The following is a 72,089-nucleotide window of genomic DNA, read 5'->3' as shown; positions in this document are numbered from 1 at the left end:
AGGGATAATAGTGAGTACCTCGCCGGGTTGCTGTGAGCCTTCAATGAGAATATCTACATAGGATGTACTTGGTAAATGTTAGACAGCCTTATTTTTCAAAGGAAGGAGATAGGTTTTTATGGAACATCTTTACAAGTTTTTAAATGACCTCAAAATCCTTTCAAAATCTTTTTATAAAGTGAAACTGAGAATGAAAAGCCCACATTCCATAGCCCTCCAAACCTTCTTTAGGGAGTTGTCATGGCAGTACTGGAAGAATTGCAGAGGAAATGGTATAGGGCATTTTTATGGGGTAGATCTGTAGGAGGGAATACTTTTAAATGATAATTTAAAATATTTTGGGGGAAAGCTTTAAGTTCTGGTCTAAAAAATAAAATTGCTACTTCTAATTACTTCTTAAACTAGAATTTAAAAACACTTCAGACTTCTTGTGAATAGGAAGATAAACACTGTCATGGATTGAATTGTGTCCCTCAAAAATATGAGTCAACTTGTTTAGTCCATGATTCCCAGTATTGTGTGGTTGTCTTCTATTTTGTGATTGGTATAATTTTCCTATATGTTGTAATTCCTAATTTCTGCCTGTGGTTAACGAGGCAAGATTGGATTATGTTGAAGAGGCTTAGGGTGGGATGTAACACCCTTGCTCAGGTCACATCCCTGATCCAACATAAAGGGACTTTCCCTGGGGTGTGGCCTGCACCTCCATTTATCTTAAAAGAGATAAAACGAAAGGGAAGCAAGCAGAGTGTTGGGGACCTCATGTAACCCAAGACAGCAGTGCCAGGAACAGAGCGTGTCTTTTGGACCAGGGGTTCCTGAGAGAAGCTCCTAGTCCAGGGGAAGACTAATGAGAAGGACCTTTCTCCAGAGTGAATAGAAAGAGAAAGACTTCCCCTGGAGCTGATGCCCTGAATTTGAACTTGTAGCCTACTAGACAGTGAGAGAATAAATTTCTCTTTGTTAAAGCCATCTGCTTGTGGTATTTCTGTTATAGCAGCACTAGATAACTAAGACAGATACCTGAAAGACTTTTATTCTGATGCTGTAGAACTGAATCATGGTTTTCACTGACAAACTATAGAAAGCACCCATTACGCTTCACAGAACAGAGTGAGCTTCCATGGAGGTGATACGGCAGTAGAGGTGCAGAAAGGGCATCAGACCAGTAAACCAGTTGCCATCAAGGTGATTCCGCTTCACGGCAAATCCCATGCCTGAGTTTTCAGACATGGATCACCAGGCCTTTCTTCCCTTTTGCACCTCTGGGTCGACTCAATCCTCTGAACGTGTTAACCTTTTATATTACCCAGGGACTCCAGAAAGAGAACTAGGCAGCTCTGAAAATGAAGTAGTCCTAGTAAAGCTAACTGACTGCTAGATGAAAGATCGGTGGTTTGTAAACCACCAGGGGCTCCACGGGAGAAGGATGGGACAATCTGCTTTCATAAATATTTACAGCCCTGGAAACCCTATGGGGTCACTATGAGTCAGGATCAACTTGACAGCAGTGGGTTGGTTTTTTTTTTTTTTAATGAGAAAGTAAGCATTGAAGACTGAGAGTGCGATGAAAAAATATGTCTATGTGCTGTGAATTTGTACACTGGGCATAACAGGCGGAATAAAGGCCAATGCTGTCATTGATTGGATTAAAATGCAAATAATTTATTTTATTTGGATTAGGGGATTTCACCTTGAGTACTGAGTCATACAAGTGAGGTATCAACAAAACTTCAAGATGATGGATTCTGAGTGAAGCGTTCTCTCTAATAAGACCAGGCAAGATGGGGATTCTCTACAGCCGGAGACTACACCACAGCTCTGAAATATTTTTAATAATCAGGACAAAAATGCAAAGCAAAGGAATTCATACCCTTTCATTAACAGGTGGAGCTGTGGTTAAGCATTTGGATGATAACCAAAAGGGTGGCAGTTAGAACCTACCCGCTGCTCCTTGGAAATCCTATGGGACAGTTCTACTCTGTCCTATAGAGTTGTTATGAGTCGGAATTGACTCAACAGCAACATAAATTTTGTTTTCTTGTTTTCTTTTTTAATTAAAAGGTTACTTCAGCGGCTTGTATTTTCCAAAAATGGTCCCACATGCTCTTCTAGAACCTTGTTATGCCCCCAACAAGAGATGGAGGCTATGTCTGTACCTGGGCAGGGCTTTGTGACAGCCTCAACTAACACGGCAATGGGTCTCACCTGCAGGCAATTTTGTCCCTAGATTTTTGGCAACATCTGGAGATATTTTAGGTTGTTACAACATGGGGGTGGTGCTACTGCCTTACTGCCTCCCATAATAAAGAATTATCTGGCCTAAAATGTCAATAGTGTTGAGGTTGAGAAACCCTGTAATAGAGTATGGAAGATGATGCTTTGTGAGTTTCTAGGCTAGATGGAAGACAACACAACTTTCACCTAGCACTCTCTCTCAGAGGTTGCTCACCTTTGGAACCCAACCACCATGCAATAAGAAGCCCAGACCACATGGAGAGACTCACATAGAGAGGAACCAAAGCTCTGGATCTTAACCCCAGCTGAGCTCCCAACAACAGCCAGCACCAACTTTGCTGGCTACAGGGGTGTGCCATATTGGAACTGGGTCCCCCAGCCCTCAGTTGAACCACCCCAACTGATTCTGCATAGAACATGGGTGAGCTTTCTCCCCGGGGCTCCATCCAAAGTGCAGATTTGGAGAAAAATAAATGACTTTTTTTTTTAACTCACTAATGTGGCAATGGTTTGTTATACAGCAATAGGTAACTACAAGGAGGTGAGTTGCAGAGATTAATGCCTTTATAAAATTACATTCTTTTTTTGGGAAAATTTTTATTGTGCTTTAGGTGAAAGTTTACAGAACAAATTCGTTTCCCATTCAATAGTTTGTACATGAAGTGTTCCATGTGATTAGTTGCATTTCCCACAATGTGTCAGCACTCTCCCCATTATAAATGTAATTATGTTCTTGATAAAGCACTTCTAGGTTAATTCTCAAATGCTTTCTTACCTGGTGTCTTAGTTACCTAGTGCTGCTTCAACAGAAATGCCACAAGACCTTAACAGAATTTATTTTCTCACAGTTCAGGAGGCTAGAAGTCCGAATTCAGGGCTCTAGGAGGTCCTTCTTGGTCTATTTCAGCTTCTTTTACCCATTACCCATTGCCTTTGAGTTGATTCTGACTCATAGCGACTCTATAGGCCGGAGTAGAACTTCCCCATAGAGTTTCCAAGGAGGACTTGGTGGATTTGAACTGCCGACACTCCGGTCAGCAGACGTAGCTCTTAACCACTACACCACTAGGGTTTCCATTTCAGCTTCTAGTAGATGGCAATCCTTGGAGTTTCTGGGTCTGTAGATTCTTCTGCCTCCAACATCATCAGATAGCATCTGTCTTCCCCCTTTTGTGCTTGCTTCTGTGTCTATGGTACAGACACAGAAGCTACTCAGAAGTGGTAGATTTAGGATAAACCCTCCACTGATGTGTGACCTGGTTAACATAACAAAGAAAACCCTATTCCTAAGTGGGATTACATCCACAAGTATTGTTGTTAGGTGCCTTTGAGTGGATCTCAACTCATAGCAACCCCATATGGTAGGGTAGAATTGCCCCATAGTTTTATTGGATATAATCTTTAAGGAAGCAGATCACCAGGTCTTTATCCCACAGAGTATCTGGGTGGATTCAAACTGCCATTCTTTAGGTTAGCAGCTGAATGCTTAACTTTCGTACCACCAGGGGTATAAAAAAAAAAAAAAGACCAAACCCATTGCCATCGAGTCAATTCTGACTCGTAGCAACCCTGTATGAGACCAGGATTATAGTTACACATATTTAGAAGGGACACAATTCATTCCATAACACCTGGTAAAAACTACTAGATTGTCTTTGAAAAAGTCTTCACCCATTTGGAAACCTTGGATTGGGAAAATGTTCCTTCTAAGCCTCTCCTTTCTCAGCTAGCTCCTGTCCATCTTCACTCCTGTTCTACCACTTTGTATTTCTCACGGTTCCTTCAAATGTTGGCCTGTTTGCAAAGAGCTTAAACATCTCACATTCACTCATTTAATTAAGTATTGTGCCAAGTGTTGATTAAGATAGAGATTCAGATCAGAAGGAACAATGGAAAGCAATTAAAGAATTTTTCTAAAACATTACATTATGAAGAATTAAAACATAAACAAAAGTAGATGGAATAGTATAAGAAACCCCACAGTATCTTCATACAGCTCCAATAACATCAACCCATGACCAATTGTACATCCACTTCTACTTCTCCCCTCCTGTGTTATTTTAAAGAAAATGCCCTATCTCATTACATTTTATCCATAGAAATTTCAGTATGTATTTCTAAAATGTAAGGATATTTTTTACTCCTAACATAATCACAATACCATTATCAAACTAAAAACATCTAGTCAGTGTTTAAATTTCTAGTTGTCTCAAAAATACCATAATTTTAAACATTTTTTTAAAATTGGGATCCAAATAATGGCCTCACGTTGCAATTTGTTGAGTCTCTTATAGCGTGAAGGTTTGTCTTCTATCTTTTTTGTTTGTATCTTACTTGTAAAGCCAGGTTGCTTGTTGCCTAGAGTTTCCCACACTCTGAATTTTGATGATTGCCTCCTCGTACTGAGGCTTAACATGTTCCTCGGTCCTCTGTATTTCCTGTAAGTTGGTAGTTGAAAACTTGCAAGTTATTGGTGACTTTAGTGGGAACTATTTTAGTGAGGCATGACAAAAGAGAGCAATCTGTATTGGTGGTGATTTCCAGAAATTTGGCTATAGTGTTAAAAAAAAAAAAAAAACCCAAACCCCTTGCTGTCAAGTCAATTTTGACTCAGAGTTACCTTACAGAACAGAGTAGAACTATCTCATAACTACCTCATAGGGTTTCCAAGGAGCAGCTGGTGGATTCTAACCGCTGACTTTTTGGTAAGCAGCTGAGCTCTTAAACTACTACGCCACCAGGGGGGAAATAAATAGGGCAGTCAGTAATAGGAAGGGGATGTAGAGCCCAGGTGTTTTTTGTTTTGGGTTTGTTTTTCTAAGATGGCAAATAATTAAACATGTTTAAATGCCAATGGGAAGCATCCAGGTGAGAGAGGCAGACTGAAGAGAGAGGGATGAAAGTGAAGGTTGCTGCACGGACAGGAAGAAATAAATCTATTGAATCCAAAGGTTCGATTATACCAACTTCTCAAGATTTGTGTCAACCATCTCCATATATCTCTTAGATGGACATTACAAGGAAACAAGAATATGCCCTGGATGTTACTTTGTCCCTAACTCTTTTTGACCATAAGGATAAATTCCTGCTGCAACTATACAGACAGATCAAGAAGGTCCTTTGGCAACTACTCAGCATTCTAACCTGGCCATATATTAGATTCACCTGGAGAGCTTTTAAAATACACCTGTCCCTGGACCTTGTTTCAAGCTAAATGAATCAGAACCTCTGGGGTGAGTCCCAGACATGGGAAATTTTTGAAAGCACTTTAGTTGATTTTAATGTATATATACAAAGTTGAAAAAAAAAAGCTATAATTAAAATCATTGAATCATCAGAACTATAACATATAATTTCTGGTGCTAAATGGGTTGGCCAGCAGCACCATATTGATCAATCTCTTCTTAGTTACTTGTTATCAGCAGGATTATTAGAATCATCTCCTCTAGGCCTTCTAACATTGATTCTATAGCTACATTTATAAGAGCTAAAAAGTCATGTAATAATAACAACAATAATGGCTAATGTAAAATGGATCCTTATCCTATGGCACAATTGAAACAAAAGCATGCTGTAATTTTCACAACAACCCTATTAGGGAGATACAGCTCTCTTACCCATTTTACCAATGAAGACACTGAGATTTCCCCAGAATCACAGAATTAGTAGAGAACCATACCTTAAACATAGTTCTGACACCTAAGTCTATGCTTATAACGCCTCCGAGGAGAGACTAGATGAGAGGTGCATAGTTCTTTACTAAACACTAAAGTGGTACCACTGGTTCTGAATTATCGATGTAGAAATTGTTGAATGGGTGTATGTTTTGTTGTGTATATTTTCACCACAATAAATAAACAAATGAAGTGGTGTAACTGGTATTTTTACACAGCCTTGCTAAAGCATACTTCACTATACAATAGGTACGTGAGAAGAACTTAACCATTGTTGGCATTGTGGCACTCTGATATTTTGTAGTTTTCCTATGGTAGGATTTGTGTTATTGTTGTTAGGTGCTATCAAGTTGATTCCAACTCATAGCAACCCTATATATAACAGAATGAAACACTGCCCGGTCCTGCACCATCCTGCCCATTGTTGCAGCCACTGTGTCAGTCCATCTCACTGAGGGTCTTCCTCTTTTTTGCTGACCCTCTACCAAGCATGATGTCCTTCTCCAGGGACTGACCCCCCGATAACATGTCCAAAGTATGTGAGACATAGTCTTGCCATTCTTGTTTCTACTAAAGAGCATTCTGGCTACAATTCTTCCAAGACAGATTTGTTCATTCTTTTGGCAGTCCATGGTATACTCGTTTTCTTCGTCAATGTCATAATTCAAAGCCATCGATTCCTCTTTGGGCTTCCTTATTCATTGTGCAGCTTTCGCATGCATACGAGGCAATTGAAAATGCCATGGCTTGGGTCAGGCGCACCTTAGTCCTCAAAGTGACATCTTCGCTTTTTTAACACTTTAAAGAGGTCTCTTGCAGCAGTTTGCCCAATGCAATGCGTCGTTTGATTTTTTGACTGCTGCTTCCATGGCTGTTGATTGTGGATCCAAGGAAAGTGAAATCCTTGACAGCTTCAAACTTTTCTCCCTTTATCAGGATGTTGCTTATTGGTCCAGTTGTGAAGATTTTTGTTTTTTTTATGTTGAGCTGTAATTCATACTGAAGGCTGTAGTGTTTGACCTTCATCAGTAAGTGCTTCAAGTTCTTTTCACTTTCAGCAAGCAAGGTTGTGTCATCTACACGACACATGTAGTTAGTGAGTCTTCCTCCAATCTCGATGCTTTGTTCGTCTTCATATAGTCTAGCTTCTTGGATTATTTGCTCAGCATACAGATTGAATAAGTATGGTGAAACGATACAACCCTGACACACAGCTTTCCTGACTTTAAACCAAACAGAACTTTGTTCTGTTCAAACGACTGCCACTTGGTTTAAGTGAAGGTTCCTCATGAGCACAATGAAGTGTTCTGGAATTCCCATTCTTGGCAATGTTATCCATAGTTTGTTATGATCCACACAGTTGAATGCCTTTGCATAGTCAATAAAACACAATACATCAGATGACAAAATTGGAACAAGTCCAAGAGAGCCAAAGTATGACCTTGAGTATATCCCGCCTGAATTTAGTGACCATCTCAAGAACAGGTTTGACGCATTGAACACTAATGACAAAAGACCAGATGAGTTGTGGGATGACAGGGTAAGATTTGGGGCAGAATTATAGCAAAATTGGTTTTGCTGCATCCATAATGTTTTTTGGGGAGGGTTCTTACTCTTTTGACATTAAACTCACAGAGGATGAGAAGTAGTGTGGTGTAGTGGGAAGAGGGCTCTCTAGAGGAGTTCTTCTTTATCTTACTATTTGTAGAATCCTTGGAAAATTCCTTAATCTTGCTGTTGCATCATATCCAAAATGCCACAATATCTAACAGAGGTGCTGAGTACATTATGAATGATATTCATTAGGGTATTTTTAAAACATTTCATCTGTAAATATTTTAGTATGCATTTCTATAAGGGCTATTTTAAAAACACTACCACAATACCATTATTACACCCAAAAATTAATATTTTAGTAAAAAGCTTTTTTAAAGGACTATGCAGATGTTGGAGCCCTAGTGGCATGGTGCTTGAGAGCTCAGGTGTTAACCAAACGGTTGGCAGTTCAAATCCACCACCCCCTCCTTGAGAGCCCTATGGGGCAGTTCTACTCTGTCCTATAGGGTCACTATAAGTAGGAATCAACTCACCAGCTATGGGCTTTGTTTGATTTAGGCAGATGTTGGCCATTATGGGCTGGGAATGGATTTTAGATAATGGGCCCTGTCATGGATTGAATTGCGTCCTCCAAAAATGCGTGTATCAGTTTGACTAGGCCATGATTCCCAGTATTGTGTGATTGTCCACCATTTTGTCATCTGATGTATTTTCCTACGTGTTGTAAATCCTATCACTGTGATATTAATGAGATGAATTAGCATCAGTTCTGTTGATGAGACCTGCAAGAGAAGATTCTGTCTTAAGCCAACCTCCCTGGAGATACAGAAGAGAGAAACAGACAGAGACACGGGGGACCTTATACCACCAAGAAAGCAGTGCAGGGAGCAGAGTGTGTCCTTTGGACCAGGAGTTCCTGTGTGGAGAAGCTCCTAGTCCAGGGGAAGATTCATGAGAAGGACCTTCCTCCAGAGACAATGAAGAGAGAAAGCCTTCCCCTGAAACTAATGCCCTAAATTTGGACTTCCAGCCTACTAGACTGTAAGAAAATAAATTTCTCTTTGTTAAAGCCATCCACTTTGGTATTTCTGTTACAGCAGCACTACATGACTAAAACGGGCCTTTTGACAACTGCTGAGAGTAGAGTGAGGACATTAGGGAGCAATGGACCCTTCCAGGAGACCTTGCAGTCACAGTGTGTTGGTGGCGTTACCTGTGAATCTGATATGAAAAACATCTTCGGTTCAGTGAAAATAACGCTGTAAACACAAATTGAAATTCTAAGATTGTATAGCAAGAACATAATTATTGATCCATTCATAACACTTCTGATATAAATGTAAGGTTCAGATGCATTCAGCAATATAAGCATATTGTTTTTAAAGAATCTATATATATTTATATTATGTAGCCTACAATGCTTTATAGGAAAAAATTTTCACTAGAAAATTGCCCCAGAGGCAAAAAAGGAAAAAAAATTTAGATAATGGACTTTATTTCTACTCAGAAAGTTCTTTGTTACATCTCAAAAATTATACCAAGAAACTTTCACCAAGTTATAGACATACTAAATAAAATAGTGATGGCAATTGGAATATTTTTAACGTTAGTTGGTATCTTAGGTTTTGGGGAGACGTTTATTGTCAACATCCTTGCCCCTTGTGGTACTGTGTATTGAATTTCACATAACTTTTGAGGTTATTACCTTTTTCATTCACAGAATGTCACATGATTAATGTTTTAGAACAACGATTTCAGGGTAAAGAATACCACCTTTTCCTCACCTTATTTCTAAACAACTGAAGTGTCTTATTTTTGTTGTAAATCCTTCATGGAATGAAATTGGGTGGATGGTTGGATGGATGGATGGATGGATGGATGGATGGATGGATGGATGGATGGATGGATGGATGGATGGATGGATGGATGGATGGATGGATGGATGGATGGATGGATGGACAAACATAGAGAGATAGGGAGTCATCCTCCTCTCTGGCAGCAGAATTAATCCAACTAAGATTTTTTTTTTTTTTAGTTTTTTTTTTTATTAACTTTTATTAAGCTTCAAGTGAACGTTACAAATCCAATCAGTCTGTCACATATAAGTTTACATACATCTCACTCCCTACTCCCACTTGCTCTCCCCCTCTTGAGTCAGCCCTTTCAGTCTCTCCTTTCGTGACAGTTTTGCTGGCTTCCCTCTCTCTCTATCCTCCCATCCCCCCTCCAGACAAGAGTTGCCAACACAATCTCCAGTGTCCACCTGATATATTTAGCTCACTCTTCATCAGCGTCTCTCTCCCACCCGCTGACCAGTCCCTTTCATGTCTGATGAGTTGTCTTCGGGGATGGTTCCTGTCCTGTGCCAACAGAAGGTCTGGGGACCATGGCCGCCGGGATTCCTCTAGTCTCAGTCAGACCATTAAGTTTGGTCTTTTTATGAGAATTTGGGGTCTGTATCCCACTGATCTCCTGCTCCCTCAGGGGTCCTCTGCTGTGCTCCCTGTCAGGGCAGTCATCGATTGTGGCCGGGCACCAACTAGTTCTTCTGGTCTCAGGATGATGTAGGTCTCTGGTTCATGTGGCCCTTTCTGTCTCTTGGGCTCTTAGTTGTCATGTGGCCTTGGTGTTCTTCATTTTCCTTTGCTCCAGGTGGGTTGAGACCAATTGATGCATCTTAGATGGCCGCTTGTTAGCATTTAAGACCCTAGACGCCACATTTCAAAGTGGGATGCAGAATGATTTCATAATAGAATTATTTTGCCAATTGACTTAGAAGTCCCTGCAAACCATGTTCCCCAGACCCCCGCCCTTGCTCCGCTGACCTTTGAAGCATTCATTTTATCCCGGAAACTTCTTTGCTTTTGGTCCAGTCCAATTGAGCTGACCTTCCATGTATTGAGTGTTGTCTTTCCCTTCACCTAAAGCAGTTCTTATCTACTGATTAATCAATAAAAAACCCTCTCCCACCTTCCCTCCCTCCCCCCTTCGTAACCACAAAAGTATGTGTTCTTCTCAGGTTTACTATTTCTCAAGATCTTATAATCCAACTAAGATTTTAATTCTTCAAATTTCCTAGGTAAAATCTATCACTGAAAATCTGATAATGTGATCCCAATATTTGCCTGAAAAAATGTCTTTCTTTTCTCACACTCCCCACTATAGTCAAATGTCCTGACTTACCTCCACCTACTAGACAGGAGATTGGCCCCTGAATATGTAGGAACTGGGAGCCTTGGCATTGCAGTGGTTGAGAGCTTGGCTGCTTACCAAAAGGTCAGCAGTTTGAATCCACTAGCCACTCCTTGGAAACTCTATGGGGCAGTTCTACTCTGTCCTATAGGGTCACTATGAGTTGGAATCTACTCAGTGGCAATGGGTTTTCGGTTCTGGTATATAAGAACTATTATAAAAGCTTCTGAGTCCTTGTGTGGTATAAATGGTTAACATGCTTGGCTGTTAACCAAAAGGCTGGAGAGCAGAAGAAAGGCCTGATGATCCATTTCCAAAAAATCAGCCATTGAAAATCCAATGGAGCAGAGTTCTACTCTGATGCATACGGGGCCACCGTGAGTTGGAATCAACTCGATGACACTCATTTTCTCATAGAGAGTAATAAAGGTCCTTCCATCACAGTGTGCTTTCTTAGATGTGAACCAGGCCCAGGAAAAAAAGGGCACTGTTGCTTATTTTCTTTCTCTTCAAGTCTCTTGCAGGTCAAAACCTGATTTTTGTTTTTCCACAGATATCCACCATTATGTACTTCAGGGTATTCTGAATGCCTCCGCAGATTCGTGGGTATATCATGACTGACAACTACGTCAGTCTTGGTAAGCCTATTCTCCTCGAGGTAGAGTTAGCTAAGGCATAAACACGTGACTTTCCTGGCCCAAGAGAAGTAGGAGAAATTTGCTGAGGGTTCTGCAAGAGCTTCTTTTCTAATTAAAGAGACATGTGACATAGATAGGGTTGTACAGACGAGCTGAGATGGAAACTCCCATGCAAATGGTTTATAAAGGAAGTGCTCCCAGAGGTGACCAGTGAGGGAGTAGAGGAAGCAGGGCAGGGAGGCGGAGGAGACCGAGAAAGTTGCTTCAGCCTGATCCTGCAGGAGAACTCTAGAATTTAAGGATTACCATGGAGTTAGTTGTCCTTCCCAGGCAAGTGTGCTGTGCTTTCATAATCCTGCATGGTCAGCAAAGGCCAGGGGGAAGACAATTCCCAAGCACTTCTTCTCTGCTTACCTCCAGTAGCCCAAAGACAGTTCTCCGAAGAACAGCCAGGGGTGTTACATGTTAGAAGGAAAAGTGGGGAAGGGAACACACAAAAATGGTTAAAAAAAAAAAAAAAAGATGAAAGAGATCTGGGTTCAGCACTGTAATGATCTTTTACGGGATGCAAGAGAGAATTCCTCCCTCTGGCCATTGTTGCCTCAGCAACCTTCTTGCAACTGGGAAGGAAATTAGTTGCTGTTGCGTTGACTCCTACTCACGGCAACCCTATGTGTGTCAGGGTAGAACTGTGCTCCATAGGGTTTTCAATGGCTGATTTTCTGGAAGTAGATCTCCAGGACTTTCTTCTGAGGTGCCTTTGGGTGTACTCGAAGCTCCAACCTTTGGGTTAGCAGCCAAGCATGTTAACTGTTCGCACCACCCACAGGCAAACCACGAGTGAGCCATTCTAAAAGAGCAAGAGGATGCACCGAGCAGGTTAGAGAGATGAAAGGGCCCTGGGTCCTTAACGATGATGTTGAGTGACATTGATCAGCCCTGGAACTGATACACGTTCAGCCTTCCTGTTATATGACATAGTGTACTTTTCTTATAAGCTATTTTTAATAGAGTTTTCTGTTATTTGCAGCCAAAAGCATAATGAATGACCCAAGAAGAGAGATAAATTATGGTAAAAATGGCATGGAGGGCACTGTCTGACCTCCTCCAAACCCAAAATGGGAAAGGAGAACCAAGATCAATAACACAAGGCTGATTTCCATGAGGCAGAGGCCAGACATGCCTCCTCTCTCTTTGTCTTTACCAATTCTGACACCAACCAATCCTCCCAGAGAACTCTCTACTTTTCTGCTGGGTTTGATAATTCATTGCAATGGCCACACAAAACTCACAGACAATACTGATGAGTATGGGGTTTATTAGGGAAGCAGCAGTTACAATTCAGGCTCGGGAACACTCAAGGATACAGTTCTTCCAACAGGACTGGCTCTTTCCAGTCATGCTCACAAGCATGCCTCTTCCTGGCCCCAGGCCTCTGCCCAAAGGCACTCAGCTTTCTCTCTCCATGAGCTGGGAAGCCCACCACGCCATCTCCTATTGCTGGGCCTTTGCTGCCAGGTCTCTGCCTTCAGTGTTACATCTCTTTTTCTCCTGGTTCCAGGAGCTTCTCAGAACTGGGATCCCAGGTCCAAAGAAGGGGCTGGCTCCTAGCCATTCTTCCTTGGTGGTGGTGGGGTCTTTTTCCTGCCTCTGGCATGGCTCATTTCAAGCCCAGAAGGATGGCAAAAACTGACCAATCCCTTTGATGGGCCACAATTACCCTATTGCACAATCCCGCCCAATCATTTGGATGGAAGTTGCAAGACCATGGCTAGGACGGCCACACGCAAGCGATCCATCATACCACGGTTATCTACGATAGAAACAAAATGTGCCAAAAGCAAAACGGCAAGTCCTGCGCAGAGTGAGTGTTCAAAGGATCCTTCTAGTCCTGCAACCTAACAATTTGGGAAAGGGTGTCAGTGGGTGCCTCTTTGACCTCTTCTACCTGACTGGCTTTCAGAGGAGCTTCTTGGGCAGCAGCCTCTCCTCAGCTTCCTAGAGCACCATGTTGATGCTCTGTGGAGAGCAGATAAAGGAAACCCAGATCTTGAAATCAGAAGAAATTCCTAAGGCCAAAAGAGTAAACATGTAAGCCACTTTCATGAATGTTACTTGGTATTTGTGCAGTAGTTTTCAAACCAACTTCTGCACTCTTTGGCCCCTACCCCTACCTCGTGTTTAGCTCTTTTGCATAGTGGGCTTATACATGAACTTTCACTTGAGAAAAGAGTTTCCGAGATTTTTTTTTAAATGACTGAAAATCTTTGCATGGGGGGGTGGAATTACACAATATATTTCACTGCTTAACCAAATATTTCATTACATAGTGACCTCTACTGGGCAGAATAAATGTCATCACCAGGGCTAACAAAATAAGTATCTAATTTATCAAATCTTAGCATTTTGCCGTATTTCCTTCTGGGCTTTTTTTTTTTTTTTTGAATAAGACAAGCTCGTCACATTACAATGTTGATGAGCTTATATACAGTGCAAACTCTTAGGGGATTTCCCAAAAGGGAAATTTAAAATAATTGGCTTTCATTCACTCAATCAGCCAGAGGTGGCTTGGATTGGTTTATTAAGTGTGTGTGTCTACAGTCTATAGGCTAGTTATGGCTTATGTAATTATTTAAACTTTTCCCAGAACTGTGTTTTTAGTTTCTGCAAAGGGTTAAGAGTTAAGTCTAAATGGTGGGAGAGGGTATTTTCTTTAACAATGTCCCCCTTCAGGTTTACACTTTTCTGCAGGTAGAAACAGTCTATTATTAAGATCATCCTTTCCCTTCCCTCCCCACCACCCCCCAAAAATCTTGAGATTTAATTAAGCTAAGGGGGAAAACATGACTCTGCATAAGAGATTTTGTTGCCACAAAATAACTGAAAACAAGAAGGAGAAAACCAGTAGTAGCTAATATGATTGAGCACTTAAACTATGCCAGGTGCTGGTCTATGTGCAAGGAGCTCTAGTGGCACAGCAGTTAAAGTGCTCTACTGCTAACGAAAGGTTGGTTGTTCGAACTCACAAGCCGCTCCACAGGAGACAGATGTGGCAGTCTGCTCCAGTTAAGATTACAGCCTTGGAAACCCTACGGGGCATTGTATTGTGTTCTACAGGGTGGATCAGGTGACTCCAGCGCAACCAGATTGGTTTGGGTCCTATGTGTTTTCTTTAAGTCATTTAATTCTCACAAGAACTCTGAGACAAATTCTATTGTGACCTCCACTTTATGAATAAAGAAACTAATGCCAGGAGAGTTTATCTTGTTTGCCTTGGTTCACAAAGCAGGTAAGTGGCAGAGCTAGGCTGCAATCTCAGTCTGACTCCTCTGGGCCATGACCTATAGATGGGGAACAATCAAGAATTCTGAGAACCATATGTAGCATCCGCTAAGTCAATCACCTACTGATGCTGCCACACTTGTACTCTAGAAACTTCCTTCCTTGTGGCTTTTTGAGACTCCAGCCAGGACCAGAAGGGAACTGACAGAGGCCTTCTTCTATGTATTCAGAGATTTCACTAGACAGAATTTGAGTAGGCTCTTCTGTGCAAAAGCTTGAGGTTCCTTGGCAAGAAAAAAACTAAGATTTGTTTCTGACTCCAGCAACATTGATCTGAGATAAGTCAAAAAATAATCATTCATCTGGATCAGTTCATTTGCTTTTAAAATATTATCTGTTTCCATGTGCAATAATCTTGTTGTGAGGAAGACCCATCCTATGATATCATTCAATAATGAAGTCATTAAATGAGTGAAGCTGGCAGTCCTACCGTCGTCATATACCTAGCCACTTATTTGCCTAAATTGAATAGCTTGGGGGCTTTTGGCTTTAATCTTTTGGCAAAGAGAAGAAAGTAGTAGTCAGATTCTGGATTATTTTGAAGGTAGAGCTGACCAAAGCTTTGAAGGACTGGAGGTGATATGTGAGATAAAGAAAGGAACCAAGCATGAAACATGGGTTTTTGGCCCAATTAATTGGCTAAGTAAATGGCAGTGACATTTACTAAGATGGGAAAGACAACTTGAGGTTCTGGTTTGATGAGATGGGGATTATATTTGGACTTGTCAATTTTGAGATGCTTAACTATTTAAGCAGAGCTGTGGGGTAGCTCAGCAGAAATGTTAGAGGGAGATTTATGCTTGGGTCTCAACAGGATCTAGATTATTTATGTTCTGTATGTTTCTATAATGATCTCAAATCCCATAAGGTATAAGACATTATTATGCTTTCAAAACATATGTGCATAGCCACTCTTAATATGAACTTAGAAATAGAAATACATCTACCTTTATGAGTCTCTCTAACATTAACTCTAAGTAAGTCATTAGAAACTTGTAAGTCGCTAGAAAGTTATTTAGAAATTTTTAACTTAGACCTACAAGAGAAGCCATGGTGCCACAGAGGTTAAAATGCTTGGCTGCTAACCAAAAGGTCAGTGGTTTGAACCCACTAGTTGCTCCATTGGAGAAAGATATGGCAGTCTGCTTCCATAACGATATATAGCCTTGGAAATCCTATGGTGAAGTATGTAAAGAACATAAACAACCTTTAAGGTCACTTTGACCCAGCTTGCAGTGAAACAAGAAAATATAACAAAGTTAATCTCTAAACAACCTCCCTAAACTCTAACCTTGAAGGAACGATGTGTCATTCAACTGTTCTCTAACACTGGAGAAAAGACATCTTTGATGTCACATTGGCCCTTGTTATCTGGAGCCAAGATGACAGATTCACATGTAAACTCTTAAATTTCTACTCACTCACTAAGAGAAGGCAGAGGTGGAGCTGGGACTCTGCTGGCTACACGGACCTTTGAAATCTTCTGTTCAGCTCTTTTACTTCATCATTTCTTCCTTTTGCTTTAGCTGCTCATCTTTCGTGAGCAAGTTTCAGAGTCTCCTCTGACATCCATCTTGGTCTTTTCTTTCTTTCCTGTCTGTTCAATGACCTTTTGCTTTCTTCATGTATGATGTCCTTGATGTCATTCCACAACTTGTCTGGTCTTCGGTCACTATGAGTCGGAATCAACTCGATGACAATGGGTTTTGCTTAGTTCTAGCCATAGTCAAGCCTTCCACCTGAGACCTATCATTAAAAGTAAAAGCCTGAAATCTAAAGATTTGGACTCTAAACATTTAACTAATACTATAATTGTAAATTCTAACTCTCTGGTTCTAAATTAATGTTGTGAGGTCTTAACTTTTGTGCTTTCCCATGACTACCTTGCAATAAACTAAATGAACTTAAGCATGTCAAACCTGAGTATCTCTGTGTGAATTTTCTAAGATAAAATCCCACAATGATTTTAAACATAGGGATCAACTCAGGAATGAATATATCCAAAAGAAAGAAGAGGTTCGAGTACTGTGGTCCAGAACACTCCAATATTCAGAGTTTAGCAACAAGAGGAATAGCCAGCAAGGAAAGCTGAGAGATAGCTAGCAAGGTGTGAGAACAACCAGGAAAGGATGGAATCCTGTCAGTCAAAGGAAGAAAATGTATCCAGGAGATCAATTGTGTCAAGTGATGCTGAGTTTTCTGTCAGACTTAGACATAATGAAATAAACTTAATAGCTGGTAGCTGTACATATTTGTATAGTAGTATCAAAAGAAAAATCTGATCAATAAGTCAATTATAGTTAAAAGGTTTTATTGGGCAGAAAAAAAAATGTTCAAGAGCAAGGAGTAGGCCTCTAGAGAGATGAGCTGGTCACATTACAATTTTGATCAGCTTATATACAGTACAGAGCCCTGGCGGTGTAGTAGTTAAGAGCTCAGCTGCTAACCAAAAGTTCAGCTGTTCGAATCCACCAGCCGCTCTTTGGAATCCCTATGGTGCAGTTCTACTCTGTCTTATAGGGGTGCTATGAGTCGGAACTGACTCGTTGGCAATGGGTTTTGGTACCTTTTGGGAAGAGAACTTTCTTTGTTATGTGAATGAGATCATATGCTTTAAGCCAATTACTTTTGACATATAAAAAGAGCAGATTAGCACAGAAAAGTAAGATTAGCACAAACAGAGGGGAAGATGCACTGGAGGGAAGATGCACACCATGTGAAAATCATCAAAGAATCGAGGAACAGAGGCTGAAAAGAGACAAGGACCTTCCTCCAGAGCAGAGAGAGAGAGAAAGCTTTCCCGTAGAGTGGGTGCCCTGAATTTGGACGTCTAGCCTCCTAAACCGTGAGAAAATAAATCTCTATTATAGCAGCACTAAGAAACTAAGGATGTCATTCATTTAATCAGCAGAGGCGGCTTGGGTTGGTTTATTCAGTTTGCTTGTCTGCATTCTATAGGCTAGCTATGGCTTATCTAATTACTTAAACTTTTCCCAGAACTGTCTTTATCACAAATACTTAGTTTCTGGAAAGAGTTAAGCTTAAACATGAGTTGGGGGGTAGGAGCATTTTCTTTAACAGTAGTTTACAGCAGCATTTCCCAAAGTGTGTTTGCTGGGAAAATAATTATACAGGATGTCCCGTGAAAAAAGGGTAAAAGAGTGCAATGGTTAATTATGGGACGTGTCGTATATTACACTTCACTCTTAGAAATCCATAATCCACATTAGCAGCACCTGGTGGATTGGAACTGCCGACCTTTTGGTTAGACCATAGCTCTTAACCACTACACCACCAGGGTTTCTGTTTCTTAGAAATCCATAATCCACATTAGCATACCTAACACTCTGAGAAGACCTGGGGTGGGGGTGGGAGGTAGCTTCGACTTTATTAAAACTGGGAGTTTTCCAAATCGTATTTTTTTAAATCAGGTTTATTGAGGATAATTTACATACAGTAAACTTAATCCATTTTAGGCGTACAGTTCTACGAGTTTCAAAAATAGCCATATAACCATCACAATTCCAACTGTTTTTCAATCACAAATAATGTGATCTGTTAATCTCTAGTTTCACTTTGGAAATGGTTGGTAGGGTTTGTAGAGCACTTCCACATATTTTATTCCATTTCACCCTGACATCAATTCTATGAGTTTGGAGCCATTACTTCCTATGTGACAGCTAAAGAAAGAGCCAGACAGAGATAAAGAATCTTGACCAATATCCAATAAGCTACTCAGTGAAAGAGGTACACTGGATTCAAATACGGTTGTGATAAATCCTGTTTCTACACAGCACAGTAGAAAGGTAACGTTATGATAACGCCACCACCATTTATTAAGTCCTTAATTCATCCAGCAACTCTTTTAAGGTAGGTATTATTATTCAAATGAGAAAACAGGAGTAAAGTGTCTTTAATCAATTTGCTAAGGTTTTTTTTTTTTTTTTTTTAAGAGTTAGACATTGGTGGAAAAAAGAAATTCAAACCCAGATTTCTCTGACTTCAGGGTCTGAAATCCTAACTGTATGGTCCTGTGTTGTCCACTAGAGCAGCCACTATGCATATCTGGCTATTTGAGCACTTTGAAACATGGCTACTCCAAATTGAGATATGTGTAGGTGTAAGATACACACTGGATTCCGAAGACTTATTTAAAAAAAAAATAGAAAGGAATGTAAATTTCTCATTAATTAATAATTTTTAAATATTAATTACCTGTTGAAATGATACTATTTTGGATATGCTGGGTTAAATAAGCTATATTATTAAAATTAATTTCACCCGTTTCTTTTTATTTTTTTTAATGTGACTACCAGAAAATTTAAAATTACATTTGGAGCCCTGGTGCCACAGTGGTTAAGAGACAGGGCTGCTAACCAAAAAGGTTGGCAGTTCAAATCCACCAGCTGCTCCTTGGAACCCCTATGGTGCAGTTGTACTCTATCCTATAGGGTCGACATGAGTCGGAACCGGCTTGACGGCAGTGGATTTCATTTGGCTTTTTGGTTTATGTGGCTCACGCATTGCTCTAGTAAGTAGAAACTGTCCCTAGTACTAATTTTTTTAGGGCTGTCATTGTCAAGAGAAATTTATTGTCTCATAGTTTCAAAATCAGGGTGCCAGCCATGTTGAGTCCTTCTAGATGCTCTGAGGTTTAATCTGTTCCGTGCCTCTCCTAGGTTCTGGTGATGGCATATGAACCTTGGCATTACTTGTCACTCCAATATCTGCCTCCATCTTCACATGGAAGACTTCCCCTCTGTATCTGTGTTTCTTCCCCTCTTTTATAAGGACACCACTCAGACTGGATTAGGATAGACGTACTCCAATATGACCTCATGTTAATTTAGCTGATAACATCTTCAAAGATCCTATTTCCAAACGAGTTACATTCACAGGTAGAGAGGGTGGGGTGGAGGTGGGACAGTGGGGGAGGGAGGGTTAGGACTTCTACGTATTGATCCATAACAAACCCAAACACCCTTTGCTGTTGAGTCAATTCTGACTCATAGTGACCCTATAGCGCACAGCAGAACAGCCCCCACAGTTTCCAAGGCTGTTTATCTTTACTGAAGCAGACTGTTACATCTTTTTTCCACAGAGTGGCTGGTGGGTCCAAACCTCTGACCTTTCTGTTAGCAGCCGAGTGCTTAGCCACTTCGCCACCAGGGCTTCTTCAATCCATAACAAGGAGTGAAAAAAAAAAAAAAAAATCACCAGGATGCAGTGTTTTATCTAGAGTTGGTTTATTTCCGGGAGGGGGGGAGAGATAGGAAAAAACTTCTTCCCTTGGGCCTTCTTTACTCCCATATAATGTTATTGCCATCAGTTCTGGCAGATGCATTTTATTAAAAATATTGGCTAATCAGTGATTTGCTAAAGGTATACACCAGAAACAAACAAACCAACCAACTCACTGCCATCGAGTCAATTCCAACTCATAGCAACCCTATAGGACAGAGCAGAACTGCCCCCACAGAGTTTCCAAGGAGCACCTGGTGGATTTGAACTGCTGACCTTTGAGTTAGCAGCCAAACCTCTTAACCACTATGCCAGCAGGGTTACCTAAGGTATACAGCAGAAGGTATTTTTAAAAATAAAGTAATAAAATTGCCACAGAGAGTCAATCTTGAGTTCCATCTTCCAACCAACTGCATTTCCTTAACTAGTTAGCACCACCTACCGAGCCTGTGTTCTGTCACTCCAACTGCTCACTAAACCTGTAAATCATGAAAGGTCTTTTACAAATCTCAAGTGGCTACAAAGATCATTTAAGCATTTGAAAGCTCTATAAGATTAGAATTGTCTAAAATACTTTTTTCCCCCTAAAACCTGCTTCATTTTAATTCTAAACATTTCTTCAGTCCTCTGTATTAATCTATTGATTCCAAAGAGGAAAAAAATCTTCAAAAGTAGAAGGGTGCTTCTTTTACCTGTTATATACTGTGACCTCAGCCTCAAAGAGGGGGCAGTGGTGGTTCAGTGGTAGAATTCTTGCCTTCTATGCTTCCGTGTGAGAGACCCAGTCTCGATTCCTGGCCAATGTACCTCATGCACAGCCACCATCCATCCATCAATGGAGGCTTGCATGTTGCTATGATGCTGAACAGATTTTAGCAGAGCTTCCAGGCCAAGACAGACTAGGAAGAAAGGCCTGGCAATCAACTTCCAAAAAATCAGCCAATGAAAGAGCTGTGAATCACAATGGTCTAATCCCGTTGTCATTAGGGTCCCCAGAGTCAGAGGCTGACTTGATGGCAGCTAACCACAACTGCCTCAAAGTCAAGTGGGAATTTCATACTCACTGGGTGTTTTTGTTGGGGTTCATTTATTTGTGTGGCTCAGTAACTATGAACCCTGGCTCTATATTGGGGAATTCTGAAAAACAGAAATGCTCAGGCCTTTGTAGAATATGAATCTACCTCAGACGATAAATATGATCTAATGAATACGAAGTCTACCTCAGACGATAAAGAAACTCTGATGTACAGCTAAGGTTCAGAACCATTGGTGAGAACAGCAAACTAGTGTCTAAAACTTACTTAAATAAAAAATCAGTTCACACCCATGTCTATCTCCTCTCCCCTCCACCTGTGAAGATACTAAGCACTCCTGATCAAATTTTATCTTTTTACTGGAATCTCCCTGGCTTAGTCTCTTTCCATCCAGAAACTCCCATTAGGGTTACAGCTAGCATCACTCATTAATTTAATGATTATGTACTGCGTGTGAGTATGTGTGACTGTCATGGATTGAACTGTGTTCCCCCCAAAAATGTGTCAACATGGTTAGGCCATGATTCCCAGTATTGTGATTGTCCTCCATTTTGTGATTGTAATTTTCTGTTAAAAGGATTAGGGTGGGATTGTAACACCACACTTACTCAGGTCACCTCCCTCATCCACTGTAAAGGGAGTTTCCCTGGGGTGCGGCCTGTAACACTTTTTCTCTCTCAAGAGATCAAAGGAAAGGGAAGCAAGCAGAGAGTTGCTGACCTCATACCAGCAAGAAAGCAGAACCGTGAGCAGAGAGCGTTCTTTAGACACTGGGTCCCTGTGCCTGAGAAGCTCCTCTATCATGGGACGATTGAGGCCAAGGACCTTCTTCCAGAGCCGACTGAGAAAGCCTTCCCCTGGAAATGATGCCCTGAATTTGGACTTGTAACCTATTAGACTGTCAGAGAATAAATTTCTCTTTGTTAAAGCCATCCACTTGTGGCAATTCTGTTATAGCAGCACTAGATGACTAAGGCAGTGATCTAGAGTATAATTCAAGGAGAACAACAGTGTCTTTATGTTTATCATGTACTATTCTAACACAGTGCCCTTCACATAATAGGTTCTCAATAAAAAAGGATGCTTGAAAAGTACAAACGTAGTTTGGATTCTGATGTTTATAAATGCAGAAATACAGCAATGTATATTACAAAACCAAAACCAAACCCATTGCTATTGAGGCAATTCTGACTCATAGCAACCCCACATGTGAGCAGAACTGCCCCACAGCGTTTCCAAGGAGCGGCTGGTGGACTCCAACTGCTGACTTTTGGTTGGCAGCCATCTTTTGGTTAGCAGCTGAGCTCTTAACCACTTCGCCACCAGGGCTCCAGCAATGTATATTATTTCACCCTGAAAGCAGAGAATACTAGAAAGATATCTACCTGTGTTTTAATGACTTTGAAAGGCATTCAACTGTGTGGATCACAACAAATTATGGGTAAGGTTGAGAAGAATGGGAATTCAGAACACTTAATTGTGCTCATGAGGAACCTGCACATAGACTAAGAGGCAATCTTTGGAACCAAACAAGGGGATACTTCATGACTTAAAACCAGGAAACGTGTGCAAGAGGATGGCATCCCTTCACCGTGTTTATTCAATCCTGTTAGGTGCTATGGCTGCTCACCAAAGGGTCAGCAGTTCGAATCCGCCAGGCGCTCCTTGGAAACTCTATGGGCAGTTCTACTCCGTCCTACAGGGTCGCTATGAGTCGGAATCGACTCGAGGGCACTGGGTTTTGGGATTTTATGCTGAGCAAATAATTTGAGAAACTGGACTATATGAAGAACAGAGCATCAGGACTGGAGGACGACTCATTAACTACCTGCAATATGCAGATGACACAATCCCCCTTACTGAAAGTGAAGAAGTTGAAGCACTTACTGAGGAAGATCAAACACGACCGCCTTGGTAGGAATTACACCTCAACCCAAAGAAAAGAAAAATTCTCACAACATTATGATACACGGAGAACGATTGATGTTGTTAGCCTCTGGCACCTCATAACAACGGTTAAAATGCTATTTCTTATTTTAACCAGCCGCGCAGTCACTACAGTCCAGCATTTTAAAACAAGGCAAGCGCAGCCCGCTCACGGCTCTCCGCGTAGCTCCGCTCCCGCTGGAGGGAAGTTTCAACGGCCAGAGAGAGCAGGTCTCGGCCAATCAGAAAGCCCAGCTGGAGCCGCTCGCACGTCCTGGCGGTGTGACTGGCCGTTTCCTGCCGGAAGAGACCCGCCGCGTCGCCTCGCGCCCGCGGTAGGAACCAATCGTCGGTCGGAGCCTGAAGGGGGAAAAAGCCGCGCGAGCGATTCAGCATGGCGGCGCCTGCAGTCTCGGCGGCTCTGAGTCCGCGGGGCTGTGCGGACGGGGAGGATGCCAACGCTACAGAAGAGCGGGTGGCGGAAACGGCAAGAGACGACCAGGAGCAGTTCGAGTGTCAGGAGCTGCTCGAGTGCCAGGTGCAGATGGGGAACCCCGAGGAGGAGGAGGAGGAGGACGCGGACGTGGTGGCCGAGGCCGAGACCGTGGCTGCCGGCTGGATGCTCGACTTCCTCTGCGTCTCTCTTTGCCGGGCCTTCCGCGACGGCCGCTCCGAGGACTTCCACCAGACCCGCGACAGCGCCGAGGGTGAGTGCGAGGGGCGCTGGGGCCGGGGTCCGCGGCGCGTGGGGAGGTGGAAGTCGCGGGGGTCGGCCTAGGCCTGGTTTCCAGCGCGGTTCCCGGTGGGGTTGGAAGAGAGGGGCTGCTGCCGCGGAATAGCGGAGGGACCCCGGCCGGCTCTTGATTGAGACTGGGTTCGAATTCCGGTTCCGCCTGTTATCAGCTGGATGGCCTTATTTTTCTCTTAGGTAAAATGAGGGTGATAATACTCGTGTTTAGCTTCGATAAAGCATTAAATGAGGTAGAATATATACAATTGCATCTAATCTAGTGTCCAGCTTTTGTCTTCTTTGGCGCTTGTGTTTGATTGTTCCTTCTACACAGGTATTCCTTTAGTAACGATGCATTCAGCGGCCACTGTGGCCTCCAGGTGATATGCAGACATCAGTGTTTTCTGTGCATTTGTAAGCCTTTTAAACCTCATTTAGCCTACTTGCGCAGTATAGTTCTCAGAGTAAAAGTAATTGTCGATGAAATCTGCTTACACAGCCTGTAATTGATGGGCAAAGACACAGCCTCATAGAGAAGACTACTGTATCTTTTTGAAAGATAATGAGAGAGTTGCTCTGATATTACTTCCCAGAGTTGGCACTAAACTTAATAGCACCTGAATGCAGATGTGTCCAAGATAGCATTTAATAGAAAATTCTGGGAAAGCCATATTGACATATTTCATGAATTAGGCCAATGATATTCATAGTTGGTAGAGGAGTGAACCAGTTAAGCAGCCTAAGCTACTGGTAGGTTAAAAAGGGTGTTCCAAACCAGGCCTTATCTTCCAATTCAAGGGCATTTCTTCGATATCACAGGTAACACTGGAGCCATGGATAATTTCCATTCGTTTTGAAAGGGAAGTCCTGAAATGAAACGAATTCATCGTAATTAGTATTATTAAAATGATCTCTTTGGGGAGGAAACTATCATGATCTATATGGTAATGAATTAGAGACATCAGTGTGAACTTCTGTTTAGGTTAATATGGGTACAGGTGGTTAGGTATAAAAATATATGTGTCTAGTCATGGGTTTGGTTTTTTTTTTTTTTTTTTGGTTTAGTCATGGGTTAGTATACAGACATATTTACTCGTTCTGTCAGCTGAGAGGGTGTAGAAGCAATGAAACTCCAGTAGCAACAAGCACACCAAGAGTCCAGATCTTGGTTTCTAATACCATTCTCCAATAAAAGGAACCAGTGTTCCTTGAAGAATGACTGATTCCAGGACCTGGGCAGGAAAGATAAGCCTGAGACAACTTGTGCCAGAAATTAAGGAAGTGCTCTTCAAAAAACCCACAATGGCGGGGGCATGTGAAAGGGACACAGGAGCCAACTGAAAGAGCCCCCAAAGGCTAAAGCTGCAACAGCTTGCACAAGAAAATTAAGTAGAATTGGATCATACCCCAAAGTATAAAATACCGGTGAATCCGTACTGATATAAATAAATAGTGGATAAATAAATAAATGTAAGTAGCGATAAATATCCCCTGCAGAATTCCAAGTAGTTTCTGTAGCTATTCTGCCCTCAAAGGAGGTGGAGCTTAACTCTTCATTCCTTAAATGTGGGCTTCACGTAGCGACTTCCAAAAAGTACAGTGTGGAAAGAGTAAAAAAAAATAACTTTACAGTGACAAACACTACCTCAGCTAGGTGATCAAGGTCAACATCAACAGTAATAAGTCCTGTTGGTAGTATGTATGCCTGATATGATGTGATGAAAATGGAACTTTACCTCTGTGGTCTTCCTCCCTAAAACCCATAACTCCAGTCTAATCATAACAAAAGCATCAGACAAATCCCAATGGAGAGACATTCTACAAAATACTTGACCAGTACTCATAACCATCAAGGCCATCAAAAACAAGTAAAGTCTGAGCAGCAGTCACAGCCAAGAGGAACCTAAAGAGACGTGGCAACTAAATGCAATGTGGCACCCTACATGGGATCCTAGAATAGAAAAAGGACGTTAAGTAAAAACTAAGGAAGTATGGGTAAGTGTAGACTTTAGTTAATAATACTATATCAATATTGGTTCATTAACTGGAACAAATGTACCATACTAATGTAAGATGTTAGTAATAGGGGAAACCGGGTACAGGGTATGTGGGAACGCTCTACTATCTTCACATTAATTTGTAAATTTAAAACCGTTCTATAAAATAAAAGTTTATTGTTAAAAAAAGAAAGACCTCTTTCAAGGTTCTGCCTCAAGAAGATTTGAGGAATAATCTAGGCTACCTCTATTATTTTAAGCTTGAGGGAAGGAATGAAACGGAGACAATTCCCAGGGAGAGTAAACTATTTTTCAAGTTGTACTGCTAGTTAGTGATGGGTATTCGAATTGTGAACATAGCGTTGTCTCTGTATTTCCATTTTTAACTCAGAGGAAAATATATAACTCAGTGCTTTTGAGAAAAGTCTTAGCTCTTTCATTCAGATACAGAATAGTTCTCATACCTACCTTTCTAAGGTAATGCCGTTTGCAGACTATTGTTCCTTCACTGTGCTCACTTGATGCTTGTGCTGTTTGGCTCTGCCACCTTCTGTTCCCCTTATTGCCATCTTCCACTGATATAGACATCCTTCTTTATTTATTGTAGGTTTAGACAGCTAGCTCATAGTTGGCTTCTCCATTCCAGTACTTTCCATCATCCTGGGTGATTGTAGCATCCCTGTAGATAACCCAACTGATAATACAACTTCTCAGTTCGTTGACTTTTTGTCTTCATTGTCCTATATAGCATACTGCAGAACCATACCCCTCCAAAACTGCAAAATTCATATACTCTGACCTTGTGATCTTAGCTTCCTACCATTCTGTGTTGCTAAACTGCCTGCACTCTACCTGTTCTTAGAACTAGCCTGCCATGGGATGCAGCGTGAAGCATGCAGCATGGGCTCCAGAGTAAATTTTCTGAGTTTGATTCCTGGCTCTGCTACTTTATAGCACTGAGACTTAAAGCAAATTACCTTCTTGGTACCTCAATTTCCTCATCTTTAAAATGGCAATAATATATACCTCATAGGGATGTTGAGAGGAGCAAATGAATTCATATGTATAAAGCAAGACTTTTCAACCTTTGACGTTTGCATTGCACTTAGGTGCCATGGAGTCAGTTCAGACTCACAGGGGGACCGTATGTGTAACAGAATAAAACACCGCCCTAAAAGTCATTGTTATGCTTGATCCCATTATTGCTGCCACTTTGTCAATCCATCTTGTCAAGTGTAGTCTCTTTTTTGCTAATGCTGTACCTTACCAAACATGATGTCCTTCTTCAGGGACTGGTCCCTCCTGATAACATGCAAAAAGTATGTGAGACGAAGTCTCGCCATCCTGGTTTCCAAGAAGTACCCTGACTGTGCTTTTTCCAAGACTATCTTCACATTAATTTGTAAATTTAAAAGAATTTAAGACTTGTTTGTTCTTCCAGCAGTCCACGGTATATTCAGTATTCCTCACCAACACTGTAATGCAAAGGCATCAGTTCTTCTTCAGTCTCCTTATTCATCGCCCAGCTTTCTCATGCATATGAGGTGACTGAAAATGCCTTGGCTTAGGCACACCTTAATCCTCAAGGTGACATCTTTGCCTTTTAGCACTTTAAAGAAGTCTTTTGCAGCAGATTTGTCCAATATAATATGCTGTTTGATTTTTGGCTGCTGCTTCTGTGGGCATTGATTGTGGATCCAAGTAAAATGAAATACTCAGCAACGTCAATATTTTCTCCATTTGTCATGATGTTGCTTATTGGCCTGGTTGTGGTGGTTCAGTTGTGAGAATTTTTGTTTCATGTTGAGGTGTAATTCATACTAAGGCTGTAGTCTTTGATCTTCATCAGTAAGTGCTTCAAGTCCTCTTTGCTTTCAGCCAGCAAGTTTGTATCATCTGCATATCGCAGGTTGTTAAACAAGTCTTCCTCCAATCCTGATGCCAGGTTCTATATTCAAAGCTGGATTATTTGCTCAGCATACAGACTGAGTAAGTATGGTGAAAGAATACAACCCTGGTGCCAACCTTTCCTGATTTTAAACCATGCAGTATGCCCTTGTTCTGTCAGTTTGTCTACTGTGGTGGCTTGCATTTTGATGTGATGCTTGCAGCTATGCCACTGGTATTTCAAACACCAGCAGGGTTACCCATGGTGGACAGGATTCAGCATATCTTCCAGACTAAAACTAGGAAGAAGGGCCTGCAAACTACTTCTAAAAAAATTGGCCAGTAAATACCTTATGAATAGCAGTGGAACATTAACATTTGGGGCCACTTAATTCTTTGGTGGAGTGACACAGTGGCTGCAACAATGAGCTCAAGCATAACAACCATTGTAAGGATGGTACAGGACCAGGCAGTGTTTCGTTCTGTTGTGCATAGGGTCGCTATGAGTCGGAACCGACTCGACGGCACCTAACAACAACAATTCTTCGTTGTGGGGGTTTGCCCTTGTATTGTAGGATGTTTAGCAGCATCCTTGTTTTCTGTCATCTAGATGCCGGCAGCACCCCTCTCTCATTCATGACAATTAAAATGTCTCCAGACATTGTCAAATGTCCCTTGGGGGGACAAAATTGGCCCCCATTGAGAACTGCTGACAAAAGTGCTTAAATCAGTGCTTGGCCTGTAGTAAGGGGTCAAATACAGCTGCTTTTGTTTTTATTAGCCAGTTGATCCTCACTAATGTGCTCACTGATATGCTTTTCTGCCAGGAGTGCTCAGTTATGGAACAAGCAGACACTCAGGTTCAACCAGGGTAATTTTTTTTTTCTTGCCCAGCAGATACAAAGAACAGAAAGGCAATGGTGTGTAGGTTATCTGTAAGTACTACATAGTAGACTAACTTGAATACAGAGAGAAGTGAGATAGGAGGGATCTGACTTCCTACCTAGAATCAATTAGGTCTTCTTTGTGTTTTGTTTCCATATTGTCATGAATTGAATTGTGTCTCCCCAAAAATATGTGTTATCAACTTGGCTAGGCCATGATTCCCAGTATTGTGTGATTATTCACCATTTTGTCATCTGATGTGATTTTCCTTTGTTTTGTAAATCATGTTTCTATGATGTTAATGAGGCAGGATTAGTGGCAGTTATGTTAATCAGCCAGGACTCAAGCCACAAGATTAGGTTGTGTCTTAAACCAGTCTCTTTTGAGATATGAAAGAGAGAAGCAAGCAGAGAGACATGAGGACCTCATTCTACCAAGAAAGCAACTCCAGGAGCAGAGTGTGTCATTTGGACCCGAGGTGCTGAGAGTTTCTTGGACCAGGAGAAGATTGATGACAAGGACCTTCCCTCAGAGCCAATAGAGAGAGAGAGAAAGACTTCCCCTGGAGCTGGCACTCTGAATTTGGACTTCTTGCCTTCTGGACTCTTTGAAAGAGTGAATCTCTCTTTGTTGAAGCCACCCACTTGTGTTAGTTCTGTTCTGGCAGCACCAGATGACTAAGACACATACTATGCTGTACTTATCCTTGATGGCACCCATTAAAATTTTAATTATCTATTTGCATAATTTTTGTTTTCATTTGTACCTTCTTGGTCAATCTAAAATCTTCATGAGGAGCAGGGACTGGCTGTCTTGTTTATGTCTGAGTCATAAGCACCTAACAAGCTAGCAGTAGACATTTAGTAAATATTTCTTATTAATGATTCTGTATTCAAATTTTATACAAATTTTGTGCCCTCTTTAAATCTTATTTCTATTATGACTATATTTGTTCCTGATAATTTCTGATGTAGCATAAGATTAATGGCATCTTAGAACTGAAGAAATGGAGTAAATCCATGTATTAACTGCTTAGTGGCTGCAGGACTCCTTTTTAGTTGCCTAGTTATTTAAGTAGCCTTTTTATATACATCAACCAAGCCCTGGGTGAAGTATAATGCTATCAGTGGTACCCTTAAATCTTAGCTTAAATGTTATTTCCTCAAAGAAGCCTTCCCTGATGCCTGCTTTCCTCATAAAAAGTACTTAACAAAGTTTCTTTTCTATATGCATCCCCAGCTTTCTGTACTTGTCTTTTTTCAGTTTTCACCACATTTTTACTTTAGTTATTCAATCCTTTGTCCTCGTTGGTATGTGGGAATAAGCTCACTGAGGGCTGGGACTATGGCTTGTCACCCCTGAGTGTACTCACTGCCTAGTACAGCATCTGAGTGACGGTGAGGCTTTGTAAAACTCACTTAACTGAAACCTTATCAGAAATAATGTAAACTATTTCCTATAATATTAAGAATTTTAAAGTTTAAAATAAGCTTCCAGCTAGTGGTTTCTTGCGTTTTATGTATCTAAACCTTTTTTTGTTAAAGTGCTACTTGTGAAAGTGACTGTCAATACTTAGTACCCTACAGGTGAAGCGTCACTTTTGTCTTACAAGAAAGGTATTTATTGTTAGCCTTTTTTGTTCCTATTTTTAAAATTACCTGTAAATAATTAAAACATAGAGTCCTAAATGTAGGATAATTTTTACAAGATGATAGTAACCTATTACTCAGCAAACCACACAGTGGCACTGCTGGCTCATGTTTGATTTTTTTTTTTTTTTTTAATGAAATTCACTTTTCCTTTTCAGCTATTATTCATGGACTGTCCAGCCTAACAGCTTACCAATTGAGAACTGTATACATATGTCAGTTTTTGACAAGAATTGCAGCTGGAAAAACCCTTGGTAAATACATGTTTTTATCTTGTATTTCAGTCTACATCTAAAGGTAAGCCAAAGAGAAGAAGAAACAGATGGGAGCTGTCGTTTGTTTTCCAAGCTTGCTCACATGTATCTGGCATTCATGCATGCATGCGCGCGCACACGTACATGTATATGGTTGTTAAGTGCTGTCACGTAGCTTCCAACTCACAGCAACCCCACGTACAAGGAACCAGAACACTGCCCGATGCTGTGCAGTCCTCACAATCGTTGTTGTGTTTGAGTCCATTATTGCAACCACTGTGTCAGTCCATCTCATCAAGGGCCATCCCCTTTTTCACTGACCTGCTACCTTACCAAGTGTGTTGTCCTTCTCTAGGGACTGGTCCCTCCTGGTAACATCTCCAAAGTATGTGAGATGACATCTTACCATCCTTGCTTCTTAGGAGCACTCTTGCTATACTTCTTCCGAGATAGACTTGTTTATTCTTCTGGCAGTCCATGGGATATTCAGTATTATTCGCCAACACCATAATCTAAAGGTGTCAATTCTTCATCAGTCTTCCTTATTTATTGTCTACCTCTAGCATGCATATGAAACAACTGAAAATACCATAGCTTGGGTCAGGTGCACCTTAGTCCTCAGAGTGACATCTTTGCTTTTTAACACTTTAAAGAGGTCTTTTGCAGCATGTTTGCCCAGTGCAGTAGGCCATTTTATTTCTTGACTTCCATGGGCATTGACTGTGGATCCAAGCAAAATGAAATCTTTGACAGTATCAATCTTTTCTGTGTTTATCGTGATGTTGCTTTTTGGTCCTGTTGTGAGGATGTTTGTTTTATGTTGAAATGTAGTCTTTACTGAAGAATGTAATCTTTGATCTTCATCAGTAAATGCTTCAAGCCCTCTTCCCTTTCAGCAAGCAAGGTTGTGTCTTCTGCATATTGCAGGTTGTTAATGAGTCTTCCACTTATCCTGATGCCACATTCTTCTTCAAGTACTCCAGCTTCTCGGATTATAAGCTCGATATACAGATTGAATAAGTATGGTGAAAAGATACAACCCTGACACACATTTTCTTGATTTTAAACCAAGCAGTATCCCCTTGTTCTGTTCAAACAACTGCCTCTTGGTCTATGTACAGGTTCCTCATGAGCACAATTAAGTGTTCTGGAGTTTCCATTCTTCGCAGTGTTATCCATAATTTGTTATGATCCGCACAGTCAAATGCCTTTGCACAGACAATAAAACACAGGTAAACATCTTTGTGGTATTCTCTGCTTTTAGCCAAGATCCATCTGATACTAGCAGTGATAACCCTCATTCCACGTCCTCTTCTGAATCTGGCTTGACTTTCTGGCAGTTCCCTGTCGAAGTATTGCTGCAACCCTTTTTGAATTACCTCCAGCAAAATTATACTTGCCTGTGATGTTAATGATATTATTTGATAATTTCCACATTCTGTTGGATCACCTTTCTTTGGAATGGGCACAAATACAGATCTCTTCCAATCAGTTGGCCAGGTAGCTGTATTCCAAATTTTTTGGCATTGATGAGTGAGTGCTTCCAGTGATGTATCCGTTTGTTGAAACATCTCAGTGGGTATTTCGTCAGTTGCTGGAGCCTTGTTTTTCGCCAATGCCTTCAGTGTAGCTTGGACTTCTTCCTTCAGTACCATCTATTCTTGATCATATGGTACCTCCTGGAATGGATGAAAGTCAACCAATTCTTTTTAGTACAGTGACTCTATTCCTTTCATCATCTTTTGATGCTTTCCATATAATCCTTCAAAATTGCAACTTGAGGCTTGGCTTTTTTCTTCGGCTCCTTCAGCTTGAGAAATACCCAGCGTGTTCTTCTCTTTTGGTTTCGTAACTAAGTTTTTGCTCATTTCACTATAATACTTTATTTTGTTTTATCAAGCTGCCCTTTGAAATCTTCTCTGCAGCTCTTTTACTTCATCATTACTACATTTGCTTTAGCTACTCTACATTCAAGAGCAAGTTTCAGAGTTTCTTCTGACACATATTTTGGACTTTTCTTTCTTTCCTATTTTTTAAATATCTTTCCTTGCTTTCTTCAAGTATGATACCTTCATGTCATCCCACAACTCGTGTGGTCTTTGATCATTAGTGTTCAGTGTGTCAAATCTATTCTTGAAATGGTCTTCAGATTCAGGTGGGATATACTTAAGGTTGTATTTTGGCTTTCATGGGCTTGTTTTAATTTTTTTCAGCTTCATCTCGAACTTGCATATGAGCAACTGATGGTCTGTTCCAATCAGCCACTGGCCTTGTTCTGAGGGATGATATTGAGCTTCTTCATGGCCTCTTTCCACAGATGTAGTCAATTTGATTCCTGTGTATTCCATCTGGTCAGGTGCACGTCTATAGTCACCATTTATGTTGTTGAAAAAGGTATTTGCAATGAATAAGTCGTTCATCTTGGAAAATTCTATCATGTGATCTCCAGCATTATTTTTGTCACTTAGTTCGTAATTTCTAACTACCTAATCTCCTTTGTTTTCAACTTTTGCATTCCGCTCACCAGTTTTCAATGCATCTTGATTGTGTGTTTGATCTATTTTAGACTGCAGAAGTTTGTAAAAATTTCCAGTTTCTTCATTTTCGGCATTAGTGGTTGGTGCGTAAATTTGAATAATAATTAAACTTGTCTTCCTTGTAAGTGTATGGCTATTATCCTATCACTAACAGTGTTGTACTTCAGGACAGATCTTGAAATGTTCCTTTTGATGGTGAATGCAATGCCATTCCTTTTCAATTTGTCATTCTTGCTGTACTGGACCATATGATTGTCTGATTTAAAATTTCAACTCACTAACACCTAGGATATCAATCTTTATGTGTTCCATTTCATTTTTGACACCTTCCAATTTTTCTATATTCATACTTCCTATATTCCACATTTCTATTATTAATGGATGTTTGCAGCTGTTTCTTCTCACAGAGTCATGCCACATCAGCAAATGAAGGTTCTGAAAGCTTGATTCCATCCAGGTCATTAAAGTCAACTCTACTTTGAGGAGGCAGCTCTTCCTTAGTCATATTTTGAGTGCCTTTCAACCTGAGGGGCTCATCTTCTGGCATTTTATCAGACGATGTTCTGCTGCTATTCATAAGGTTTTCACTGGCCAATTTTTTGGGAATAGACTGCCAGGTCCTTCTTCCTAGTCTCTTAGTCTGGAAGCTCCACTGGAATCTGTCTACCATGGGTGACTCTGCTGGCATTTGAAATACCGGTGGCATAGCTTCCAGCATCACATGCAAGCTACCACAGTATGACAGATGAGTGGTGGGTAGGGGTGTGTGTGCATGTGTGTGTGTGAGAATACATATGTGTGTGTTATATATATATATATATATATATATATATATATATATATATATACACACTTCCTTTAGCTGTCTATGTGTTTCTAAAGGAAGGTAAAGAAATACAGCCCCTATCTTTTGAGAGCAGTGGTTCTCAAATTCTAGCCTGTATCAGAATTACTTAGACCAAAATCCAGAACCAAACTAGTTGCTGTCAAGTTGATTGCGACTAATAGCTACCACATAGGACAGAGTAGAAGTGCCCCATAGGGTTTCCAAGGCTTGTAATCTTTACAGAAGCAGATTACACTACTTAGGGTAGCAGACTACACATCTGCCACATCCTACCTGCAGAGCAGCTAATGGGTTCATAACCACTAACCTTTGATGAGCAGCTTAGTGTTTAACCACTGTGCCACCAGAGCTCCTGAATTACCTAGAGGGCTTGTTAAAACAGAGAAGTGCTGGGTTTCATTCCCAGAGTTTCTGATTGGGTAGGATGGATGTGGAACCCTGGAATTTACATTTTTAATAAGTTCCCAGGTAATTCTGATACTGATATTAGGGAACCGACTTCGTAAGCCACTGTCTTGGATATTTCAGTTTAAATTTGACTCCTACTCCTCATGTATTGACTATCTCATCTGACATTTTGCATTTCTGACAATAGTAAAAAATCTACTAAATGACTCTTTTGTGCATTAACAACATACTTTCATGACCATTGAGACATATAGCGTCCACCTATATTTTCTGCCTCTCAGGTCCAGATGGACTTACGTGTCCCTCATAATATTTTGTGTTCCCTGGTCATCCGTTTTGCATAATGCCAATTTTCGCATAATGACTGATGTTTGAAACCTAACCATATTAGTGAGGAATGGCTGTATATGGTAACTTTGTGGTGACTCTTATTATCATATACATTGCAGTTTTTAGTGGCAAGTATGATATTGGAAGCTTCTTGGTTGAACTTAATGTCAGCACTTATTTAAGAGAATATGGCTTATATCTATAATATCTCCCTCTTGTCCCTGTAGTTCATTTTTGATTGTAATGGGCAAGCCTGGTTCAATTTGCTTTACAAAGTACTAATAGCTGATGAAGGAGCCCTGATGGGACAACAGTTAAGAACTGAATGGTTGGGAGTTTGAATCCACCAGCTGCTCCTACGGGACAGTTCTACTCTGTCCGATAGGGTCACTATGAGTCAAAATTGACTCTAAGGCAATGGGTTTTTAAACCATATGGGGCATTTCTACTCTGTCTTATAGGGTCACTATGAGTTGGGATCAACTCGACAGTATGTTTTTGTATACAAAAATAACACCAATGGCAGATATTTACAACATTGTAACATGGTTATTTAAATAACCCTTTGATGCAAATAATTATATATCTTATTGATTTTTGCAGGTTACACAATACTTTCCAAACCATCCTGAGTGATAGGCAGTACTTATATGGAAATGCTTACTTTTAAACATGTATTATATGAAATTCCAGCTTATTAAGTACAACTCTCATGCCACTCACTCATCTAGTTCTCTGTCCCCTGTAGCCTGCTTTGTGTTGGGGTAAGGTTAGGTGTGGAGTTGGTGCTAGGAGTATAACTGGACAGAACAAGAGCCAGAGTAGATAGGGAAGAGGTAGAACTGTAGGTTGGTCTGGGCCTGTTTCTGAAGAAGAGAACAGGCTGATGTGGACACAACTGGATAATTCCAGACCATGCAGACTATAGGTTAACAGCATTGTTGTTAGAAGGATTGTTTTTTAGGTTAAATGTGGTAAACTATTACAAAGTGCCCAGCAGTGTTTCACAAACATTCAAGAAGGAGGTAGAATTTGAGGTGTGCCTGGAAGGATTGATATGTTTCGTCAGAAGGAGAATGTAAAATGGTACTCCAGACAAAAACATTATTTAAAGAATAAAATATAGTTTACATAGATTGTAGAGCTCTTTATTCCCGTTCTTAACTCCCAAGAGCCCCTCCTTACCCAGGTTTCCTACGTCAGTAAACAGAAGCACTATTTACCTAGTTGCTAAAACCCAAGAGTTCTCCTTGGTTCCACTTTCTTCCTCATGCTCCACGTCTAATCCAGTAACAAGTCCTTTTCCTTCTAAGTTCAGAATTAGTTCCTTGCATTTATTTATTCATTTATTCAGTAAATACAGGTATAAGGCATACAGAGACGGTCTTGAATGCCATAGTAGTATACGCTAAAACTCAGATATCAGTATAAACACACTAGTTTTGTGCTGTATAGGTTTCTTACAAGGCAGACTTAAGAACTGTTTAAGAATTCTTCTACTGTGATACTTTATGTTGAATAGTTTGTTTCAGATTTTAACCCTTAAATCAATACTTGAGTAAAAAAGAAAAGCTTCAAACGTTTTGTAGTATCATCTACCTTACTCTACTTTAAAATTATTTTCATTGAGAAGATTAACTTAGAAAATCAAATCAATTCCCTAGACTGGTATGTGCTAGAACAGTGTCTGACATAGTATACATTTATTAAATTAAGGAATGAATTATTTAAAAACTTATGAAAGTATAGCTCTGCTTAACTTTGTAAGTTACTTATTTTGTTCTCTTTTTAAGATGCACAGTTTGAAAGTGATGAACGAATTACACCCTTGGAATCAGCCCTGATAATTTGGGATTCAATTGAAAAGGAACATGACAAACTTCATGAAGAAATACAGAATTTAATTAAAATTCAGGTATGAGCGTCACTTTGAGCTTATAATTATTATTTGGCTAGGAAAAAATATACTTAATATCTGCAAGAAATAAAATTTAATATAATCTTTTTCTTCAGAAATTTGACCTCTGTAGTCTTGACATGAACACTGAGAGTTGGGACTTAATGTTTCCTACCCAAAGTATATGTTGCCCCACCTCAGGAAACATACCCAATCTATTTTAAAAATCATCAAGCAGAAAAATTCAGTGGTTTGTACTCTCCCAATTTCTATTTAAAGATTATAAGTATGAGGAAAAAAAAAAAATAGTTTTTATTGATAATAAATGGACGGATTTTTGTGACCAAGAGAATATAAAATTTTAACTATATAAAGATAATTTTAGGAGTAAACTTTTAAAACATGAAAAGTCAAGATGGTTATTCAAAGATACAGGTAGACAAGCAGGGAAAACATGTTTTGCTAACAGACTAAATACATATTAGGGACATTCTTAGTTAAACAAATTTTTCCATGTTCAATCTTTTGATTATTTTTACAGGTTGGGCAGGAGAAAAAATCCTGGTGGCTCCCATCTTCCCAAGAATGAGTTATTGATAGTGTGACTGTCAAGTAGAATTAGGACCTGAGAGAAAAGAATGGACTGAAATGTGACTGCTTTTAAGAATTTCAACCCATAGGGAAGAGATGTGTCACTTTATCGTAATCTTTTGGGGCTCTAGAATAAGCTGGCCTTTGTTAATACTCTAGTATAAATTGAGTGATTAACAACAGAGGATATAGGAAACAATATAGTGTTTATTATTTGCCAGGCACTCTTCTAAGCACTTTACATATATAAATTGTTTTTTTTTTTTTAATTTTCTTTTATTTACTGAACTTTAGGTGAAGGTTTACAGAACTAGTTTCTCATCAAACAATTAGTTAACACATTGTTGTATGACATTGGTTAACAATCCCATGACATGTCAACACTCTCCCTTCTCAACCCTGGATTCCGTATTACCAGCTTTCCTGTTCTCTCCTGCCTTCTGGTCCCTGCCCCAGAGTTGATGTGCCCCTTTAGTCTTGTTTGGTTCCATGGGCCTGTTCAATCTTGGCTGAAGGGTGAACCTCAGGAGTGGCCTCATTACTGAGCTGAAAGGGTGTCCAGGGGCCATACTCTCAGGGTTTCTCCAATCTCTGTGAGGCCAGCAAGTCTGATCTTTTTTTTTTTTTTTAATTTTTATTGTGCTTTAAGTGATTGTTTACAAATCAAGTCAGCCTCTCATACAAAAATTTATATACACCTTGCTATATATTCGTAGTTGCTCTCCCCCTAATGAGACAGCACACTCCTTCTCTCCCCTCTCTATTTTCGTGTCCATTCAGCCAGCTTCTGACCCTCTCTGCCCTCTCATCTCCCAGACAGGAGCTTCCCACACAGTCTCATGTGTCTGCTTGATCCAAGAAGCTCCCTCCTCACCAGTATCATTTTCTATCCCATAGTTCAGTCCAATCCCTGTCTGAAGAGTTGGCTTTGAGAATGGTTCCTGTCTTGGGCTAGCAGAAGGTCTGGGGACCGTGACCTCCATGGTCCTTCTAGTCTCAGTCAGGCCATTAAGTCTGGTCTTTTTATGAGAATTTGAGGCCCGCCTCCCACTGCTTTCCTGCTCCTTGGGTTCTTTGTTGTGTTCCCTGTCAGGGCAGTCATCAGTTGTAGCCGGGCACCATCTAGCTCTTCTGGTCTCAGGCTGATGTAGTCTCTGGTTTATGCAGCCCTTTCTGTCTCTTGGAAACCCTGATGGCATAGTGGTTAAGTGCTACAGCTGCTAACCAAAGAGTCAGCAGTTTGAATGTGCCAGGCGCTCCTTGGAAACTCTATGGGGCAGTTCTACTCTGTCCTATAGGGTCACTATGAGTCAGAATCAACTCCACAGCAGTGGTTTTGGTTTGGTTCTGTCTCTTGGGCTCATAATTAACCTTGTGTCTTTGGTTTTCTTCATTCTCCTTTGCGCCAGGTGGGATAGCTACCCAGCTGGTAGTCCAGTGTGTAAAATGATTATTCAGAAGCTTCTGGCTTCCTGGGTTTGTATTAGAGATTTTACAAATATCCTAGCTAGCAAAATTTTTTGAACTAGCCAGTTTTATATATCCTAATCCTCACAAACAACACTGCCTACCTCCTTTTTCATTTCCCTTTTGTTCAAAATTAATATTTAGGAGCATGTGAATTGGACGTACTGTAGCTTCTAATTTAGAAATGCTTGCCTGTAATTTGGCCTATAGGAAGAGAGAGAATGCTGGACATTTATTAGTAAACATTCACGGGACCAAAATTTTCAGGTCTTTTCAAGCCGTACTTTAAAAAAGTATTTTATCATTTTTTTAAATTTGTCGTTTATCAATACAAAATTATTAAGCTAAGTTAAAATATTTAAATGAAGTGTTTTAGACTTGAGGCATTGGTGGTAGAATTCTTGCCTTCCATGTGGGAGTCCCAGGTTTGATACTCAGCCTGTTAACCTCATGCGCAGCTGCGACCCCGTCAGTGGAAGCTTGTGTGTTGCTATGATGCTAAACAGTTTCAGTGAAGTTTCCAGACTAAGACGGACTAGGTAGAAAGACCAGGCTACCTACTTGTGAAAATCAGCAGTGAAAACCCTATGGATCACAACAGTCCAATCCGTAACCGATCATGGGGATGACAGAATAACAGGCAGTATTTCATTCCATTGTGCCATGGGACTGGGGTCAATTTGGCAGTCGCTAACAACAACAACATTTTGGGCTTAGCTGACTTCCTTCAAAATTAAACAACTATTAGATATAAAAAATAAGCAAGCTAAGGCATGTATCTGTCATCCTATCTTTTAGGCTATAGCTGTTTGTATGGAAAGTGGCAATTTTAAGGAAGCTGAAGAAGTCTTTGAAAGAATATTTGATGACCCAAATTCTTATACGGTAATTGTTTAAATTAGAATCATAACATTTTAGAACTGTTTATATGGAATGAGGAAAATTGAGGTTAAATTGTGAAAAAAATGAATGCTTTGTCTTTAAAACCGTATAGAAAAGTGTTGTCAATAGAAATATAATGGCAGTCACAAGTGATTTTAAATTTTCTAGTAGCACATTAAAAAAAAACAGGTGAAATTAATTTTATTGTTGAAATTAAATTTTAATAATGTTTTATTTACCCTAAAAGATCCAAAAACATTATCCTTAACAATCAATATGAAAATTGTTGATGAGATACTTTACATTCCCTTTTTTTTGTACTAAGTCTTCAAAATCCAGTGTATTTTATACTTAGTTGTAAACCAAACCAAACTCTTTACCATCGAGTCAATTCTGACTCATAGCAACCCTATAGGACAGAGTAGAACTGCCCCATAGAGTTTCCAAGGAGTGGCTGGTGAATGTGAACTGCTGACCTTTTGGTTAGCAGCCAGAGCACTTAATCACTGCTCCACCAGGGTTTCAGTACATCTAAATTCAGACTAGCTACATTTCAAGGGCTTATATGGCTAGTGGCTACCCTATTTGACAACACAGGAATAGAAGAAGGTGTGATAACTTACTTATTTTTCTAAGAAGTTTCTTATGTGATCAATTGTAATATCTTTTGTGGTGAATGTTAACGACAGACAAGCCAAACCGTACTCATTGCCATCAAGTCAATTCTGGCTCATAGTGACCCTATAGGACAAAATAGAACTGCCCCATAGGGTTTCCAAGGCTTTCAGTCTTTACAGAAGCAGACTGCCACATCTTTCCCCAGCGGAGCAGGCTTAAGGGTTTGAACTGTTGACCTTTCTGTTAGCAGCTCAGCACTTTAACCACTGCACCACCAGTGGAATTTCATTTTTTAAATATTCAACAAAAATCTAAAAGCAGATATTCCAGTAATTCCAATTCCAATACCCTAAATTAGCTCTTGTCACTTTAACTGCACATTTTAAAGCCACAAAGCTTAAAAAAAAATTCCGGCCCCACTGAGATTATTTGATTGGTCTGAGATGGAGCCTGAGAAGTAGAATTTTTTTAAAGTGCTATACCTTCTATTGTGCAGCCATCACTGAAAGAAGTATTGTCCAGGAAAGACTTGTACTGTACACAAGAAAATCTGAAGAAAAATGTTTAGAATAGCATTTCAGTAGTAACAAATAGGCTGGAAGAATGGGTGAATAAATTATTTTTTTCCGTGGAATAGATAGCAGTGAAAATTACTACTTCAACACATATAAATCAGCAGGGATAAATCTCATAAATATAGAGTTGAGCAAAAGATAGCAAGTTCAGAAGAACACACATAGTATGACACCATTTGTATAAAATTAAAAGATGCTAACCAAAACCACATATTTGTGGATATACATATATGTAGTACCAGCATAAAGGAATGCCTTGTAATGGTAAATTCTAAATTCAGGATCATGATTACCTTGAGGAGAGCGAAGGAGTGTGTCATGGATTGAATCGTGTCCCCTAAAAATATGTGTCAACTTGACTAGACTATGTTTCTTGGTATTGTGTGGTTTTCCTCTATTTTGTGATCTGATTATCCTCCATTTTGTGATGTGTTGCAAATCCTGGCATCTGTGCCATTTGGGAGTGAGCTGTCCATTATGTTAATGAGGCAAGATTGGGTCATGTTAATAAGGATAAGATGGGCTGCAACACCTTTACTCAGGTCACAGCATTGATCCATGTAAGAGGAGTTCCCCTGGGATGTGTCCTACACCACCGTTTATCTTACAAGAGATAAAAGGAGAGAGAAGTGAGCAGAAAGGGAGGAACCTACTACCACCAAGAAAGAAGAGCTGGGAGCAGAGCACGTCCTTTGGACCAGGGGCCCCTGCATTGAGAATCTCCTAGACCCAGGGGAAGAAAGGTTGATGCATAGAGATTTCCAAGGAAAGCCAGGCCCACAAATGTTGAAAGGAAACAAGGACCTTCCGCCAGAGCTGGTGCCCTGAATTTGGACTCCTAGCCTCCTAAACTGTGAGAGAATAATTTCTTTTTGTTAAAGCCATCCATTCGTCGTATTTGTTTTAGTAGCACTAGATAATTAAGAAAGGCTGCAGTCAGATGATGATAGTCAATGGGCTTCAACCATATTGATAATGTTGTATTTCTTAACATGGGTAATGGACACTCAGGATCATAATATTGTTTTTATCCATTTGTATGTGTCTGAAATATAAATATTAAAAAAAAAATTGGCGCCAATAAAAAATCAGTAAGGAAAAATACGTCAGTGGACCATTTAAAACAAAGGAGAATTTTTAAAAGCTCTTAATTGGGTCTCTTTGTGTTTATATTTTTAGTAAAATTTGAATTCTTTTTCAGTAAATAATATGACATTTCTAATATATTGCGTGCTTTTTGTGTTAATGTATTTACTGTGTTTTCCTTAGCCTTTAAAAAGAAAATTGCTTACAATAATCTCTCAGAAAGATGCATTCCATTCCATTTTTCAACACTTCAGCTACAGCCACATGATGGAGAAAATTAAGAGATATGTGAATTATGTGCTAAAAGAAAAATCATCGACTTTTCTAATGAAGGTATAGATACTATTTCAGAGAGGCTAACTGTGGTTAGGAAAAATTGCTGCAATAACAGAATATTTGGAATAGAAATGTTTTAAAACTAACCAGAATTTTATTGTTATGGTTTTGTAGAAGAATGTAACAAAATGTTACAATTGGTCAATCTAATTTAAGAGTATATAGGTGCTCTTTGTAGTTATTTTTATAACTTTTCAAAGTTGAGTTTTTTTTTTTTAATTAAAATTCTAATAAAAAACATTTTTAATTTAGGTAAAATTTAAAGACATTTTTAGAAGTGAAATGGGATTGAAGGATCTTTTAAAAAAAGTTTATAACATTTTCTGTCATCTTGGCCTCCAGAGTTTTAAGTTTATGTGTAGTTATAGTGGAACATCTTGATTGGTACGAGGTAATTTTGTTTTAAAATATCTGGGATTTTTGTTAATTGTTTACAGTACCCTATTATCTTTTAACGTTGGTTAGAGAGCATTGTGTCATCAAATACACCTCACAGGGAAAGACCCCCTCCGTACTGCATGTAAACCAAGGAGGTAGCTAAAGTAGCTGCTGGCAATTTGATAGTTCACAGTTACTAGATAAGATAACAAGGAAGTACCTTGATTGGCCTGTGAACAGATATTTTAGATAGAACTGTCTTCAAAAATTAGAAAATTTAATTTATACTCTTTATTTAAAATGGCTAAATTTAAAAAATAAAATAAACTGGCTTAGTTAATTCCTGCCTACTCCCATCCTCCTTTTTAAGGCAGCAACAAAAGTAGTGGAAAGTAAAAGAGCAAGAACAAGTTCTCAAGATAAACCTAATAATAATGATAGTGAAATGGAAACTCCGGCTAATTTGGATGTAGGAGAAAGGTTAGTAAATCATTAATTGATTTTTGGTTTTGGGTTGTCAGTGTACTATGTTTATGTAGAAGTGATGCTAATGAGCTGTTATTATAAATGATTCATTAATGGTTATCTTATTGATAACTAACATTTAGATACTTGGAATACTCTGCAGTTACTTCACTCCTTGTACAAATTCTGCTGTATATGCTAAGCAGATACAAAAGTGAAAAAACTACCCTTTAAATAATATAATTTCACTTACTGTTTTTGGAGAGTATATGCTCTGGAATGAGGTGGCTCTTTGATCCCACATGCCCTCACTATGTGACTTTCTCACTGTACTGAGGGTTATTCTAGCATGTAAAGGTGTTTTCATACATCTTCCCTAAGGGCAAGCTAATCACTTCATCTGGTGTCAACTGAAGAAATAGTGATTTGCTCCAGTGCTGGAGGAAAACGGGCTGTGTCAGTCATACATATGAGACACAGTAGTTCAGTCTCAAGCTATTTCTTTTTTGGGTATTTTCCAGTGGTGATTTTTATAGAATTGATTTTTACCTTTTACCCTGACTTTAAAAACTAACTTTGCTGAGGAAGGTACAACTCTTATCATTAAAGACTTTCTTTTCTGCCGAACCCATGGTTCATTCCCTGTATTTTTCCACCCTTATCCAAAGGCCAGATAATCAGATCCCTGTGGTTCTCTGGATAGATCTGTTTGACAAGGGATGTAATGTTATGTTTTCTCTTGAGACCATGACTTGATGGTTGCAGGGACCCCTATCTTAGCTATTTATTTGGGGGTGAGGATTGGAGCCCAAGTCAGATGTACACTACATTGGTCCCAGCTCAGGACTGAGGCTTGGATATGGTGGTCCCTCCTGTTGTTTCTGTGTATCACAATGTGACCTGGTTCTCATTTCATCTCCCAAGGCTCTGTTGAAGTCTTATTTCTAAGACTGTTATGAGAAGTAGAGTTTTTCTTATTATTGGCGCAATTATTTCATTTTGTTTAGAAAATCGAAGTTGAATAAATACTAAGAAGCACAACATTTTGGCTTAGCCTTCCTGACCAGTATAATATTGCTGCTTTAAATAAAATTAGGTTAAATGAAAACTTATGGTTCTTGCAGATAAAGAACAAATTCCATATGCGTGCTCCTTTCCTCATACAGTATCACTGTTTGCTGCCAAGTGATTCTGCCTCCTGGCAACCCCATGTGTGTCAGAGTAGAACTATATACTCCATAGGGTTGTCAATAGCTGATTGTGTGGAAGCAGATCGCCAAGCTTTTCTACTGAGGTGCCTTTGGATGGACTCGAACCTACTCCTTTCTGTTAGCAACCGAGCACATTAACCATTTGCACCACCACCTGCTTATTTCAGATGCTATCCTGGACACAGTTCAATCATTGTGCCTGAAATGATATTCTTAATGTTCTTTTCTCCTTCTCTGTACCCTCCTTTACCTCTTATATTCAGTTGTCTCCCCGAGTCTTAAGGATCCTGTCTCAGAAATGCCTCTAATTCTTATCATTTTTATTCTAGATTACTACATAGCTTTGTACCACACCAGTCCACCTTTGACATGACTCCCAGAGTTAGATTCCCACAAAAATAAATCTGTTTAAGTAAATAATTTCTTGGCTTAAAAACCTCTGCTGGTTTCGTTTTTCCTACTAGATGAATCAAAATTTATTGGCATGACTTACAAAGCTTTGCATAGCCCCTTTTTATATTTTTTCATCCATCGCATCTCTGAGCATTACTCCCTCTGTGCCCGTGTATTTGCTACTTTCTAGCAACATAGAACTTCTCTCTGATTTTCAAATGTTAGATCTTTCATGCCTGTCTACTCTTACTTAGTTTCTTCTGTTTTGTATTCACCTCTGTTCTCTCCAAGACAAGCTCATACTTGAGCCATTTAAGGCCTATCTCAAAGATCACCTCTGCGAAGTCTTCCCCAGCCCTCCGATTAGTTGTCACTTATGTGCCCCTCTAGGACCAAGTCACACCACTGTAAGACCAAGTCACACCACTATAAGAGGATTTGTATAGTAACTTATCTGTTTGTCTCTCTGTAACTCTCATTAGATTGAGAACTCTTGGAAGAGCCTCAGTTAGGTTTGAAATACATTCATTAGCTTTTTGCCCTGGTGCCTAGTTCATTATCTGGCATACATAGAATTTATGGTGCCGTAGACACAGGGAGCAAAACCAAAATTATTGTTGTGTGTCATTGAGTTGATTCCGACTCATTACAACCCTATATTACAGAGTAGAACTGCCCATAGGGTTTTCTAGGCTGTAATCTTTACTGGAGTAGATCGCTAAGTCTTTTCTCCCATGGAGCCACTGGTGGGTTCAAACTGCTGACCTTTGAGGTAGCAGCTGAACGCTTAACCAATGCGCTATCAGGGCTCTCTCTAAAACCAAAATTTGGGACAGGTTAAAGATCCAGAATCAGGCAGGTATCAAAACCATCCCGGAAACAAATAGAATTGGGGCAAGTGAAGTGTCAGATTTGCCAGTATCAGGACAGGAATCAGGATTCAAGTAAAGCAACCATAAAAACAGAATTGTGACTGCTGAGATCAGACAACTACTGGAATGTATGGAACCCTCCTATATAATCAAGACTAGATGAAATCAAGGGTAAGCATTTTGCTCTGATAAAGTTTATAATTATTTGAGACAATAATAATTAGGATGTGAAACAAATTGTTAATTACTGTCAAGTCCACCCTGACTCATGGCGACTCCATGTGTACAGAGTAGAACTCCATAGGATTGTTCAAGGTTGTAACGTTTTGAAAGCAGATTGCCAGGCCTGTCTTCCGAGGCACCTCTGGGTGGGTTTGAACCACCAGCTTTCCAGCTAATAGTCAAGTACTTAAATGTTTGTACCATTCTGGGACTCAAAACAAATAGTAGCACATGTTATATAATTTGGTGTTAAAGTCTTATAGATAGACTTAAATGCTGCAAATGTTGACAGAGAAAGCTTCACAGAGTGGTGTTGAGCAAGGCCTTCAAAAATGCCTGAGATTTTTGGAGGTAGATAGAAGAGTAAATGTCATGTCAGGAGAGAGGAATTGTACCAGTGAATGTATGGAGGTTTAAATGGTCATGCTGTATTTGTGGAGGCAGACTTGCCTACAACCAGGGGGAGAGAGATGTGTTTAAAAATTCAGTTGGAGGATATTGAGGAGGCCAAGAAATTAAACTTGAATGGATGGAAATAAAGAGCTATGGAAGATTTTTTGAAAGAATAACATTATGAATGCTAGAGTACAGCACTAACTAAGCTTAATTTATGTTTGGGGAAGCTTGATTGAATACCTCTTGTAAGCACATCTGGACAAAAATTAGCCATGTTGTCATAATATTACCAGGGTTTCTTTCCAAAGATTTTTTTATAAATTGAAATATAACTTTACTGTGTGGAAAGTATTAGCCTTAGGAAAAGGTGTTTGTTTGTTTACATCTTACGATTTTTTTTTTCTTCTTTTAAAGTGTTAGTGACAAACAGTCTGCGGAAACTGAATCCTCAGAGGGTACAGTATCCTTATTGAGGTGAAGTAAATTGACATTTTTCTTCTTTATTTTTAAAATCTTTAATTGAAGTAATTCATGCAGACCTAAATATGTTGTAATAACAACCATTTAAATCACATGATTTAGCAAATGTCTCAGATAATAGATAGTTCCAGTGGCATGACACTCCTAACTGTCTAGAAATTCCAATCTGTAGAGACCTGTCTCTGGGATCCTGAGTTGTTTAATTTTGTTTCTACAAGGCCATTAGTACAATACACGTATAGGTAGTCCTTGAAAGCAGATGTTTGGTAAACTCTTACTCTGTCATAGAAACAAGGATAATGATGCTGGGGCAGGAAGAGAGTAGGGGTTACATTTCTGATGAAAGTCCCAAAATTGCAATTTTATGGAATTACCTGAAAAACGGTGTTTGACCTACTAGTAATGCTATGACACACAATGTAACATTTTCAGAGAGCAGAAAGTCTGCAGGAAGGATTTTAGAGATGGAGCAGCTTGGGATGCTGAATTTCTGGAACCGTGGGAGGGCCTGGCTGACTTGGTGTGAAGGAGGTTATTGGAGATGGAGAGTTGAGAGGCCAGGACGTTATATGGGGTGTCCATTAGAACGCCGAAATACTTCCTGATAATAGCAGCACTTGAGAACAAAGAAAGACCTGTGAATGTGCTTGTGAGTGAATATGAAGAATGGTAGAAGGTAATACACCTCAGCAGCATAAATCCTCAAAGGGCTGAGGTTTCTATGGAAGTAGGCTCCTGAAAGTGGCATTTAGTGGGCAATAAAAACAATAGAAACCTACCTCTTGGACCTTGTGGTTCATGGAGGGAAATAGATTAAATCAACCTGTAATTGAGAGAGCCACAAAGGAGGGAAACATTATCCCCAGGGGAGAGCTAGATTTCAGACAAGGCAAGGAAGTAGAGGGACTGGTGAAGGGGTAGAGAATAGCATCCCAGAGAACACTGTAGAAAGTTTTGGGAGTTTGGGAAAGGATTAACAGGCTACTTAGTGCTTTTCTGGGATGAGCATATAGATAAATAGGCCAGCATTTTGGGTGGCGATATAATAGCTGCCCAGATTTGCAGGGCTGTCGGACAAGTGTGTTTGACATCATGTATTTCCAAACAGCCTTACCTTGCAAAAAAATAAATAAATAAGGCCCTTTTTTGAAGCTATAAAGGTAATCGAATGATATCTGCTGTCATGTAAAGGAATTTTGGAATTCCTCTCTTGGGAGTAATTTATAAGCCATAGGAGAGTATGAAACACAATACTTCATAGTCTTGAGGACTCTTGCTCTAATTGGAAAACCAAAGGAATCTTGATTTCTGAGTGGATTAGATATAAGAAATAAGTTTGTTATGGGGGAAAGGGAAGTCTGGCAACGTATCTTAAGAGGCCAAAGGTTAAGATCGGCTCTAAGCAAGGACAGCACCAAAGGAAGCAGACCAGCGTAAAAGAAGACCCTAGAGCAGACGTTAAAACAAATCACTTACCTTTTTTCTATAGCTTTGCTAGTCTTTCTGGAACCTATCACAAGCTTTCTCATTTTATTCAGGTCTCACAAGAATCTCTTCTTATCTAAGTTTAACCATGGATGCCAACTACAAGATCCTGGTGAGAAAGAGGAAAGAATAGAAACTCTTCAAAGTGAGTACTTTTGATACTATTTTACAAGTATAGAATTGGGTGTGTGCTTAAAAGCCCTCCAACCATTGACCCACCGCCACTCACAAATACACACTTCAGAAGCACAAAGAGGTTAAATACATTAAATTATAGGGTTCATTAGAGGTGGTGCTTAGAAAGTTATTTTGACTGCTTAGCTGAGAGTACTTTTGTTACTGTAATACTCTGCTTTTCTACCTTAACTATATTCAGCATGAACTTCAAGTAATAACTTTTCTGAAACAAATGAGTAGAATGTTTTCTGTCTACCTTCTTTAATGTATTTATAATTTATTATCCTTGTGAAAGGCATTGCTGGATTTAAAAGACACAACAATAATCATAAAAGCTTCTTAAAACTGTTCAAAATTATTTCCAATTATAATTTAATTGTAATTTCCTTCTAGATACATATTCATTCCACAAAAGAATGTTCCAAGTACCGTACTAATGCAGAGATTTTGTTGTTGTTGTTGAGTGCCATTGAGCTGGTTCTGACTCATAGTGATCCTATAGGGCAGAGTAGAACTGCCCCATAGGATTTCCTAGGCTGTAATCTTTTTTTATTTTTTTTTTAATTGTGCTTTAGGTGAAGGCTTACAGAGCAGATTAGTTTCTTATTAAACAATTAATACATGCATTGTTTTCTGACATTGGTTGACAACCTGTCAACACTTGGTTTTGACAGGTCGTCAACACCAAGTGTTGACCTTGGGTGCCCCATTTCCATTTGCCCAGCTTTCTTATTCCCTCCTGCTTTCTTGCCTTCTCATCTGTGCCTCTGGGCTACGTGTATTGTTTTATGGGCCTATCTAATCTTTGGATGAAAGGTAAATCTCAGGAGTGACTTCAGTAGTGAGTAAAAAGGGTGTCCAGCAGCCATACTCTTGAGATTTCTCCAGTCAATGTCAGATTGGTAAGTCTGATCCTTTGTGAGTTTGAATTTTGTTCTACATCTTTCTGAGACCCTCTATTGTGATCCCTGTCAGAGCAGTTGGTGGTGGTAGCTGGGCACCATTTAGTTGTGCTAGACTCAGTCTGGTGGAGGCTGTGGTAGTTGTAGTTAATGCAGAGATTGTTAAATCTTACACATTCAAATCCAAATACTTATTAATATAAAAATAATTGTTGTTAGTTGCCGTCAAGTTGACCCTGAGTCATGGCAACTTTATATATAACAGAATGAAACCTTGCCAAGTCTTAACGTCATCTTCATCGTCTTTGGTATGCTGTAGTCCATTATTTTCGCTATTTGTGTCAATCCATCTCATTGAGGGTTTCCCTCATTTTCCCTGACCCTGTACTTTATCAGCTGTGAAGTCTAAGATGTCCTTTTCTAGCAATTGGTCTTTCCTTACTTGTCCAAAGTGAGCACGACAAGGTCTCACCGTCCTTGCTTCGAAGGAGCCATTCCAGTTGTATTTCTTCTAAGACTGATTTGTTCATTCTTCTGGCAGTCCAAGGTATATTCAGTATTCTTTGCCAGCACTGCAGTTTGAACTTTTGACTTCTATTAATTCTACTTCTGTCTTCCTTTATCATTGTCCAGGTTTTGCATGCATATGAGTTGATTAAAAGACCGTGGGTTGGGTCAGGTGATGCATCGTTGTCATGAAAGTGACATTTTTGCTTTTTACAACTTTAAAGAGGGCTTTTGCAGCAGATTTGCTCAATGCAATATGACATTTTATCTCCTGACTGCTGCTTTTATGGATGTTGATTGTTGATCCAAGTTGCATGAAATCATTGACAACTTCAAGTTCTTCATTTATCATGATGTTGTTTATGGGTCCAGTTGGAGGATTTTCATTTTCTCCATAGTCAGGTGTGATCCATACTAAAGACCGTAGCCTTTGACCTGAATCAGTAAGTGTTTCATGTAGTCTTCGTTTTCGGCAAACAAAGTTGTGTCATCTGCATGTTACAGTTTGTAAATTAGTCTTCCTCCAGTCTTGATGCCATATTCTCCATATAGTTAAACTTCTTGAATTATTTAGTCAGCGAACAGATTGAACAAGTAAGGTGAAAGAATCCAACCCTTCTGCACACCTTTTCCAATTCTGAACCATGCAGTATCACCTTGTTCTATTCAAACAACTGCCCCTTGATCCATATACAGCTTCCCCATGAGAACAATAAAGTGTTCTGAAATTCTTTGTGATGTTGTATGTAATTTGTTATGATCCATATAGTCGAATGCTTTCATGTAGTTAATAAAACACAGGTAAGCATCTTTCTGATATTCTCTGCTTTCAGCCAAAATCCATCTGGCATCAGCAGTGGTCTCCCTCATTCTACATCCTCTTCTGACCCTGGCTGGAACTTCATGGCAGTTCCTTGTTGATATATGGTTGCAATTGTTTTTGAAATACCTTCAGCAAAATTTTGCTCGCATGTGATAGTTAGTAATGATATTGTTCGATAATTTTTGCATTCTTTGTGATCACCTTTCTTTGTAATGGGTACGAACATGGACCTTTTCCAGTCACTTGGTCAGGTAGCTGTCTTCCAGACTTCTTGACATAGATGAGTAAATGCTTCTGACACTGCATCCGTTTGTTGAAGCATCTCAGCTGGTATTCCGTCAGTTCCTGCAGCCTTGTTCTTCACCAGTGTCTGCAGTGCAGCTTGGACCTCTTCTTTCAGTACCAGCAGTTCTTGATCATATGCCACCTCCTGAAATGGTTGAGTGTCAACCAACTCTTTTTGATACAGTGACTGTGTATTTCTTCCATCTTTTTTTATATTTACAGTATCATTTAATTTTTTCCCATAGAGTCCTCCTTCAGTAATGCAACTCGGGGCTTGAATTTTCTCTTCAGTTCTTTTATCTTGAGAAATGCTAACTGTATTCTTTTCTTTCGGTTTTCTAACTCCAGGTCTTTGCACATTTCCTCATGATACTTTGTCTTCTCGAACTGCCCTTTGATAAATCGTTTGTTCAGCTTTTACATCATCATTTCTCCTATTCACTTTAGCCACTCCATGTCAAGAGCAAGTTTCAGAGTCCCTTCTGGCGTCCATTTTTTTTTCTTATTTCTTGTCTTTTGAATGACCTTTTACTTTATGTATGTTGTCCTTGATGTCTGTCTTAGTCGTGTAGTGTTACTATGAAAGAAATACCACAAGTGGACAGCTTTAACAAAGAGAAATTTATTCTCACAGTTTAGTAGGCTACAAGTCCAAATTCAGGGCGTCAGCTCAAGAGGAAGGCTTTCTCTCCTTGTTGGCTCTGGAGGAGGATCCTTGTCATCAATCTTCCTTGGTTGAAGAGCTGCTCAGTATAGGGACCTTGAGTCCAAAGAGCCGGCTTTTCTCCTAGCTCTTGTTTCTTGGTGGTGTGAGATCCCCATGTGTTTCTATCTGCTCACTTCTCCATTTTATATCTCCAAAGAGATTGGCTTAAGATACAACCTAATCTTGTAGATTGAGTCCTGCCTGATTAACATAACTGCTGATAATCCCATTTCATTAACATCATAGTGATGGGATTTACAACAGAAAAATCACATCAGTTGACAAAATGGGCAATCACACAATACTGGAACTCATGGCCTAGCCAAGTTGACGGATATTCTGGGGGGACACAATTCAATCCGTGACAGTATTTGTCCGCAACTTTTTTGATCTTCAATCATTAGTGTTTGGTGCATCAAATCTATTATCCAGATAGTCTGTAAAGTCAGGCAGAATGTATTCAAGGTCATACTTTGACTCTTGTGGACTTGCTTTGATTTTCTTCAGCTTCGCTGTTAGCTTGTACATGAGCAGTTGATAGTCTGTTTTTCAGTCAGCACCTGGCTATGACTCGACTTTTGATACTGAGCTTCTCCATTGTCTCTTTACACAGATATAGTCAATTTGATTCCTGTGTAATCAGTTCATCTAGGGAGGTCCATGTATAATTGTCAATTGTGTCGTTGAAAAAAAGGTATTCTTGATGAATAAGTCCATGGTCTTACAGAACTCTGTTATGTGATCTCGGTATCATTTCTGTCACCAAGGCCATATTTCTGACCTGCTGAAATTGATTTACTGTCCAATCAAGATGCATTGATAATTACCGGTGATTGGAATGCAAAAGTTGGAAACAAAGAATGAGTAGTAATTGGAAAATACAGCATTGTAGGTGTGTAGTTATTAACCTATCGCTGGGTTTTGGATCCTCGTTATTCTTCAGGATAGAGCGCAGGGTGTTCTTTTTAACAGTGAATGCAGTGTCGTTCCTCTTCAACTTGTTGTTCCACCATAGTAGAGCATATGATTGTCAGGGTCAAAATGGCCAGTACTAGTTCCTTATAGCTCACTAATGCCTCGGCTATCAGTTTTCAAGCATTCCATTTCATTTCTGACAATTGCCAATTTTTCTTGATTCATACTTCATACATTCCATATTCTGATTACTAATGGATGTTTGCAACTGTTACTTCTCATTTTCAGTCATGCCACATCAGCAAATGAAGATCCTGAAGGATTTACTCCATTGGTATAATTAAGATCAATGCGGCTTTGAAAAGGCAGTTTTTCCCCAGTTGTGTTTTTGGTGCCTTCCAACCTGAGGGTCTCATCTTCCAGCACTGTATTGGACAATGTTCTGTTGTGATGGGTGAGATTTTCATTGGCTATGTTTGGAAGTAGATCACCAAGCCTTTCTTCTTTGTCTTAGTCTGGAAGCTGCCCAAATCTGTCCCCAGTGGGTGACCCTGCTAGTATTTGAAATATTGGTGGCGTAGCTCCCAAATTCATACCAACATGCAAACGACCACAGTACAACAGACTGACAATGAAATCGAGTTTCTCAATGCTAGTAAGGTACCATCTTGATATTAGGCACATAATAGACCTGTAGTAAATATTCCCTACCTTAAAATTTTCTGTTCATAACTAATGTGGCTTCCATTTTCCTGGCTAGAGCCCAGCCAAGACATATATCAAGCTTCCATGTATATTTAGGTATCTTGGTCTATTCCTTTGATGATACCATAGTGTCTGAATTACTGTAGTTTTACAGTGATGGAATATGTGGTGGATCAGTTTCTTTCATCTTACTTTTCTTCAACTTTCTTGGCTATTCTTGATGTTTTTGGCTTATACAATATCAGGGAGAACACCAACCTCAAGAGAATGGCAAGGAGTAAACTTTCCAATATTCCATAGGTGCCAAAAGACTGGGTCAGAGTAAGATAGTTTATTAGGTTAGCAGACAGCATGAGGATCAGTGTAGTTGTGCTGATTCCCCTGTTCCAAGTCCCATGGGTAATACATTGGGCTAAGATGGGTGCTATTCAGACAGTATGGCAGCTGAAGAGCCTGGGGCCAAGGGCCCAGCACTTACTGAATAAACAGCAAAACACTATAGCAAGCAGCAAAAAAGTTGGTCCCCAGCCCTCAAAAGAACACCTACAAGGTAGTCATGCTGTGGTGCCCTGACCGACTTAAGTGCCTATGTGACTGGCAACAGAAACTGCTTAGTATTAAAAGAGGGATAAGCCTTGTACATTCAGCAAGAGCCGGAGGGGTGCTCAGGACCCATGGCAGACTACCTTTCCCAACACATAATTCTAGAATAATCTTGTTAAGTTCTACAAAAAAACCCTGTTGGAATTTTAATTGAAATTACATTGAAACACTAAATCATATTGGAGAGAACTGAAAGAATTATATTAAGTTTTCCTATAACATGTTTTACACACACACATATACATAAAGCTTTATAATTTATTCCATATAGGCCTTGTACCACTTTTCTAATTTTACATGTATGCTAGTATATATCGCCCTCACGTGTCTGTCAGTTTGTCGTACTGTGGGGGCTTGCGTATTGCTGTGGTGCTGGAAGCTATGCCACTGGTATTCAGATACCAGCAGGGTCACCCATGGAGAACAGGTTTCAGCTGAGCTTCCAGACTAAGACAGACTAGGAAGAAGGACCGGGCAGTCTACTTCTGAAAAGCATTAGCCAGTGAAAACCTTCTGAATAGCAGCAGAACATTGTCTGATATAGTGCTGGAAGGTGAGCCCCTCAGGTTGGAAGACAGAAGGTGTCTGGGGAACAGTTGCCTCCTTGAAGTAGAGCCACCCTTAATGATGTGGATGGAGTAAAGCTTTCGGGACCTTCATTTGCTGATGTGGCATGACTCAAAATGAGAAGAAATAGCTACAAACATCCATTAATAATAGGAGCCTGGAATGTATGAAGTATGAATCTAGGAAAATTGGAAATCATCAGAAATGAAATGGAACGCATAAACATCGATATCCTAGGCATTAGTGAGCTAAAAGGGACTGGTATTGGCCGTTTTGAATCAGACAATCATATAGCCTATTATGCTGGGAATGACAACTTGAAGAGGAATGGTGTTGCATTCATCGTCCAAAAGAACATTTCAAGATCTATCCTGAAGTACAACCCTGTCAGTGATAGGATAATATTCATATGCCTACAAGGAAGACCAGTTAATACGACTATTATTCAAATTTACGCACCAACCACTAGGACCAAAGATGAGGAAACAGAAGATTTTTATCAGCTTCTGCAGTGTGAAATTGATCGAACATGCAGTCAACATGATGATAATTACTGGTGATTGGAATGCAAAAGTTGGAAACAAAGAAGAAGGATCAGTAGTTGGAAAATATGGCTTTGGTGATAGAAACAATGCCAGAGATGGAATGATAGAATTTTGCAAGACCAATGACTTCATTGCAAATACCTTCTTTCACCAGCGTAAACGGCAACTATACACATGGACCTCGCCAGATGGAACACACAGGAATCAAATTGACTACATATGTGGAAAGAGATGATGGAAAAGCTCAATGTTATCAGTCAGAACAAGGCCAGGGGCCGTCTGTGGAACAGACCATCAGTTGCTCATATGCAAGTTCAAGCTGAAACTGAAGAAAATCAGAGCAAGTCCACAAGAGCAAAAATATGACCTCGACTATATCCCACCTGAAGTTAGAGACCATCTGAAGAACAGATTTGACACATAGAACACTAGTGACCAAAGACTAGGCGAGTTGTGGAATGACATCAAGGACATCATACATGAAGAAAGCAAGAGGTCATTGAAAAGACAGGAAAGAAAGAAAAGACCAAGATGGACGTCAGAGGAGACTCTGAAACTTGCTCTCGAACATCAAGCAGCTAAAGCAAAAGGAAGAATTGATGAAGTAAAAGAACTGAACAGAAGATTTCAAAGGGCCTCTCGAAAAGACAAAGTAAAGTATTATAATGACATGTGCAAAGAGCTGGAGATGGAAAACCAAAAGGGAAGAGCATGCTCAGTGTTTCTCAAGCTGAAAGAAGTAAAGAAAAAATTCAAGCCCCGAGTTGCAATAGTGAAGGATTCTGTGGTGAAAATATTAAATGAGGCAGGAAGCATCAAAAGAAGATGGAAGGAATACAGTCATTATACCAAAAAGAATTAGTCAATGTTCAACCATTTCAAGAGGTAGCAGGTGATCAGGAACCGATGGTACCGAAGGAAGAAATCCAAGCTGCTCTGAAGGCATTGGCAAAAAACAAGGCTCCAGGAATTGATGGAATATCAACTGAGATGTTTCAACAAATGGATGCAGCGCTGGAAGTGCTCACTATGCCAAGAAATATGGAAGACAGCTTCCTGGCCAACCGACTGGAAGAGATCCATATTTACGCCTATTCCCAAGAAAGGTGATCCAGCCGAATGTGGAAATTATTGAACAATATCATTAATACCACACGCAAGCAAAATTTTGTTGCAGATAATTCAAAAACGGCTACAGCAGTGTATCGACAGGGAACTGCCAGAAATTCAGGCCAGTTTCAGAAGAGGACATGGAACCAGGGATATCATTGCTGATGTCAGATGGATCCTGGCTGAAAACAGACAGTACCAGAAAGATGTTAACCTATGTTTTATTGACTGTGCAAAGGCATTCAGCTATCTGGATCGTAACAAATTATAGATAACACTGCGAAGAATGGGAATTCCAGAACACACTTAATTGTGTTCGTGAGGAACCTTTACATAGATCAAGAGGCAGTTGTTCAGACAGAACAAGGGGATACTGATTGGTTTAAAGTCAGGAAAGATGTGCATCAGGGTTGTATTCTTTCACCATACCTATTCAGTCTGTATGCTGAGCACATAATCTGAGAAGCTGGACTATATGAAGAAGAACAGGGCATCAGGATTGGAGGAAGACTCATTAACAACCTGTGTTATGCAGATGACACAACCTTGCTTGCTGAAAGTGAAAAGGACTTGAAGCACTTACTAATGAAGATCAAAGACCACAGCCATCAGTATGGATTGTACCTCAACATAAAGAAAACAAAAATCCTCACATCTGGACCAATGAGCAACATCAGGATAAAAGGAGAAAGGATTGAAGTTGTCAAGGGTTTCGTTTTCCTTGGATCCACAATCAACAGCCATAGAAGCAGCAGTCAAGAAATCAAAAGATGCGTTGCATTGGGTAAATCTGCTGTAAAGGACCTTTTTAAAGTGTTGAAAAGCAAAGATGTCACCTTGAGGACTAAGATGCGCCTGACCCAAGCCATGGTATTTTCAGTGGCATCATATGCATGTGAAAGCTGGACAGTGAATGAGGAAGACCGAAGAAAAATTGACACCTTTGAATTGTGGTGTTGGCGAGGAATGTTGAATATACCATGAACTGCCAAAGGAACAAACAAATCTGTCTGAGAAGTGCAACCAGAATGCTCCTTAGAAGCAAGGATGGCGAGACTGTGTCTTACATACTTTGGACATGTTAGGAGGGATCAGTCCCTGGAGAAGGACATCATGCTTGGCAAAATACAGGGTCAGCAGAAAAGAGGAAGACCCTCAACGAGGTGAATTGTCACAGTGGCTGCAACAGTGAGCTGAAGTAGAACAACGATTGTAAGGATGGCGCAGACCAGGCAGTGTCTTGTTCTGTCGTGCATAGGGTCGCTAAGAGTCGGAACCATCTCAACGGCACCTGACAGCACCACCACCAGTATATATAGTATCTTTAAGTTTTAATTAAGTGTTTTATTTATTGTTGAAATGTGTTAATCTTACATCCAGCCATTTTCCTAAACCCTTTTTAATTCTCTTTGTAGATTCTTTTGAGTTTTCTGTATGAGCAGTTACCTTTCAGTAATTACAGTTTTGTTTCTTTTCTTACTAAACTGAGTAAGATAGAGGGAATGAGGAAAGGGTTATGCTCCTTAAATTCCATGAACTACTCCTTAACATTATCTATAAGTAAATATTATTTTTATTAGCAGATGGTGAAAAGGCAGACTCAGGGTGGTGAGAGAACTTGTTGAAAGACATTCAAGAGAAGCAATATTCAAACATAGTCCTTCTGGTTTTTAAAGACTGTGATATTTGTGGGGCCCTGGTGGGGTAGTGATTAAACAGCACGACTGCTAACCAAAAAGATTGGGAGTTCAAATCCAGTTCTGCTTTGTCCTGTAGAGTCAGTGTAAGTTGGAACTGACTCAATGGCAATGGGTTTGGTTTTTTTGTGTGTGTGTGTGTGATATTTGTGCCATACCAAACTGCTTCCAGATTTAAAGAACACAAAAATTAAACAATTAGAGTTATTTTTCTTTAGAAACAGCTAGAAAATGAATAGGAATTTCATTGTAACCTTTAAAAATAGAACTCCTGTTTTCCATTAATGTGAATTAATAATATTTGATGATAATATTCCACTTTCAGTTAGAAGAAAGAACGATGACTGTAGAAGATCCAGTAAACGCAAGACAAGAGATGTTTTAAACAATCAGCCAGCAACTTCTGAAAAACATCGATCTCGGAAAAAACAGGTATTTGTTTCTTATTAAATGGAATAGTCTTATGGATATGAAAAGTCATAACTATTTCAAATTATTTCTCTTCAACTCGAAAAGATTTGAGTATAAAATATTTGCACTTTGCCATCTTTGGTTAACTGCCTAATATGCCTATTTATAGTATCAAGAAAACACTTCACCTGCATTTTAAAATAGTAAAATAGTCTTAAGTCAGGCATTGATACCAACATCTTTTTAAAATTATTGTGATACTACCATAAAGTCTGCTCATTGGATATAAGGTAGGAGTTAAATCCACATTATAAGCCTTTATAGTCAAGTCTTCCTACCAGGGAACCAATTTAAATAAGATTCTTCTGTACAAAAAAAAAAAATTAAAAGATACCATTTGATATGGAATTTTTTAATTTAGAAATTGTTTTTGGTAACATCATAAAACTACTAGCAGATCACTAACTGGGTGGCACAGATGTTTAAACACTTGACTGCTAGCCAAAAGGTTGGTGGTTAGAATCCACTCAAAGGCCCCTTGGAAGATACGCCTGGAGATCTGATTCCAAAAGGTCGTAGCCATAAAAACCTTACGTACAGCTCTATTCTGCACACCCTGAGTCACCATGAATCAGAATCTACTCAACAGTAACTAACAACAACGTACATAGCATTTTATATTTTCCCTTTAACAGATAAGTATTCAGACTTCTGATTCATGAAGTACAATAACTTGGTAAAAGTGACTTTTTGGTTGTGTAACTGCAATAAAATACAATTTTAAAACACTAGAGAATGTTTGAAAAATGCGTAAGGTTATAATACCTTATTGTGTCATTGGTAATTATTTAGTAATTGATTGCTTTAGAGGATATCTTTTAGTGTATATTGTTGTTACCCAGTGAAAATTTGACAAGGCTGCACTATAAAAATGAAAATTACCATACTTGTAAAGTGAGAAGGGAATATTTCCACGTTATTAACAACTTGGAAACCCTGGTGGCGTAGTGGTTAAGTGTGACAGCAGGTAACCAAAGGGTTGGCAGTTTGAATCTGCCAGGTGCTCCTTGGAAATTCTATGGGGCAGTTCTACTTTGTCCTATAGGGTCGCTATGAGTCGGAATTGACTCAACGGCACTGGATTTGGTTTTTGGTTTTTTTATTAAGAACTTAGAAGTAATTCTAAATAATTGCAATTATTTAGAAATATTCTTTTACTTAGTATTTTGAATAAAAGGAAAGTAAAACAAATATAAAACTTGAAGAAATTATAGGCAGGGAGCCAACTTAATAAAAAAGTCATGTTCTAAAAATTCATTGTAACAGTATTTAGGAAGTTCATAAAGGCTTTCCTTTAGAGAGAATGTTACGAATGTTGGTAAGGATTACCAAAGCATATTTAATTCATTATGCATTTGAAAGATAGTGTAAAAACAGTGTGGGGGTGGTGTCTGACCTCCTCCAACCCCACAAGAGGGGAAGAGAACCAAGATCAACAGTGCAAGGCCGACTCCCACGAGGTGGAGGCCAGACAAGCCTCCTCTTTCTGCCGTCTTTACCAATTCTGACACCAACTGTCTTAGGCTGGGTTCTCTAGAGAAGCAAAACCAGTGAAGTGTATAAATATATAGAGAGAGATTTATATCAGGGAAACAGCTCACACGATTGTAGGGGTTGGAACGTCGCAAGTTCTTGGATCAAGATAGAAGCCTTTCCCAATTCACAGAGCCGCAAAAGCCGGTGAACCCAAGATGAGCAGGTTGGAGCTGTGACAGTCAAGGAATCCCCAAGTTTGGCAGCAAGACCACAAGGTTTCTCCCAAGTCACGTAGCTGCAGGGGCTGGCCAACCCAAGATAGGCAGGTCAGAGAGCAGGACTCTTGCTCATAGGCCGTGAAGATCGACAAATCCCAAGATGGACAGGTAAGCTGCTAGCTCAAGTCCCAAGAACCAGAGGTCAGACAAGAGACAGCTGCTGCATCCAGAACAAGCCAATGACCTTTGCCAGGCGAGCAGGAAGCCAGTAGGCAGCAGAAGGCGGAGAAATGGAGGCTAGGGGGTGGTGAGCCACCACAGGTCCTACCCCCACCGGTACCACTCAGCAGCAGATTCCATCATCATGTATCAGATTTCAACAGGGAAATGATCCCAACATTATACAACTGCCAAAACACTGAGAATCATGGCCCAGTCAAGTTGACACACAATCTTAACCATCACACCAACCATCCCTCCCACAGCATTCTCTACTTTTCCACTGGATTCAGTATTCATTGCAGTGGCCACACAGAACTCACAGACAATACTCATGATTATGGGGTTTATTAGGGAGTTAACAGGTTACATTTCAGGCTCAGAAATACTCAAGGATACAGTTCTTCATCAGGACAGCCTTTTCCCACCTTTGCTCTATCTAAGACATGCCTCTTCCTGGCCCTTAGTCTCTGCCCAAAGGCACTCAGCTTTCTCCCTCTGTGGGGCTGGAAGCCCACTTTGCCATCTCCCCACTGCTGGTCTCCTTCCTTGGTGGTGATGGGGTGTTTTCTTTCTGTCTAGAATTAAGTCTCTTAAAGTAAAACTGACCAATCCCCTTGGTGAGCCACAATATCCTATCTGCAAAGCCTGGCCGAGTCACCTGGGTGGGAGTTATAAGACTATGGCTAGAAAGGCCACACAAAAGCAATCAGCACATCACAGATGGCATATTAAAAACATTGCTTCTCTAACCCAGGCGTTGCTTCCAATTTATTGTGTGACCTTGGTTTAGTTACTAGATCTGTATTGTACTTAACTTGCCAATTCTATTTTGTCCTAGTCTGGGTTCTCTAGAGAAGCAAAACCAGTGAAGCGTATATAAATATATATAGACAGATTTACTTCAAGGAGATGATTCGTGTAATTGTGGAGGCTGGCAAGTCCTAAATCCGTGGGTTAGTTTGCAGGTTGAAGACCTCTGCTGGGTCACATAGTTGCAGAGGCTGATTCACAGGGTTGCGGATTGCTGACAAATTCAAAATCTGTAGATCAGGTGGCAGGCTGAAAAATTCTGCAGGCTTAAGTTCCAAGAACCGGAGGTCAGGGGACAAGAAGAGTAGACGGTAAAGAGAGAACAAGTTTTGCCAGAACATCCATTTATATACTGGAGGCAGGCCACACCCCTGAGGAAACTCCCCTTTCAAGTGGTTGATTTCTTACATCAGATCACAAAATGGAAGGTGATTACATCCAAAACCAAAACCAATCTCAACTGGCATCAAGTCGATGCCGACTGATAGTGACCCTATAGGACAGAGTAGAACTGCCCCATAGGGTTTCCAAGGCTATAAATGTATACAGAAGCAGACTACCACATCACTCTCCCACAGAGTGGCTGGTGGGCTCAAACTGAGGACTTTTCAGTTAGCAGCAGAGTGCTTTAACCACTGCGCCACTCAGTGATTTGGTGTCTGCCAAATCACTGAGAATCATAGCCTAGCCAAGTTGACACATAACATTAACTATCAAACATTTAGATTACCACGATTGTTTTATGGTCATCTTACACATGCCTAAAATTGAATTTATGTAAAGGTACAACTACAAAATAATCTCTGAAGTCCTTTTAGAAATAGTATGCTATTTTATTATTCTAAGCATAGTTCTAACAACTCAGCAGTTTATATTGTGGGGTAAAATGAGATAAGTATTTTTCAAAGATGTTTTTGCTGAATACTAGGTTAACATTTTTTTCTTGCAAAGGTTCTCCTTTGTCTCCTGACTTACATTGGTTTATTCCTCTATATGTAATTTTTTTCTTCTGATTGCTTTTAAGATTTCCTTTTTATCATTATTTTTCAGCAATTCGATTATGCATGTTATGTGATTTGTGTGTGTGTGTGTGTGTTCTGCTTGGAGCTTATCGACCCTCTTGGATCTGTGGGTTTATAGTCTTCATCAAAATTTCAGCCATTATTTTTATTTGGCTTCGACTCCCACCCCATTTTGTCAGACTACCACAGGTCACTGATCTCTGTTTATTTCCCCCATTTTTTTTTTCTCTTTGTGATTCAGTTTGTCTAGTTGTTATGTCTTTCTTTACCCCCTTATACATATGGAACAGAATTATTGACATCCCTATATGGTAATTCTGTGTCTAGGTCTTTCTCTATTGATATTTTTTTCTTTCTGTTTGCATCATAAGTTCTTGATTCTGTGCATGCCTGGTAATTTTTTATTAGATTAATTTTACACTTGTTGGGATGAACCAAAAAAAAAAAAAAGAACCAGAGCATCCTCTAAAAGGGTTGTCAACACCTGACAACCCTGCCCAGTACTCTATGTGTTACAAGATCTCTCTGTAGCTGGTGAGATGTGAATTATCCCTAGTCTTGTGTGAGCGCCACGAGTTGTCTGTCCCACTGCTCTCCAGTGGTTGGTTTCTCCTATCCTTGCGTGGTTCCCTCTCATACATGCTCAGATCAGTATTCAACCAAAGATTCAGGGGACATCTTTGTAAGTCTCTGGAGCTCTCTTTGTGTATCTCCTTGCTTTAGAGAGCAGTATTCTGCCCTGCAAATTTTAGTTTTCTTGATCTCCCCAAACTCTGATCTCTGTTTAATTGAGTGGGACTAGTAGACTCACTTTGGGTTCCTCTCTCCTACACTGTGGACTGGAAATTGCCTCTGGACAGCTAAGGTGGGACAATTTTAGGGGGCTCCCTTCATTTTTTTTCCCTTCTGAGTAATTACAGTCCTCTGCTTTCTGTCCGATGTCTGAAAACCATTGTGTCGTGTATCTTGTTTGGTTTTCTAGTTGTTTACAGCAGGTGAAATAAATCTGGTCACTGTTACTCGCTCATGGTCATAAGTAGAAGGTCATCCTATAGAAGGCATTTTGAGATCTGTAGGCAAAGTGGCTGTGCTCTGCTTCTGTGCATACCCTTTCTCAGTTTCCACTGATTATATATATCCCTTCCACATATAGTATGCTTCAGGTTGTAGGTGTCTCCTAATTTTATCAGAGTTTTGATTTTTATTTCTTTTCTTACCGCTTCTGGATGATTTCTCAAAGAAAAGGGGGAAATGTTGCTACCATATCCAACCAGAAGTCATATGTATTTTTAGTTGTTTCCCTGTTGTTCTTCCAAATGGTATTGTAGATGTTATTTATAAATGTGTATCAAGAAAATAGTCTGTCTGTGTTCTAAATAAAATGTAGGCTATCAGGAATATAATTTCTAGAATATAGATGGTATAACCTATCACTGTTTCCTATACCAATAAAAAAGGTCACTAAAGTACCTGTTTTTTTTTACTTTTCCACTGTTGGCTTTTTGTTGGGATGGCTTGTTTCGGAAGATGAGTGACAGATTTCATTTAATTTTGGTTTTTGAGGTCTTTGGTTCTTTAAGATTTTTTATTATGATACCCAGACTCCTAATTGGACAGTTTTTCTGCCTGCCTCATCACAACTAAAAAGAGCCTTTTATACATTTATTTCATTCAAAAAGAAAATGTCTTACAACCAGAAGGACATTTTTCCCAATTAATAAAGACTATGTAGCAGAGGGGGACAGGAGTTGATTGAATGGACATGGGGAATACAGGACGGAGAGGAGGGGTGTGCTGTCTCATGAGGGGGAGAGCAGCTAGGAGTACGTCGCAAGGTATGTGTAAGTTTTTATATGAGAGACTGACTTGGTTTGTAAACTTTCATATAAAGCACAATAAATAAAAAAATAAAGACACTGGAATTACTATAACAATGTTTTCCCAACTATAAATGTTGTTATTTTTAAAGGGTTATTTTCCTCCTCTAAAAGCCATTAGGACAAGGGCACAAAGTCGTCCATCAAGTGGGGAAAAGGCATCTTTTCAATAAATGGTGCTGGCAAAACTAGATGTCCAGCTGCAAAAAAAAATGAACCGGGACCCGTACCTCCCACCATACACAGAAACTGATCCAAAATGGACCAAAGACCTAAATATAAAGCCAAAAACTATAAAGGTCATAGAAGAAAAAACAGCAATGCTGGAGGCCCTAATACACGGCGTTAACAGAATACAAACCATAACTAACAACACAACAAACTCCAGAAGATAAGCTAGATAACTGGAATCTTCTAAAAATTCAACACTTCAATGCCTCATCAAAAGAGTAAAAAGAGAACCTGCAGACTGGGAAAAACTTTCTGGCTATGACATCAGACAAAGGTCTAATCTCTAAAATCTACAGGAAAATCCAACACCTCTAAAACAAAAAGACAAATAATCCAATTTAAAAAACGGGCAAAGGAAATGAACAGATACTTCACCAAAGAAGATATTCAGGTGCCTAACAGACACATGAAGAAACGCTCAAGATTACTAGCCATTAAGAGAAATGCAAATCAAAACCACAATGAGATACCATCTCACCCCCCACATTACTGGCACGAATCAAAAAAAACGGAAAATAACATGTTGGAGAGGCTGCTGGGAGACTGGAACTCCTGTGCAGTGCTGGTGGGAATGCAAAATGGTACAACCATTTTGGAAAACGATATGGCGCTTCCTTAAAAAGCTAGAAATAGAAATACCATATGCTCCAGCAATCCCACTCCTAGGAGTATATCCTAGAGAAATAAGAGTCCTCGCACGAGTAGACATACGCACACCTATGTTCATTGTAATACTGAACATAGCAAAAAGATGGAACCAACCTAGATGCCCATCAACAGATGAATGGATAAACAAAGTATGGTGCATGCATACCGTGTAGTACTACACAATGATAAAGACCAATGATGGATCTGTGAAACATCTCACAACATGGATGAATCTCAAGGGCATTATGCTGAGTGAAGGAAGTCAATCACAAAAGGACAAATATTGTATGAGACCACTACTATAAAAACTCATGAAAAGGTTTACACACAAAAAGAAACAATCTCTGATGGTGACGAGGGAGGGGATGGATGGGAGTAGAAAAATACTAAATAGACAATAGATAAGTGGTAACTTTGTGGCCTGGAAACTGCCTCCAGACAGCTAAAGTGGGGCAATTTTAGGGAAATCCAGCACAGTTTGTCCAAGGCAAGGTCATGGAACTTCCATAGACACATCCAAACCCTCTGAGGGACCGAACTACTAAGCTGACGGCTGTGGGGACCATGGTCTCCGGGAACATCTAGCTCAGTTGGCATAACAGTTTATAAAGAAAATGTTCTGCGTTCTACTTTGGTGAGTAGCATCTGGGGTCTTAAAAGCCTATGAGCTGCCATCTTGTACTGCACTGGTCTCACCCCTTCGAAAGCAAGGGAGAATGAAGAAAAAGATGTAAGGGAAAGATTAGTCCAAAGGACTAATGGACCACAACTACCACAGCCTCTACCAGGCTGGCTCCAGTACAACTAGATGGTGCCCGGCTACTAGCACTGACTGCCCTAGCAGAGATAAAATAGAGGGTCCCGAATAGAGCTGGAGAAAAATGTAGAACAAAATTCTAACACACAAAAAAAAGACTAGACTTACTGGCCTGACAGAGGCTGGAGAAACCCTGAGAGTATGGCCCCCGGATACCCTTTTAGCTCAGTAATGAAGTCACTCCTGAGGTTCACCCTTCAGCCAAAGATTAGACAGGTCCATAAAACAAAGGAGACTAAAGGGGCACACCAGCCTAGGAGCAAGGACTAGAAGGCAGGAGGGGACAGAAAAGCTGGTAATAGGGAACCCAGGGTTGAAAAGGGAGGGTGTTGACATGTTGTGGGGTTGTTAACCAATGTCATAAAACAATATGTGTACTAACTGTTCAATAAGAAGCTAGTTCTGTAAACCTTTATCTAAAAACAGGAGTGACATGCAAGTTTTAAATATAAATTATGTAAACTCTCTAGACTTAAAAAAAATTTTTTTTTTTTTTTCTAGACTTAGGAAAGAAAAAGATTGGTGTGTTTTAATTTTTTATGTGTTCTCTGTGTCTTTTCAGATTATAGGTATGGCTGAGGTTGTTATATTTATTTATGGGTTTTATTTTTCATTTTTCAGTTAAACAAAAGATAATAGAACAAAAGACATAGCTTTTATTCGTATTGTATCCTGAAATATTTCATCTTGAATTCTTAATTATGTTCCATTAGTGGAGTCCAGTACAATAAGTCACATGTATAACATGAAGAATGAAAAGTTTTAAGCAGACTTTCTGAAAATGTACTTCCCAGAGTTAGGAAACAGGTTTTCTTTCCCACCTGATGTTGATAGTCTAATAGTATCATTCATTTAACTCCATCTGTAGCAAGTATGAATTGATCTCAATCACCACTAAACCCGTTGCCGTTGAGTTGGTTCCGACTCAGTGACCCTATAGGACAGAGTTGAATTTCCCATCAAGTTTCCAAGGCTGTAGTAATCTTCATGGAAGCAGACTGCCACATCTTTCTCCAGCAGAGCTACTGGTGGGTTCAAACCACTGACCTTTCAGTTAGTAGCCGAGTGCTTAACCACTGTGCCTCCTGGGCTCCCTCCAATCACCATTAGGCTTCTTTAAGTCTAAACTTTTTAATATTACATACATCAGTCAGGGTTCTCCAGAGAAACAGAAACAATAGAGGAGATATGTATATATCTGTGTGTGTGTGTGAGAATGAGACAGACGGCAACTGATTGAATTTAAATTTAAGGAATTGTCTCATGCTATTATGGGGTCTGGTGAGTCTGAAATCTGTAGGGTAGGTTGGAAACTCAGGCAGAATTTCTTGTTACAGTCTTACACAATTCTCTGGGAAACCTCAGTTTTTGCTCTTAAGGCCTTCACTGAGTAAATGAGGCCTATCCACGTTAACAAGAGTGATCTCCTTAAAATCAACTGATTGTAAATGTTAATCCCATGTACAAAATACTTTCAAAGCGACATCTAGACCAGTGTTTGACCGAAAACTGGGCCTGATAGCCTGGCCAAGTTGGCACATAAAATTATCCATGACATTATAGTTGCTGTTATTTGTCATATAGCTGCTTGTGTCATAAGTTTCCAAGGCGCTTTCAACTTTTCAGTCGTAGATAAAATTGAGCAAAAGCTATGAAAACATTCAGATCATCCAGAATAATTCCAGCATAATCATTAAGTAACTATATCAAGTTAAAGGTTTTTTTTTTTCCCCAAAAAAGAGAAAATGGAATACTTACTGCTAGACAGTGGTTGTTCAGTTAATCTTTACGGACAGAATTACAACTTTCCTCTAGGTTAGAGGTCAGCAAACTTTTTTCTGTAAAGGGCCAAACAGTGAATATTTTAGGTTCTTGGGGCCATATACACTTTGTCACTTTTTTTTTTTTTTTAATTAAACAGCCCTTTACCCAGGCCCAGTGCCGTCGAGTCGATTCCGACTCATAGCAACCCTATAGGACAGAGTAGAACTGCCCCATAGAGTTTCCAAGGAGCGCCTAGTGAATTCGAACTGCCGACCCCTTGGTTAGCAGCCTAGCAGCCGTAGCACTTAACCACTATGCCACCAGGGGTTTCCAACAGCCCTTAAAAATGTAAAAAACATTTTAACTCCTGGGCTGTACAAAAATAACCATGGCCTGGAGTTTGGCAGTAGCTTGCCAACCCCTGCTATGGATGACCCACTGGAAAATACAGCTTAAACTTGTTGTACCCAGAAACCTAAATAGGATTCAAGTAGAGAGTATTATTTCTTGAGAGAAATGGGTTTTTGTGTTATATCAAATATCACCTGTGTTCTCTCTGTAGAAAAAAAAAAGTAATATATCTGTCTTGGTTGTCTAGTGCTACTATAACAGAAATACCACAAGTGGGTGGCTTTAATGACATAAAATTTATTTTCTCACAATTCAGGAGGCTAAAAGTCCAGATTCAGGGCAGTGGCTCTAGGGGAAGGCTCTGTGTCTTTCTACTTTGTGGGGAGGTCCTTGTCTCTTTTCAGCTTCTAATCCTGGGTTCCTGGGCAGCCATGTGGCTTGTATATTCCCCTCCATTTGTCCTTTCTTGTTTGCTTAACCTGCTGTTTTATTATATCTCAAAAGAGATTGATTTAAGACACACCTACACTGATACTGCCTCATTAACATAACAAAAAAGAACATTCCCAAATGGAATTATAACGGCATGTGTAGGGGTTAGGATTTACAACATATATTCTGGGGGACGAAGTTCAGTCCACAACAATAAACTTAGGTAAAAACAAGAAAACAGTGATGTGTGTGTAGAATTTATATAAACCGAAGACTACTTGTAAAGCTGATTAAATCTGTGACATTCTTATGCAACAGAAATTTTTAATTTACAGATGGGCTACGCTTTTTAAGGGGAGTCTATGGGCCTTAGTCGCGCAGTGGTTAAGTGCTCAGCCTCTAACCTAAAGGTCGGGTCTTCCAGAGAAAGATTTGGCAGTCTGCTTCTGTAGGGATCACCGCCTTGTGAACCCTATGGAGCAGGTCTGCTTTGTCCTATGGGGTCACTTTGAGTTGGAATCAACTCAGTGGTAATGGGTTTGGTTTTTTGGTTTATGGATTCCTTAAAATTATGTATAGAATTTTAGATAGTTGTATTTTCTGTAGTGGGAATCCATAGCTTTCATCACATTTTCAAAGGTTTATATGAGCTTGGAGGAGAGTAATTTGCTGCTGAAGTTAACGGCCGTCAGTGTAGCAAGCTTTGTAGGAGAGGTGACTGCTGAGGGAACTGGGCAGGGGCAGACAGTAACAGAAATCCTGGGAGGGTACCAGCCTGTCTAGAGGTCGCTTCTGGGTAACACAGTGGCTGTGAGGTGTTCATAGACAATATTAGAAGCAGATCTGGAAGAGTCCAGGAATCTTGGGTTCAAGTCACAAAACAGGAGATAGCAATAGCAGAGGAATCAGGCATAAGGCAGCTCAAACAGACTTCTACAAAGAGTTTATTTCTGGTCACTGCCAGTTTTTATGGGATTGAGCCATGTACGGAGACAGTTCTCATCTGTTTGTCTTCTTCAGGACACCTTGAGTTTTTTTCATTGCTTCACACAACCAAACTGGAATTTTTAAAGACAATGTAAAAGTCCTCCACGGGAGTTACTCATACTCTAGTCACAATAAGCAGTGACTCAGATAGTTCTATTGCTCCTTTAGCATGACAGTAGAAGGAATAATTATTTGGTCACCTGTAGCAAATTCCAGTGTCTCACTTATATGATATTAAATTTTCCTTTTTTTTTTTTTGAAAAATGATTTTCACTCAAAATAAAATTGTATTTTTAATTACTTGTGTTTTAGAAAAACTTATAGAGATGATTTGAGAGTGTGTGTGTCTGTGCATGTGTGCACTTCCCTGGCGTGGGCAGAACAGGGTTTTTGCCGAGTTCATTAATAAAGTATTAAACACTCAGATTCTGTTTAGAGATATGCATTCATTGGTGCCAAAATCAAAAGCTTTCTGTATTAAGTTACATTTTATCCCACCATTGAGAATCTTAACCTAATGGATTTGACCTGTGGTGTCATCCATTTTTCTGAGATTTTCTGATTCACTTGAATAGAATACTGTGTTAAAGACATCATAGGTTCAGATCCCTTGTGGAGTGTTAGTTTTGATAAACACTGAACCTAAAACCAGCTAGCCATCTTAACAATATGTCCAATTATATACAAGAAGTTAAGGAATTACTGAATAATAAATACCAATCTATTACGAGTGTAGAAAAACACCTTAAGAGACAGTATGGGCTTGAAGTCAGAGAAATTGGGCTGGTGCTTAGCTCTGTCACTTTCTCACTGTCTGCTCTTAGGCAGCGGAGCCATAGTATGTTTACATGTAAAATGGCCAATCATAGTAAGAACCTTTAAAAATATTATCATGGTAAATATATCTAAGAAATGTATACAGAAATTTATTCATCCTTAAGAAACTGTATCATTTTAACAGTATTTTAATTAATTGAAAATACTTAAAAATAGTTATATTTATACTTGGTGTACTCTTTTTAAAGAATTGTTTCTGTGAATAATAATTCTGCTTTTTATCAAAAGGCATGGCTTTGGGAAGAAGACAAGAATCTGAGATGTGGCGTAAGGAAATATGGAGAGGGAAACTGGACTAAAATACTATTACATTATAAGTTCAACAACCGAACAAGCGTCATGTTAAAAGACAGATGGAGGACCATGAAGAAACTAAAACTGATTTGCTCGGACAGTGAAGACTGAGTATGTTTGAAAAGTGTGATAAAAGGAGGACAGTTAAATATTTTGATCGCTGCATTTGTTGTGACTTTACTGGTCACTGTTGTATCTTAAATTTTTTATTTAAAGCATTATAGTATTTTTCTGTGAAACAGTCATTTAATTCATTTAAGGATTGTGCTATAAATTATATGCCATCATTATATTCTTAGGACTTTTTACTTTGATAAAATGTAAAATTTTTGAACCCTGGTTCATTCAGTGTCCACTCCCAAATCCTACTCCAATTAAAAAAAAAAAAAATGAAAACCTGATTCAAAAAAAAAAATTTCTATTAACGTATTCTCTTTCTGTATACTGACCTCAACCCCATAACACACATAAAAATGAACTTTCCCAATCACTGAATAATAAGCCTTTGACATAGAGGTCATGACTTGATTTATGGCCTTAATATGCTACTTAATTATCAAGGCTTTTGTTTTATAGAATGATAAATGTACAAAGTAATATATTAGTTATACCAAGTTTCCATATAAATAGAAAAATTTGAAAATAATAATACCCATAGGACAAAATTTGTACTATTGGCAACACGAGCTTCACGTCGTATTTAGTACATTTGACTTTTGTTCCAGTGTTTAAAGTTTAACAAAAAAGGTTTTGAATAAAGCTGCTTTATAACCTGATGCCATAAACCAGGTTCTCTGATATTTTCATTGAATATACTAATATTGGGCTTATATGAATTAGTCTATAAATGCTTAAATTGGCATTAACCATTATCACTTTAACATCTATGATAATGCAATACCAACTGTATTCACAAGTTCTTAGTGAAGGACCATTTGGAGCCGAGCACAGACCAGACACTTCTAGTGGCGTGATCAACAGGTGTTTATTACAGACTGAACAGGACAGGGATGAGTAAAACAGCACACATCATTAGCAGCCTAGGTTCCCCGAAGTTAGGCTCCTGTCGACAGTGTTAGATCGCATCCAAACATGCCCCAGTTCATGTCTGGGGAGAACGCCTGTGTTCTGTCCCAGTATTAAACATTAATCGGACAGCCATGTCTACATGCCAAATAGCATGTGTAGAGAATAGGTAGGGTAAGGGGCAGTAAGAGGGGGCAAAAAACGATAAAGGGTGGGTAATAAAAGTAGAAGGCCCTCTGTAGGCAATGGACATCATTTATTGCCCCATTCAGGCTAGTCTAAATTTACTGGTGCCAGAGAACAGCCCTTCCTTCTTTCTTCAGAGGGCAGTCATCTCCCCCTAAGCCACATACTTTATGTCCATTAGCAGGTATGTCCACTGGCAGCTAGGGAGACAGTGAGAGGGCAATTATAATTTAGCACACCTGTGCCTGTTAAACCTGTTGCTGTCAAGTCGATTCCAACTCATAGTGACCCTGTAGGATAGAGTAGAAGTGCCCTATAGGGTTTCCAAGGAGTGGCCAGTGGATTTCAACTGCTGACCTTTTGATTAGCAGTCAAATGCAGATAAATACTGAATAAACAAGGTCATACATAACTTAGTAGGCAATATTGAGTTTTCACCAACATTTTATTCTTTAGAGGATTTAGTCAGAATTATCCAGCATTTCTAGTGACATGTGCTTTATTTTAACAAGTGAGTAAATATCTGTACTTTAGTCTTGAAGTAGTTATATAAAAAAAGAAAGGTAATATTTTATAAACTTTCATTTTCTATTAAAGTTTTATGTATTGCCCATTGTCTCTAAATTTGTATGGTATTACATGTATACTAAACAGAAATGTGGATAATTATATGCTCCCTGGCTCACTGTTCTGTTACACCACTAGCTACCGTCACTGTTTATCACAGGCATTTGGATGATTAGAGCCAAAGCTGGCATCATGAGTCAAGGTGAACTTCTAAGTCACCTGCCTTTCATTCCAGACATGTACCAGAAGTCATCAAGTCTACATTGTCATTAATTGTAAGATGCTTTGTCATTTTATGTATTACTAAAAATGAAAAATCACTATCAGTTAAAGCGTGGTGGTTTCTTATTTAGCATTTTACTTACTAAAAGCTATTTTAGCTTTGTTTGTACCTGGATTTTTATTATACAACTTGTGGATACATAAAAAGAATATTAAGAGCAAAATAAGTGGTATAATGTATACCTACAATTTTCTCATCTTCATAGTCTGACTCTTCTGAATTACTTTTTTTTTAATTTGTTTTTGATTTTGAAAATACACACAATACAGCATAAAGAATTCAACAGTTTCTGCATGTACAATTCAGCA

At 39.5% G+C, this 72,089-nt stretch overlaps 1 protein-coding gene across 6 annotated transcripts; it reads left to right on the top strand.

Moving 5' to 3' along the window:
• The first annotated feature begins 23,164 nt into the window (after window positions 1–23,164).
• Window positions 23,165–71,813, top strand: TERF1 (telomeric repeat binding factor 1). 6 transcript variants are annotated; one of them, XM_049853912.1, is made up of 12 exons: window positions 23,471–23,549; window positions 25,345–25,567; window positions 27,448–27,558; window positions 30,149–30,244; window positions 36,160–36,281; window positions 39,120–39,206; window positions 41,666–41,815; window positions 42,567–42,676; window positions 46,170–46,229; window positions 47,774–47,865; window positions 57,588–57,694; window positions 69,654–71,813. In XM_049853912.1, the coding sequence occupies exons 2-12, from the start codon at window positions 25,564–25,566 to the stop codon at window positions 69,828–69,830; spliced, it is 1,116 nt and encodes a 371-aa protein (XP_049709869.1). In that variant the 5' UTR covers window positions 23,471–23,549; window positions 25,345–25,563; the 3' UTR covers window positions 69,831–71,813. The 6 variants fall into 6 exon arrangements, with proteins under 6 accessions (XP_049709865.1, XP_049709864.1, XP_049709866.1 ...); XM_049853907.1 differs by lacking the exon at window positions 25,345–25,567 and having other exon boundaries at window positions 23,166–23,549; XM_049853911.1 differs by lacking the exon at window positions 23,471–23,549 and having other exon boundaries at window positions 23,557–25,567.
• The last annotated feature ends 276 nt before the right edge of the window (window positions 71,814–72,089 follow it).

The sequence above is a fragment of the Elephas maximus genome, chromosome 15 (assembly GCF_024166365.1).
Source record: "Elephas maximus indicus isolate mEleMax1 chromosome 15, mEleMax1 primary haplotype, whole genome shotgun sequence".
NCBI classification, from domain to species: domain Eukaryota; kingdom Metazoa; phylum Chordata; class Mammalia; order Proboscidea; family Elephantidae; genus Elephas; species Elephas maximus.
Note: the sequence above shows the minus strand (reverse complement) of the source record. Positions and strands in the feature narration are given on the sequence as shown.

Excerpts from the sequence above, each read along its gene's own strand:
- TERF1 (XM_049853907.1), top strand. The coding sequence starts at position 23,237 with ATGGCGGCGCCTGCAGTCTCGGCGGCTCTGAGTCCGCGGGGCTGTGCG. Across the intron at positions 30,245-36,159 it reads TGCAGCTGGAAAAACCCTTG|ATGCACAGTTTGAAAGTGAT; the intron begins GTAAATACATGT and ends TCTCTTTTTAAG. Across the intron at positions 47,866-57,587 it reads AAGAATAGAAACTCTTCAAA|TTAGAAGAAAGAACGATGAC; the intron begins GTGAGTACTTTT and ends TTCCACTTTCAG.